General features: G+C 39.2%; 3 protein-coding genes, 2 long non-coding RNA genes and 1 other non-coding gene across 10 annotated transcripts; all 6 read left to right on the top strand.

The window, feature by feature from the left end:
• The first annotated feature begins 22,494 nt into the window (after window positions 1–22,494).
• LOC125469852 (peptidyl-prolyl cis-trans isomerase FKBP17-1, chloroplastic) lies at window positions 22,495–24,393 on the top strand. The gene is made up of 4 exons (XM_048567865.1): window positions 22,495–22,862; window positions 23,189–23,311; window positions 23,668–23,784; window positions 24,107–24,393. The coding sequence occupies exons 1-4, from the start codon at window positions 22,581–22,583 to the stop codon at window positions 24,227–24,229; spliced, it is 645 nt and encodes a 214-aa protein (XP_048423822.1). The 5' UTR covers window positions 22,495–22,580; the 3' UTR covers window positions 24,230–24,393.
• An 8,340-nt stretch (window positions 24,394–32,733) lies between these two features.
• On the top strand, window positions 32,734–32,828 carry LOC125469865. Its single transcript, XR_007252169.1, has one exon. It is a non-coding gene; the product is annotated as a small nucleolar RNA R24 (small nucleolar RNA).
• A 15,297-nt stretch (window positions 32,829–48,125) lies between these two features.
• LOC103941414 lies at window positions 48,126–49,682 on the top strand. The gene is made up of 3 exons (XR_007252141.1): window positions 48,126–48,150; window positions 48,335–48,406; window positions 49,516–49,682. It is a non-coding gene; the product is annotated as an uncharacterized LOC103941414 (long non-coding RNA).
• A 62-nt stretch (window positions 49,683–49,744) lies between these two features.
• On the top strand, window positions 49,745–50,538 carry LOC125469855. The gene is made up of 2 exons (XR_007252140.1): window positions 49,745–49,817; window positions 49,937–50,538. It is a non-coding gene; the product is annotated as an uncharacterized LOC125469855 (long non-coding RNA).
• A 2,411-nt stretch (window positions 50,539–52,949) lies between these two features.
• LOC108866787 lies at window positions 52,950–55,451 on the top strand. Of its 5 annotated transcripts, none has more exons than XR_007252091.1 (5): window positions 52,950–53,614; window positions 53,842–53,939; window positions 54,234–54,488; window positions 54,647–54,712; window positions 55,216–55,451. XR_007252091.1 is itself a non-coding variant. In XM_048567760.1 (5 exons), the coding sequence occupies exons 1-5, from the start codon at window positions 53,588–53,590 to the stop codon at window positions 54,661–54,663; spliced, it is 312 nt and encodes a 103-aa protein (XP_048423717.1). In that variant the 5' UTR covers window positions 52,950–53,587; the 3' UTR covers window positions 54,664–55,181. The 5 variants fall into 5 exon arrangements, 1 of the variants encoding a protein (XP_048423717.1); XR_007252093.1 differs by having other exon boundaries at window positions 53,832–53,939; XR_007252092.1 differs by having other exon boundaries at window positions 52,950–53,657.
• Window positions 55,452–57,658: 2,207 nt separating this feature from the next.
• On the top strand, window positions 57,659–58,915 carry LOC103941415 (hydroxyproline O-galactosyltransferase GALT3). The gene has a single exon (XM_009351607.3). It carries the CDS (start codon window positions 57,763–57,765, stop codon window positions 58,717–58,719), a length of 957 nt encoding a protein of 318 aa, XP_009349882.2. The 5' UTR covers window positions 57,659–57,762; the 3' UTR covers window positions 58,720–58,915.
• The last annotated feature ends 5,181 nt before the right edge of the window (window positions 58,916–64,096 follow it).

Raw genomic sequence — 64,096 nt, 5'->3', positions numbered from 1 at the left:
AACTCACTTGTGAGTATCCAATCATAAAATCACTCGACGTTCAATGTGCCGAATGTAGTAAGTTGTAACACCTTACTTCGCCGGGAAGGCTAATAAGATGACCTTTGCCAATAAGGATTCGGAAACCCTTCTCTACCGAGACTTAGATAGGTAACCAGTTGGCCTCGACGCAGTGCTGTTTATCCAAACCGAAGGTTCTCCTCGGTCGGCTGATTCTACGATAACAATGTTGTTTATCCAAACTGAAGACGTTCGCCCGTTGCCTTCACAGTGCTATTTATCCAAACTAAAGATGTCTTGGCGGAAAAAGAAAATAAAAAATCTGACGATGTTTAAGAGGTTTGCGCAGGGCCATTGTGTGTTAAATTGGAGGTGGCCTTCTCAGCGTTCAAAGCCTTGTATTTATAGAATTCGTAGTGCTCCGTTGCTGAAATAGATTTTCCCAGTTCCACTCTAACTCTTCTACATCCGGATATTGTGATAAAAACCCTTTGATAATATCACTTCGCCTTAGTCAAAGTGTCAATGCTGTGCTCCAATTTGTATTATTAGCTTAACATATTAATTGGAAAGACAGTTTACTTCCCAAAACAATCACCTTACATTTTGTAAGAATCCGTATCCCCCACATGTTGCAAATGCCTATCCAATTTGCAATTCCAATTCATCCCATCTGCAAGTTACCCATGCATACATGAAGACCACGTATCCCAATTCTGATCAAATTGTATTGCCACCTTATCACCACCACGTGTAAAATCTTTTCCCATTGTTCCACGTGGCTTTGTACGCAAGCCCATTCAACCATAGACCCCATGCAACATACTAGATACCAAGCTCACATCCATCACCTAACCTTATTAGGTTGCCTATTCGCCATTATCTTCGGCTTGCAGATCCATGTTAGGCCACATGGTGTTCAAGAATCTGTATAATTTATTTTGTATAAGAAAATTAAGATAATTTATTAAAATATAATTATTATGATTAAGAACCATGCTTACTCAACGGCCTCGATCGCTTGAGCCGATGGTGTAAAATCAGGTTCAAACACATACACAAAGTGTTGAAATTGTTTTTGTATTTTTTTTTTTTCCTTTAACTAGTTTTCTAATTTTTTTTTAGTTATATTTTCCTTGAAATCAATTCTTCATTTTTCATGGGGGAAGCGACTTTGAGCCATCAAACAACCTCAAGTCAAGAAGAACAGGAGTAGACATTGTACACAACTCGATTTGGAGCTCCTACTCTGGCTAGTCCTATTTACCTCACTTCGGAGGGAGAGCACTTATTCGACGTAGACTAATAAGCCTCACTTTTTGATTTCATAAACAATTACGAAGATTTGAAATAACTTCATCCAACTTGTCGTCAAGTGACGTCATGAGAATGGCAAGTAACTCAATTTTTAGGAAAACTTTTCTTTCTAACTAAAAGGAGCATTGAGATCATATTGCATCTCTTTGGGACTATTGTGAAGAGCTAAAGAAATAAAAGCTAGGGATAATAGTTTTGGTGAAGTGTTCATGCCCTAAAAATGAGTCAAATGCGTGGCTAATTAATGACGCCAAAGTTCGAATCCTCGCTCCAATAGGATTTTAATCGAGAGCCCCACTCTCAGAGAAAGTGTCGGCAGGACAGAATCCATGAGGGATAGAACTTTAGTTGGAAGAGTCAAGATCTCTGTCCGATAAGCTTGTGTTTAGTTAGGCAAACTTACGTCTTTACCAATATTATCTCTAACGCCAAACCCAAAAACCAAGATCGAGAGCTTCACAGTAATTTGGACAGCCTTGTCTTCAGGCCATAGAACTCAAGGGTGAGAGGTTCCTTACTCGGCTGCAGTCGTTTGTTTTGAAGTTTACTGCAACGCAAACCTACATCACACTATACGATATGCATGCACTTCAAATGCGAAGTGCCAAACATAAATGGTTTGTTCTTCTTAGATTTGGTAGTCCGTGTAAAATGGAAATGACAACTTAAAAAGACAAAATATATTACCTAATTTAGTCAACTAATACAATGTATTAGCTACGGATTCAATTTCTTTCTCTACAAAAAAATCTCCAACCAAGGTAAAGAAAGCCAAGGAAATGGCCCAGTTACTTGCATGTAGCTTTCGTTTTGCTCTTCCTCGACTTTTGTCCATCAGTTGAAAACCTTGGGAGACTATGGAAGCCAAGAAGACCAGAGGCAGGCAAAAGACTGAGATAAAGGGGATAGAAAAGGAAGATGATTGTCTAGTTGTCTTTTCAAAACGCCGATCAGGAATATACAAGAAAGGCTACTGAGTTAGGGAAGTTATGCGGTGCACAAGTAGCAATTCTAGTGTTTTCGCCAACGGGAAAACCTCATTCCTTCGGTAATCCCTCTATTGATTATGTATTGAACCGGTTTTTACATAACCAGCAGGAACCTATTCTGGAGGCTTACCGGCGGGAAAAAATCCTCCAGGCCATCGAGAACTATAATGAGTTGGTGGTGTTGAGAGTTGTCCCACATCGGTGAGGGACAAGGTTTGCTATGTACTTATATGGTCTTGGGCTGCTCCCCATATTGCCAATTGGTTTTATGGTAGAACCTCAATTTCATCATGGTATCAGAGTGGGTTGTCCTCGTGTGAAGCCAAACGGCCACACGCGCTCCACGTCACCCAGTTGTTGTCCACGTGTAGGCTTGAAAATCCGCCACACGTGCGGGAGCGTGTTGAGAGTTGTCCCACATCGGTGAGGGACAAAGTTTGCTATGTGCTTATATGGTCTTGGGCTACTCCCCATATTGCCAATTGGTTTTATGGTAGAACCTCAATTTCATCAGGTGGAGCACCTTGAGGTAGTGAAAGAGTGCTGCAAGGCACTCCGACAATCGGAAGGACAAAGGGGAAGGGGCGAACAGAAAGTCTGGTGGAAAGCTCCTATAAAGGATCTTGACTTGCAAGGACCCAAGCAAAAGCATGATTCTTTTAAGCGTGTCGCGGATCACGTGTGCAGTAATCTCAGGTTCACACAGGGGCACGGTAGTCGCTTTGACAGCGGCACTGCCACCACTTCTGCAGCAGCCGTATTCACTCCCAATCCCAATCAATCCCATTAAGCGCGATTTAAGACTTGGTGCAACACAGTGTTTGTAGTGATAGCAGCCAATATTAATAAGGGAGCTTTCATGAAAAGGGTTTGAGTCAACAAATATTAAATCAAAAACCATCGTAAAATGTTATTTAGCCAAAAGGGCTCAAAGTTTAATAAAAAATCATCCAAAATTATTGTCTACCTTTTTCGTGGCCTTATCCTCATCTTCCTCATAATTGTCCTCATCCTCATCCTCTCTTATCTGCACCACGAACAATTTATAATGTAAGTATCTTATTCCAATCAGATCCAATAAGGACCTATGGTCCCGGTGATGTACATACATATTAGACGTCTGTAAATAGGAAAAAAAAAAAAAAAGAACCAAAACATAAAACTGTTTCTAGAGAACCCAAAACATAACACTGTTTCTGGAAAAAAAAATCAGATACAGTGTTTGTTTTTTCTATGCACAAACAAACACTGTATCTGGAATCTAAGTCACTGTTATGTTTTAACCTTCGATTGTTTCTTTTCTTTCCCACATCAGTTGATTATATTTAAGAAACAGGATGCTTATTTTGCTTTGAATCCAAATACAATGAATTTCACTATTTCTTTTGTAGCTTATATTTAAGAAACAGTGTGTCTATTTCATTTGAATCCAGAAACAGTGACTTAGATTCCAGAAATAGTTTATTTTTATAGTCCAGAAACAGTGACCCGTCATTATTATTGAATAACATGCATATCTCAAATTTATTTTCTGGAGAAACAAACGATGAACTCCACTAACGAAGAAAAATTGAAAAATAGTACCTTGAATATTTTATGAATAATAACGACGATCACATTTCAACGAAATAATACAAAATATAAATTAAATAGCATGAGGATCTATTTTTATTTTTTTTCAAAGAATTCCCCCAATTGTACTGTGTACTTAATTGATCTTTTCTAGTGGGGCTTATGTTTAGCAAAGAGTCCGTGGTTTTTTCAGTTTCTTGGATGTTGAATTTTTCAGTTAAATTAGTATCGACCTGTCCAGTAATGGTTTCAGATTAATTAATCAAAACACTTTCTGCAAGATAAATTCATCTGAGCTCCAATTTGTGAAAATAATTAAGGTTGTAATTACATTGATAATCTACCTTATATCCAAATTTACAAATTTCTCCAAAACATGAACAAAAACTATAATGACAAAGTATATATATAGCTAAAAGATAAAGACAATTTACAAAACAATCCCGAATGTCATCCCCTAAACAATGCCTTCGAAAATTTCTCCTACTTTCAAAGAATAAATATTACAAAGAATCAAAATATAGTAACATAAGTTTACATAATTAAAAGTATAAAAAAATAAAATAAAAATAAAAAATTAAAAAAAAATTCACTGCCTAGCTTCACCATCAACACCAATCAAAGTGATCAAGGAGACTTCAATTGTATTGTATTTTTTTCTTTTTTTTTTTCTTTTTTTTTTTTTTTTACATTCATGCTCCTACAATAATTATTATTAATTTTACACTCAAATAAAAAAAATACTATTCATGAAATTTGGAGGGTTTTCAAAATCTAAATGACCATCTAACCACAGTCTAAGCGTAAAGGATGCATTCACGAGCATTTATATATGATTTCATGACACACCCTGACCTAAATCGAGGCATGTTGGCCGTCATGTGATGGTGACGTAGCCATGTGCGCAGTGCGGAAGTGACAGTGATATGAAGATGTGATAAATCAAAAACCAATTAACTAATGCACACAAGACAAGTAATAAGTGTGGGAAGAAATGTTAGAGTGTAGATACACATAGTCAGAGCGTAGGTATCAAGGTGCAGTCCAGCAAGCTAAATACTAATTATACAGGGTATGAAAGAAAACCCTACATTGATGAATGTCTGTTAGAACCGTCATAGAGTCCTCTTGAGCCACTAACACGCACTTCTATCTAGAACCTGGAGGGGTGGAAAACAAAAAACGTGAGTGGGCAAAAACAAAGCTTTTCAAAACCATTTCTCTTTCCAAAAGTAATAACCCATCACTGTAAAACCCATATAGCTTCCCAGAAAATAAAAATACATATGTATATAAAAATCATGCTCGAAAGTAGTGACAATCAAATATATGCCATATCAAGTATCCCAGTATGGAAATAAGTAGCCAGGTGAAATAAATCAATGTAAAATGATATGTCAGTCGGAGTCACCTAATGTGACCTGTATAGCTGAACCTATAGTTCATCAGATATGCCTGCACACGAGTCGGAACCACCTATTGTAGTCTGTACGACAGGGCTAGATGCAAATAAGTACGCTCAAGTGATACAATCACGTGACGGCTGTGTAAATAATCGTAGGTCACCTACGAGTCGGAACCACCTAATGTGGTGTGTAAGACAGGGTTGTGCACCAAACTTAGATCCAAAGTAAGCATGCGGTGCGGGAGGTGAACATCACGTGAAGGACTGTGCCCTGACCACATGCAGGAGCACTAGGACTGAGGTGCAGGATAATGAGCTCTAAATGCATCTACGTATAACCACAAACAATGCATCCACTATCATCAATATATACTCACCTAAAACTTACCTTGGTGTTCGCAGCATCAAGCAACAATATGCATATCTATACTAATGCATACTCTAAAGCATAATGGAATTGACATGACATTTAAAACGTAATTTCATTTAAAACAAATTTCTGGGAAAACGCAAAGCATATATATGTATATATAGAAAACCAAAAGCCCACTCACTGGTATGTAGCTGGATCGTAACCCCTGATGCGAGATTTTACTTGACACTCAAATTAAACCCTCGTTTGACAATTGTAGTAGAATGGATAAGTGAGGGATCGTTCTAGACCGGGGATTAGGAGGGCTTGCTACAACCTTCTAAATTGACTTAAAAACATAAAAACTAAATTAAAATACTCTTAACAAGACTACTATGACTCAGAAAGGCTTTGAAAAACTCAAATTGTCTAAAACAATCAAATTGACTCAAATAGAAGCTAGAACTTGATTTAGACGAATTTGCAATTGTTTATGACTCCAAAAGCTTAAAGATACAAAAATAAAACAAATACGAATGATTAAGACTTAACAAAATAGGGGGGGAAATGTGGTTGGACGATATTAAATTAAAAAGACAGAATATAATTAAAGGCAAAATGTAAATATGAATGCGATAAAAATATGGATGATGGAATAGCCAAGGGGTTCTTCTCCACACATGTTACACTTGCAAAACAAAATTGATTCTCAGTTGGTCTTTCGATAAGTTGTGAAACTCAATGCTCCAAGTTAATTAGATCCGCTTAGATTAACTTTCAGATTTCCCTAAATTCGTTGGATTGAATGGAATACGCATTACAACCAAATTATTCTTAATCAAAGTCCCTAACTATGGAATACGCATGATAGAGACATTCAACAAAGATCATTAAGTTCAACGGAAATCATAAACATTGACGAGGCATTCGTTACTATGGAATACGCATGAAACTTATGCCAAGAATTCGTTTAACGCGATTGTTTATAAGCAACCTCCACTACTTGTGAATATAAGTTCATAGCGATTAGGTGAAATTCACTTATATTCTAGCGTCATATTTATGCATGAAAATTAAGCTTGCAATCTCAATGAACATACATAAATAAGTTATCAATCAAACAGTTAAACGAATTGAATCCACAACTTATGAAATTCCAACCAAACGTAATCAATTCAAATTGCAAATATAAACATAGTTTCGAATCACCCCCTAGCTAAAGGGGGTTTAGTTCCTCATAACTTTGAAATCAAAGAAACACCTAAACATTCCAACAACTCAAACGTGAATTGTATGAACGTTTAGGCACTCTTCTCTTCCCTTCTCATACGTACAAAACAAAGAGAATTAAATTTAAACTTTGAAATCAAAGAAACACCTAAACATTCCAACAACTCAAACTTGAATTGTATGAACGTTTAAGCACTCTTTTCTTCCTCGTTGTTGTAGCACAAGGTCTAAGGTGAGCTTAAGGGCTTTAGGTGTATGTGGAATGGAGTAGGGAGTGGTTGGAGATGGAAGAATGAAGAGAAAATATGCAGAGAATGAAGTGGGACTCACGGCAATGGAATGGGTTTGTTGCTTGGTGTTTGTAACTGAAAATGTGTATGGAAGAGTAAGTGAATTTTGAGGAGTGTTGGATGCTTATTTATAGGTGAAATGGGGGAACAAAAGAGGGAATATTGCAGCTAGGAGGGGATGAATGATTATGGGTGCATGTGTTTGGAATAATGAAGGGGGAATGTATGTAATAAAACAACTAGGAAAAGTTATGAAAAGCTGGAAATGGGAGTGGGAACTCACGGCAAAGTGTTTTGGGGATGGTTCTTTGTGGTTGTGATGCATGTGATTGCATGTGTTGATTGCTAAGGTGTGTGATGATGAGTGTAAGTGGAATAAAGAATGAATGAAGGCATGTGAATTAGGTGGGAAAGAGGTGGAAATGGAATGTTATGCAATGATAATGTCTTGTAAAGATACTAATAAATAATGCATGTAGGGTTAGGAAATAAAATCATAACTTAAAGGGGGATGATTAAAGGGTGTTGAAAGGTTTTGCATGGCTTTGAAGTGATTGTGGATTGGGCTAGAGTTTAAGTACATGAAATGGACCAAAATTGCTCCCCCTTGCATGGCAAGGAATGGTGTTTGTGTTAAGCCCAAGGCAAGGTGAATGTAATTGGGTTAGGGCCATTGTTTTGTGTCTTCAAGTGCATACAAGGCCTTCAAATTCGTCCATCCTCTTGGCTCCATGGATAAGCTATCCAATCCATGCCCAAAAATGCTCCAAATGGCCTCAAAATGCACTTTCTTGCTCCCTAGGCCCTTAGAACCTAAAAACACACAAAAGAAGCATAAAGGACTAAAATAACGAGAGAAACATAACATAAATGCACGAGAACAAGCCATTTAAGTCGCATGAATATGCTCCTATCAAATACCCCCACACTTAGCTTTTGCTAGTCCTCGAGCAAAACAGAATAAAAACAAATAAACAAAACAACACTAAACACGTAAAACACAACCTAAACCTTCCAACAACCGTCTTAGGGATTTCCAATGCACATGACAAGTTAAAAATCATCATTCTCACAGATTTTAGTCATCTTCACACTTAAGTACATTCTTAATCATAGTCACCATATACTAGTTCACAATTAAGCATTTAAAACCATGTTTTGAATGTAGTAACATGCCTTAGAGAATTTGCTCAATTCCTTACAAGATATGAACTCGATTCTCACTCAGATTTTCTGACTACACACCCTAAACTAGTTATATGTGAGAAGATTGATGTAAACATAAAAACGAACACTCACATATATGTATTTCAAAGGAAGCAATTTCTGGAGTTAATAAGCATGTTTAGATATGATCTCATGAATGGAATGCTACTACTTAGATGCGAGAACCAGTGACACCATAAGCTCATACCAAGTTCAAACTCCACAAATTGAAATACACAACACTCAAGATAGAAGTCAAGGGTTGTAACGGGGCTTGGGGTATGTGGATAACAAAGAAGGGATATGGAAAACAAAGGTTCTTAAAGAAATAGTGAGCAAAGCATTTGAATCAACTTAGAATTCACTTTTGAATGAAAACTCAACTTTTGAACAAAAAGGGAGAATTTAGACAATTTACGCCCAGAATTGGTGTTTTGGAACCTTTCTTCAATCACATTTTTTTTTTTTTTTTTTTTTTTTTTTTTTTTTTTTTGAATCTCAAAACATAAACACTTAAACATTCTCTCCCCCACACTTATTTTCTTTCATAATGTAACTCAAAAGGAATTCAATTAAGTCATGCTCACTATCTTTTAAGAACAAGGGTGGGGATTGTCCTAAACTAGGCTAGGTGAGGAAAAAGTGGGTTAACAAAGAACATGGGCTAACACGGCTCAACGGGGGTACAACTTACAACATATACGAAATATGGGAAGTGAGGCTATTTGGCTATGGTGGCAACTACACAACTTCATCTTGAATATGTGTTATGCAAATCAATAACATGTTTTGAATGAAATGGGCATGAGTTCTAGCATTTGGAACTATATGATGAAACGCCTTCTAAGTAGTAACCAAGCAAAGAATAATGAGATCATGCAACGACTTTAGAAAATAAGAAATCACAGATTATACTCTCCAAAGAACGTTATAGGCTCAAGTCTCTCAGGGTTGTAGCATTTGTTTGAGTTCTTTCCTTCAGGCATGTTACAAAAACTAAATTTTCTTTTATGATTGCATGTGAAGTCATACATTATAACCATAACCAAGCATATACCAAGAGTAAATCAAACTTTTCTCTATGTTAATAACTCTTTTTAACAGTCATGCAATTACAAACCAAATCCTTATTATTGTGTTGGAAGGTATCCTAAGACACAAACACACACACAAAAACAACTTTAAAACAACTCTTTTTGGGTTTTTCAAAACAATTTTTCAAATTTTTATGGGATTTTCGAATTTTTAAGATAAAACACACTAAAACAGTTTTAAAACAGTGAGAAACAACATGTGAAGTGAAAGGTGAATAAATCCCACGAATTTGCATCAAATATACTTAGTTACCCCCCCACACTTAAATCAAACATTGTCTTCAATGTTTTAAGCATAGATTCACACAAAGCATAAGTAAATACACAAAAAGCACTTAAACATACTAAACATGGCATAATGTAATTAACAAAGAGAAGAGTTTAGAGACGCAAATCTGGTTATAGAGTGTAAATTCCATCTTCTCCTTGGTAATTGCATTGAGGCTTTTGATCTTTGTGATTCCACAGGCTTACTCTTGAACTGGTTTCTGCCCATCGTTGATTTTCCTTTGTGCTACTTCTTGAACTGGGCAGCAGGATGGTTCTTTTGGTCTCCCCCGAAGGTCTGAGCTTATCCCTTTTATCTGTTTCTTTGTTCAATCTTTCCAATTCGTATTGAAAAGGGTTGGAGGATAACTCAGCCTATGTTTGTCTCCACATGCTTCAATGTATCATTTGCACTTGCCTTACTCGCTCCCCTTTGCAGAAGTGGTCCCTTCTCCGGAAGTGTATCAACCGTTGAAGATGACTACTCGAGAGCAACGCTAGGTAAGGAATCGGGAATAGATTCCAGGCAGTTGGCTCCAGAACGGAAGACTGACTCCAAGTGTCGGCTGATTGCTTGTTTTACTTTGCCATGCGAGTAAGAACAAGGACAAAGAAAAAGACAGGGAAAGAGCATGATATGAGATACTTTTGCTTTTGACCTTGATGATATGAGATACCTTTGCTTTTGAAGAAGCGGTGAATGAATCAGCACATGTATTTGTTGTGCTTTTTCCTCCTGGGTCATATGTACTCCAGGCATCTGGTATCATCTTTGGGGAAGAAGAAAGAATTGAGTCTTTCGAAAGGCTTTGCTGGGAGTACGCCCTCAGAGGTGAGGGAGAGTTGGGCATTTTTCTTCAGGTTTGCCCTGCCATAAAAGACGAAGGTCGACATATATAGAGATAATATCAAGTGGTGGTACTTTTTACCTTTGTCGACAAACGTTTTGATCCCGCAAATCTGGCTTTTTGAAATAGTGGCGCCTCTTCGATCTCTGAACACGCCTCTTCGATTTCTGAGCACGCCTCTTCGATTTCTGAGCAGGCGCCCCTTCGATTTCTGAACGACACCCCTTCGATTTCTGAACGACACCCCTTCGCTTTCTGAACGACACGTGGTAGTGCAGATGCGGCTCCTTTTGACAAAGCTGCACGCGTCTTCTGAAAAGCAGAGAAAGCGTCGCCGAACTTTGCGCTTGTCGGCTAAAGATGTGTAGTTGTGATGATGGCCTCCACGTGTTGTCTGAAAAGAAGAAAGCTTTTGACAAAGTTGAACGCGCCTTCTGAAAAGCCGAGAAAGCGTCGCCTAAATTACGCAGGAGATTCCGGCTTTTTTTTTTTTTTTTTTTTAATTGGTGGACGCGTCGCCTTGGCTTTTTTATTGAGCTATCGATCACCACAACAAACACACTCTGCAGATTTCCCATTCTTGAAAATCGACTCCGGCCCTTTGAAATTTAACTCCATCCCTTCTCTTTGAACACTTTTAAAAAAAATGGCAAACTCATCGAACCTTAGCTTGGAATTGAGCCTTAGCAGTGATACGGGCGCGCCGCGTCAAGGTAACGTATGGCGCCCTTCTTTCTTTTCTTCTAACGGTCCTCTCACAGGTGAAGACTCCGTGATGCAGGATGCCACAACAGCTACAATAGTAGCTAGGAACCTCCTCACTCCAAAAGATAGTAGGCTGCTGTCAGGACGGTCCGATGAGTTGGCCGTTCAAGAGTCCCTCGCACTTAGTGTTCAGTGTGCGAGTTCTGTGTCCAACATGGGCCAACGCTTGCTTGCCCGCTCCCGTCAGGTGGAATCATTGATGGCAGAGGTGGAAAGTCTCAAGCAGGAGATCCAGCAGCTGAAGTATGAGAATAGAAGTTTGCACGTGCTTGCAAACAACTATTCGACGGGCATGAAGAGGAAGCTTGATGAGCTGCAAGAGTCTGAAGGTCGGATTCACAGTGACCGTCAAAGGTTCTCGTCTTTCCTCCAGAGGCACCTTTTTCCTGGCTCATCCAGCGCTTGGCCAAGTATTGAGGCCTGGAATGCTCTATCTTCGATGCCTTCTGCTCCTATGCCTTCCGCTCCGATGCCTTCTGTTCCTACGCCTTCCGCTCCTACGCCTTCTGTTCCTACGTCTTCCGCTTCAAGAGTAAAGCCACGTAGTGGGGCCTCAAGCAAACACCCTTTGTGAAGCACCATCTTTCTTTGTTTAGCAGTGCCTATCAATAAATCAAACATTTTCTCAATGTTACAATCATAGACTCACACAATTAATAAACAAACAAACAATAACAACTAAACAACCTAACAAGGCAGAAACGAAATAGCAACAAAGAAAAGAAATTTTTTTTTTTTTTTTTTTTTTTTTTAATCAAATTTTCGGAGTTTTATACCAAGACACTATAAAACACACTAAAACACTCTAAAAACGCTTAAAACAGCAAGAAACAACATTCTAAGTGAAAGGTGAATAAATCCCACGAAATTCATGCAAATACAAATTGTTTACCCCCCCACACTTAAATCAAACTTTGTCCTCAATGTTTTAAGCAGAAAGTCACAACAGAGCAAGCAAATAAACAAATTCGAGAAAGAAAGCAAAGTAAAGGCAGTAAAGAAAAAGAAAGGAATAAAAATAAGTCTCTTAAAGGGGTTTCCAAGTTCTTCTCTATTCGGATGCATGGGTTGCCTCCCACGAAGCGCTTTCTTTTACGTCTTGCAGCCGGACGGTACCTCCGTTTAAGCTTGACTAGGTTCCACGGCATGGAGGGGTACCTCCTCCACGACATGCTCCTCAAACATCTCGTAATAGGGCTTCAATCGATGCCCATTCACTTTGAATTCTTGCTGCGTCCTTGAACTTTTGATTTGCACTGCACCATGAGGGAAAACATTAGTAACAACAAACGGGCCAATCCATTTAGAACGCAACTTACCAGGAAACAAACGTAGGCGAGAGTTAAAAAGTAACACTTTCTGCCCAACTGTGAAGGTCTTGGTTCGAATCATTTTATCATGGAATGCTTTGGTCTTGGCTTTGTACATCCGGGCATTCTCATAGGCTTCATTCCGAATCTCCTCAAGTTCATTCAATTGGAGCTTCCTATGAACTCCCGCTGCATCTATGTCCATGTTGAAAATCTTCACGGCCCAATGTGCCTTGTGCTCTAACTCTACGGGCAAATGACATGGCTTACCATAGACGAGCCGAAAAGGTGACATCCCAATGGGTGTTTTGTACGCCGTACGATATGCCCACAGTGCATCATCTAAACGTAAGCTCCAATCCCTCCTTGTTGGTCCAACGGTCTTCTCCAAAATTTGTTTTATTTCTCGGTTAGACACCTCGGCTTGGCCATTTGTTTGAGGATGGTAAGGTGTGGAGACCTTATGGTTGACATGGTACTTTCTTAGCAACGCCTCAATGGTCCGATTGCAAAAGTGAGACCCTCCATCACTTATGATTACTCTCGGCATTCCAAACCTAGCAAAAATGTTAGTTTTCACGAAATCTGCAACCACCTTAGAATCGTTAGTACGGGTGGCTTTTGCTTCCACCCATTTAGAAACATAATCAACGGCTAGCAAGATATAAGTGAAACCATAAGATGGAGGGAAAGGGCCCATGAAATCAATGCCCCAAACATCAAAAATTTCAACATTAAAGACAGGGGTTTGCGGCATTTGGTCCTTGGTACCTATGTTACCCATTCGTTGGCAACGATCACAAGACATACAAAAGGTTCTAGCATCCCTAAATATAGTCGGCCAATAAAAACCACACTCTAGAACCTTGAGGGCAGTGCGTTGTGTGCCAAAATGACCACCACATGCATATGTGTGACAAAAGCTTAGAATTGAGTGAAATTCAGAATCATGCACACATCTACGTACAATTTGATCTGAGCAATACTTCCACAAATAAGGGTCATCCCAAACATAGAAACGTGCATCATTTTTAAGCTTATCACGTTGGTGCTTGTTTAGTTCATTTGGAATTTGTTTAGTTACCAAGTAATTCACTAAATCTGCATACCATGGTTCACTTACCTCAATGGATAGCAGCTGCTCATCGGGAAAAGTTTCAGGGATAGGCACGGCATGTTCATGCTCCTCGTGGATCATTCGGCTTAAATGGTCAGCCACTACATTCTCGCTTCCTTTCTTATCCCGGATTTCAATATCAAATTCTTGAAGAAGAAGAATCCAACGGATAAGCCTCGGCTTTGCTTCCTTTTTCGTGAGCAAGTACCTCAAAGCTGCATGATCAGAATAAACGATTACTTTAGTACCAATTAAATATGAACGGAATTTATCTAAAGCAAAAACCACAGCTAGAAGTTCTTTTTCCGTCGTGGAGTAGTTCAATTGGGCATCATTGAGAGTCCGAGAGGCATAGTATATGACATGCGGCCGCTTGTCTCTTCTTTGTCCTAGAACAGCTCCTAATGCATAGTCGGATGCATCGCACATGAGCTCGAACGGAAGGCTCCAATCTGGAGGTACAATAATGGGGGCCGAGACTAGCTTCTCCTTGAGTTGGTTAAATGCCGAATTACACTCTTCATCAAACTTGAATGGCACATCTTTTTGAAGCAATCGGCAAAGAGGGTTGGACATCTTGGAGAAGTCCTTGATAAAACGCCTATAGAACCCTGCATGGCCAAGAAACGAACGTACCTCTCTAACCGAAGTAGGAGAGGGTAAGTGACGTACAAGGTCTATTTTCGATTTATCTACTGCAATTCCTTTTTCTGAAACAATATGTCCTAAAACTATACCTTGTTTCACCATAAAGTGACATTTCTCCCAATTCAAGACAAGGTTAGTTTCAACACATCGTTTCAAAATTAAGGTCAGATTATCCAAGCAATTATCAAATGAACTCCCAAATACACTGAAATCATCCATGAAAACCTCAATGATCTTTTCAACAAAATCGGAAAATATACTTACCATACACCTTTGGAAAGTGGCCGGTGCGTTGCATAAGCCAAATGGCATGCGACGATAAGCAAATGTTCCAAAGGGACATGTGAATGTGGTATTCTCTTGATCATCCGGGGCTATCACAATTTGGTTATATCCAGAGTATCCATCAAGAAAACAGTAAAAAGCATGACCGGCTAACCTTTCGAGCATCTGGTCGATGAATGGCAAAGGAAAGTGATCTTTCCTAGTCATGGCATTTAGCTTCCGGTAATCGATACATACCCGCCATCCAGTCTGAATGCGTGTAGGCACGAGCTCATTCTCATCATTCTTGATAACAGTTACTCCGGACTTCTTGGGAACGACTTGAACTGGAGAGACCCAACGGCTATCGGAGATAGGGTAGATCACTCCACAATCCAAAAGCTTGATTATTTCCTTCTTTACCACTTCCATCATCGGAGGGTTGAGACGGCGTTGAGCCTCTCGAGTTGGTTTAGCCCCCTCCTCAAAAAGTATACGATGCATGCATGTGGTAGGGCTTATTCCTTTAATGTCGGCCAAAGTCCACCCTATGGCCGTTTTGTGCTCTCGCAGCACCCTCACAAGCTTCTCCTCCTCCATTGCCGTGAGACTTGATGAAATGATGACGGGCAATGTTTCGCCTTTTCCCAAAAACACATACTTCAAATGGTCCGGCAACGGCTTAAGTTCAAGCGATGGTGCCTGAACAACAGAAGGTAGCATCTTAGTGGAAACTGAATTTGAAAGTGAGAGTGGAACCTTACCATATTGTTGTGGCAATGACTCAAGGTCTGCCACAACCTCAATTATTTCTTCACTAGAACCCATTGCAAAGAATTCCTCCTCCTTGCCGTGGCCTTGCATTGGCCCAAATCCTTCATTTTTGCGCTCTATGGCCTTAGTGATGGTTGTTTCTAGGGCGTCCTCGTTCAATTCTTCAAGGTATACCTGCGCCAAAGAATCGATAACATCAATGGAAAAACAAGAATGGTCATCAACGGGATATCTCATAGTTTCAGAAATATTAAAATCAATCACTTCCCCATCGAATTCCATTGTCAAGGTGCCTTTGTATACATCAATCTTCGTTCGGGCCGTCTTCATGAATGGCCTACCAAGGAGAATCGGCAAAGATGTAGAATGGGCTGAATCCTCCATGTCTAGGACGTAGAAATCAGCCGGAAAAATTAAATGGTTCACCTGCACAAGCACATCCTCCAAAACTCCTTTTGGATACGCGTTAGAACGATCAGCCAATTGTATAATTACACCATCTTGTTTTAATTCACCCAAATTCATAGATGCATAAATAGAATAAGGCATGACATTTATGGATGCACCTAAATCAAGCATGGCATGTTCAAAACGATTATGTCCAATTACACAAGGAATCGTGAAACTACCGGGGTCTTTGCACTTGGTAGGCAGTTTACGTTGCAAAACAGCGGACACATTCTCGCTTACCTTCACTACCTCTTTGTTTGCCCTTCTTCTCTTTGTATTGCATAGGTCCTTGAGGAATTTAGCATACTTTGGAACCTGTTTGATTGCATCAAGAAGCGGTATGTTCACTTGCACTTTCCGGAACGTTTCAAGAATGTCCTTCTCGCTTTCTTCCTTTTTTTCTTGCATGAACCTGCGAGGAAAAGGTACATTGGGCAGATTAGGACGTGAAGTACATGAATTTGAACTTAAATTACCTGATTTGGCCGAGTTAGGGTGATCTGCCTCAGGTTGTGTCGTCTCTTCATCTACTTTCTGGGCAGATTTGGGATTGTTTGGCTCGGTCCCAACTTCTTTTCCACCCCTTGGTGGATTCGAATCCTCCCTTTGGATTGACTGTGGTTGAGCTAGGAAGCTTTCCTTGCTCTCTAATCTGTCCAAGGAACTCAGAAATCTGCCCTATTTGTTTCTTCATATCCGTCATCTCCTTCTCGTTATTTGCTATCCGGTTGTTTTGATTTTGCAACCCCTGCGAAATAGAGGTTAGTAATTGCATAGCTTGATCACTTTCCAAGGACGTACCTGAATGAGATGATGTCGAAGGTTGTTGGGGTGCATACGGCTTGGAATAAAAACCAGGGGGGTTTGGCCTAAATCCTCCTTGTTGGGCAGCTTGTTGTGGCTCCCTCCATTTGAAGTTTGGATGGTCCCTCCATCCGGCATTGTAAGTGTTCGAGTATGGGTTGTTTTGATTTTGTCCTTGGAAACCAATTGCATTGGCAGATTCCCACCCACCATTCTCGATTAGTTGAGGGCACTTGTCGGATGGATGCCCTTGAATTGAGCACACGCCACAAACTTGGTGTTCTTGTGCTTTTGGACCAATCACAACCTGAGAAACAAGAGAAGTAAGATTAGCAAGTTGTGATTGAATTTCAGAAATAGCACTCACCTCATTTACACTTTGTTGCCGTGGGGCTTCCCTTTGGCCCACTCCTTCATATTGTTGAGCGTTAAGCGCTCGGTTGGCTATGAGAATCTTGGCATCCCTTGGTGTTTTGTCCACCAATGCTCCTCCCGCTGATGCATCAACCATTTGACGTTCGATAGGAAGGAGGCCCTCATAGAAATATTGAAGGAGAAGTTCCTCCTTCATTTGATGTTGAGGACATGAAGCTACAAGGCCCTTGAAGCGCTCATAATAAGCCGGGAATGTCTCACCATGATTCTGTTGAATACCACTAATTTTCTTCCGTAGGAGAATCACTCTCGAAGTAGGGAAAAATTTCTCCAAGAAAGCACGCTTCATACTCTCCCACGAAGTCACAGTTCCCGGGGCTAGTTCGTAGAGCCAATCTTTGGCCTTGTCCATAAGTGAAAATGGAAAGGCCTTCATCTTCAATATACTCCCATCCACATTGACGGGGGTCATGCTCGAACAAACCACCTCGAACTCCTTCAAGTGTTTGTTGGGGTCTTCCATAGACAAGCCATGGAACTTCGGAATATGGTGTAACAAACTGGATTTGAGTTCAAATTCCTCAGTCTTCCCCTCTGCAGCCGTGGGGTATTGGATACAAAGAGGCAATGCATTATCCAAACCCGAGGCCGAAAGCTCCTTGATGGTTCTATTATCTGCTGCCATGGCTTGTTCTTCTTCAAAAATCTGATCTGTGGGCTTTTCTTCTACACCTACTTCGTCTTCTTCAAGCCCAGGTTGTGGTGGCTCTTGTTGACTCCTCGTTCTCCTCAAAGTGCGTTCAAAATCACCGTCAAAGTCGGAGATGTTCTCTATAATAGGCCGAGAGCGACGAGTCATACACAGTACCTAAAAAACAAGGAAACAAACAAACTAAGAATTTGAAATAAGAATGCACGAAAAACAAAATATAAAAATAAAGACAAAGGATTAGCAAAGTTGCTAATCCCCGGCAACGGCGCCAAAATTTGATGCGAGATTTTACTTGACACTCAAATTAAACCCTCGTTTGACAATTGTAGTAGAATGGATAAGTGAGGGATCGTTCTAGACCGGGGATTAGGAGGGCTTGCTACAACCTTCTAAATTGACTTAAAAACATAAAAACTAAATTAAAATACTCTTAACAAGACTACTATGACTCAGAAAGGCTTTGAAAAACTCAAATTGTCTAAAACAATCAAATTGACTCAAATAGAAGCTAGAACTTGATTTAGACGAATTTGCAATTGTTTATGACTCCAAAAGCTTAAAGATACAAAAATAAAACAAATACGAATGATTAAGACTTAACAAAATAGGGGGGGGGGAAATGTGGTTGGACGATATTAAATTAAAAAGACAGAATATAATTAAAGGCAAAATGTAAATATGAATGCGATAAAAATATGGATGATGGAATAGCCAAGGGGTTCTTCTCCACACATGTTACACTTGCAAAACAAAATTGATTCTCAGTTGGTCTTTCGATAAGTTGTGAAACTCAATGCTCCAAGTTAATTAGATCCGCTTAGATTAACTTTCAGATTTCCCTAAATTCGTTGGATTGAATGGAATACGCATTACAACCAAATTATTCTTAATCAAAGTCCCTAACTATGGAATACGCATGATAGAGACATTCAACAAAGATCATTAAGTTCAACGGAAATCATAAACATTGACGAGGCATTCGTTACTATGGAATACGCATGAAACTTATGCCAAGAATTCGTTTAACGCGATTGTTTATAAGCAACCTCCACTACTTGTGAATATAAGTTCATAGCGATTAGGTGAAATTCACTTATATTCTAGCGTCATATTTATGCATGAAAATTAAGCTTGCAATCTCAATGAACATACATAAATAAGTTATCAATCAAACAGTTAAACGAATTGAATCCACAACTTATGAAATTCCAACCAAACGTAATCAATTCAAATTGCAAATATAAACATAGTTTCGAATCACCCCCTAGCTAAAGGGGGTTTAGTTCCTCATAACTTTGAAATCAAAGAAACACCTAAACATTCCAACAACTCAAACGTGAATTGTATGAACGTTTAGGCACTCTTCTCTTCCCTTCTCATACGTACAAAACAAAGAGAATTAAATTTAAACTTTGAAATCAAAGAAACACCTAAACATTCCAACAACTCAAACTTGAATTGTATGAACGTTTAAGCACTCTTTTCTTCCTCGTTGTTGTAGCACAAGGTCTAAGGTGAGCTTAAGGGCTTTAGGTGTATGTGGAATGGAGTAGGGAGTGGTTGGAGATGGAAGAATGAAGAGAAAATATGCAGAGAATGAAGTGGGACTCACGGCAATGGAATGGGTTTGTTGCTTGGTGTTTGTAACTGAAAATGTGTATGGAAGAGTAAGTGAATTTTGAGGAGTGTTGGATGCTTATTTATAGGTGAAATGGGGGAACAAAAGAGGGAATATTGCAGCTAGGAGGGGATGAATGATTATGGGTGCATGTGTTTGGAATAATGAAGGGGGAATGTATGTAATAAAACAACTAGGAAAAGTTATGAAAAGCTGGAAATGGGAGTGGGAACTCACGGCAAAGTGTTTTGGGGATGGTTCTTTGTGGTTGTGATGCATGTGATTGCATGTGTTGATTGCTAAGGTGTGTGATGATGAGTGTAAGTGGAATAAAGAATGAATGAAGGCATGTGAATTAGGTGGGAAAGAGGTGGAAATGGAATGTTATGCAATGATAATGTCTTGTAAAGATACTAATAAATAATGCATGTAGGGTTAGGAAATAAAATCATAACTTAAAGGGGGATGATTAAAGGGTGTTGAAAGGTTTTGCATGGCTTTGAAGTGATTGTGGATTGGGCTAGAGTTTAAGTACATGAAATGGACCAAAATTGCTCCCCCTTGCATGGCAAGGAATGGTGTTTGTGTTAAGCCCAAGGCAAGGTGAATGTAATTGGGTTAGGGCCATTGTTTTGTGTCTTCAAGTGCATACAAGGCCTTCAAATTCGTCCATCCTCTTGGCTCCATGGATAAGCTATCCAATCCATGCCCAAAAATGCTCCAAATGGCCTCAAAATGCACTTTCTTGCTCCCTAGGCCCTTAGAACCTAAAAACACACAAAAGAAGCATAAAGGACTAAAATAACGAGAGAAACATAACGTAAATGCACGAGAACAAGCCATTTAAGTCGCATGAATATGCTCCTATCAACCCCCGAGTCTTGCCTAACAGCGCTTGTCCTCCGAAAACATCTCACCTATATGTGAAATCACTATTTTAACATTAATTTTAAGTACATAACCAAAATCATGTAATAACTTCTCATATGTTACTCAATTGGGGTGTTTGAATATACCATCGTGGCCTACTCAACACCACGAGCATCCCCATATTTTTAGAATAATTTTCCGATGTCCCACGCACCCTCACCCGCCGGCCAAGCACGTGCCTGGGACACGGACGGAATTTAAAACGCCGTTAGGGAATATTCCGCTAAATAATAGAATATTCCGTTAACTTTACCTGACGCCGTTAGTATATTCCGTCAAAGTTGACGAAATCCCCTTCCTTTTCCGGTGGTTCGCCAGATTCCGGCGCTGATCGTCGTTGCGTCGTCGAAAACCGGATAAATTTCAAATTTAAATATCTCACTCAAATCTCAACCAAACTTCACAAACTTTACATGGATTTGAAGCCCTGAACAAGTATAACATTTCTTACTACTTTAAAGTCCTAAAACCGACAGGAAATAGTCAGAAAATCCTTCGATATTCACGGTCAAAACTGCAACTCGAGGAACTGACCTATCCCGACGTCCAAAACCTTCCAAAACTTCTCTATGATCTATGTGAAGTTGTTTTAAAACTCCCTTGAGTCCTGAAACTCCGTGAACGTCCACGATCACAATGGAGTAGCAGAGCACCTTGCCGGAGCTCGCGAGTTCCCGGATTTCCGAGGTTCTTTCACAAAACTAAGGGTATGATTAGGTTCCTAACCTTGCAAGGAACTCGAAAGTAACCTCAACTAGTTTGATCTGTGCAAGATGAAGATGGTTGGGTGTGTGTGTATGGACTGTACGGACGAAGGAAAGATCAAGAGAAAGGATGAGGGTATGTACGTGTGTGTGAGTGTGTGTGTGTGGTCCGAATTGGGCATAGATAAAAGGGATCTTAAGCCCTTATTGGGCTGCATGTTTAGGGCTAACAATTGACCCCAAAACAAACATAAAATTCTAATTGGACCCAAGAAAGTAGGAGGTGTGGTGATTGGTCCATTTCCTTAGCCCAATTACACAATCGTTTATTCGTAACATTTTTGTTACGAACCCAACTCGGCCCTAAATCACGTCTACACTCTCGTGACATTGAGTATGATTTAATTATGTCAACGGGAAAATAATTTAAAACCATATACGTACATTCACGTCACTACGACTCAAGGGTATAATCGTCATTTTCACACATTCGAGGATAAAATATTTAATTCGGGATGGGTCGTCACATTTCACATTTTTCAAACTTGTTAATGATTATGAATTTTATTTATTTTGAACTTCCTTCAAAATACTATTCATGACAGCATGTATGTTTTTATTTCTAATGTACTTTATAATTTTTTAATCTCCCTCTTTGTCTATAGTATACTTATAAAAATAAATAAATAAAAATTAAATTTTTTAATTTGTATAGGATAATAATACAATAATATATATTAAATATACAATATATACATATACACTATAGCTATTGTATTTTATAGTAAGTTTTTTTAGTAGTTTGAAAAATTAAAATCATCAAAATAACTTTTTTCTTAATGCATCAAAACGGGTTATCCGCGTGTCACGTTCGTGTAAACCTGTTTAGCTCTTGTCATTAATGGGTTCTTATCGAGTGACCCGATAACAACCCATTTAGTTATCGTATTGACTCAAAATCCATTATTTTCGTATCGTGTAAACGGATCGTGTAAAAAATTGTCAGGTCTAATAATATGAAGGATGGATGATTTTCTTAATATATTATGTTTCCTCTGATTAATTTAGCAATTCAATTTGAACTCTCAACTTCCTAGTTGATTTGTTCCTAGTCTGACCAGGAATTTGGTTGACGAAACTTTAAAACGGGCCGGCCTAGTCCCTTTAAATTTGAATCCGACTCGGCCGTGCCCCGTAGTTACCATTAAAGTTGGTTATAAATAAATCGCTATATTGAAAGAAAAGTTATATATAAATTGTCACTTAGTAATACGGTTTAGTGGTATTCCTCTTCATTTATAAGAGATCTTAAGTTCGAGTCGCACCAAAGGTAAATTTGAATCATATTATTACTAATCTATTTTGAGATTAAGCTCACTCTAATACCCTTGGTGTAGATAATACCATTTATTAAAAATAAAAAAATGGCTGAGGGCATAAATGTATTTGTATCATTCACAAAAACACCAACACTTGGCAAACAAAACCATAAAATAAAGACGATCCCCATACCATACATCTGAAATCTGAACAAGAAATATGATTCTCAAGTGCTTCGCGCCACTACAATGCTTCCATGTTCCCCACCATCCAACCGTTCGTTTAGTTCATCCCAACGTCACCTCTCCAACCCCATCCTCGTTAATCACAACTAGAAGGGGAGCATTATCCACTATTTTAATCTCCACCACATTATTCACGCTGACACCTCCTTCAAAGTCCGCCACCAGAACCGAATTCTCAGAGCTTCCAAACTCCGGCGGGGTCAAGGCTCTGGACCTTCGCCTTGGTGATGGTCAAGTACCCGCCGATGGCGACCAGGTTATTTTTCTCTCCCTTATCCATAATATGTGTATGTGTGAATATGTGTGTATATTATACTTATAAGGTTATAACACTGAGATAAGGGGATGTTGCGTATGTGGCTGTATGGCAATGACAACCTGCACATTTTGTCTTTAAATATTTCTTATTTGGGCTATAATCGTAGCAATATTTCCCTATACCACAAATTTAGCTTTAGTCAATGTAGTCTAATAATAGTTGCTCTTGTCCTCGAATTATGTTCTGTACTGCACTTGTGGTCCTTTTCACCAGTTTTGGATTGGATACTAGGATATCTAAATGTTTACAATTTGATTGTGAAGGTTTCTGTTCATTACTATGGAAGATTGGCAGCAAAACAAGGATGGCGATTTGATTCGACATATGATCATAAAGATGAAAATGGTGAACCGATTCCTTTTGTGTTCGTGATTGGGTCCGGCAAAGTAAGTCCTCGTCATGTCAATATGATATCCTTGTGTTAGTATTACTACCACCTTTGGATTATATTTATCTGTAAGATTAATCTCACTGTGATCTTGACAATTAATAGAGTTATTTCAGTGCTGCAGCTTCTTATATTCATTCATGTAATTTGATATTTCATATAAGATTAAAATAAGTAGGTCTCTTGAATTTGGGAAATCCTGTAAATCAGGAAGCCCGAAGGGAAGTTTCGTTGACATATTCTATTTTGTTAGTAGTTGTTATCGGTCTACATCTATTGGATATTGTACTGTGCTTCAGTTTCTACTATAGACTTGTGCAGATAAATGTGTTGATCTTTGAAAAGCATGTTCAGGTCATTTCGGGGATTGAAACAGCAGTTAAATCTATGAAAGTGGGTGGTGTTCGTCGGGTTGTTATACCGCCATCCCAAGGGTATCTGAGCACGTCGCAAGAACCTATACCACCTAATGTAATTCCTCTGCATCTTCAAGATTATTTCCTTTAGTCTGTTCTCTTGGTAAATTTATTCTTAAACAGGTGTATACACATCTTAGTCAAACAAAATACAGACTACTTACTCAGAAGACCTTATGCTTGTTTGTTTTAATAGTCTGCTATCTCTGTGTGTGTGATATACTTGACGCATCATATATACGTGTTACTTTGAATGAGTAGATGGATAGATAAACAACGACTTGCAACTTTGTACTGCGATTAAAATCCAACGATTCCAACCTAATTCCGCCCTTGTTACTCAACTCTGAGGGTTTGTTTTTTGTGTCTTTCCTCAGTTTTTTGACAGACAGAGACTGTTTACTACCATTTTTAATCCAACTCGTCTTGCTAATGGAGAAGGATCAACATTGGGGACTCTCGTGTTCGATATTGAGTTAGTCAGCCTGAGGCATCAGTGAGATCACCTTTTATCCCGAGCAGTACTAACAGAATTTTACGGTTTAATTCTCATGTATTGCATAATTTGATATATAAGTACATATAGTCCTTGCTTCTCAAAGGAAACAAAAAAGGACACAAAGAAATATCCTTCCTAATAAAGGACTCTAATATTTATGCAATATTTACATTCCTATTTCCCTAAAGATTACTCACGACAATACTCCCTGTCAAGTTGGAGCATAGATGTCACACATGCCCAACTTGATAAGTGAGTTACCAAAAACCCTATTACACATGGCATGAATGAGAATATCTACAAGTTGTTCTTCCGAGTTCACAAACGGTAGTGACACAATCTTCTTCTCCAAAATTTCCTTAATGAAGTGTTGATCAACCTCCACATGCTTCGTTCTGTCATGCCGGATTCTCTGCGATCTCTCTTGTCGACCTATTGTCACATTACAGATTCGTTGCCTCTTTTGGTTTGAAACCAAGACCCCAAAGAAACTTATGCAACCAAAGGACTTCACACACTCCATGCGCCATGCCTCTAAACTCGGCCTCCGCAGAAGACCTAGACACCACCTTTTGTTTCTTTCTCCTCCAAGTAACTAAATTTCCTCCAATGAACGTAAAGTATCCAGATGTATAACGCTTATCAGTCACATCACCTGCCCAATCAATGATGCGAGAATTATACGCACACAAATTAAACCCTCTTTTTATCAATTGTAGTAAGTATGTAAGTAGGGATCGTTCTGGACAGGGGATTAGGAGGGATTGTTAATCACTTGGATTTGACTCAAAAACGTAAAAACACAATATAAAACACTATACTAGACTCAAAGAATGCAAAACTAAACTTTAAAACACTAAGACAAACCAAAGACTCAAAATGCTTTAAAAACACAAACTAAATTGATTTCTAACTAAATTGAACAATAAGGTAAAGGGGGATTGAGTTTTGGACGAAATTAAACTAAATGCACAGATTCTAATTAAAACAGATTGTAAAAACGAAATTGATGAAATAGAATGATGAGAGAGTTCCTTATCCACACATGAACATATGCATATAATTTGATTCCCAGTTATGACTTCAACAAACGATGAATGACAATGCTCCAAGTTAATTAGGTCCGCTTAAATTAACTCTCAGATTTCCCTAGATTCATTGGATTGAATGGAATACGCATTACAACCAAATTATTCCTAATCAAAGTCCCTAACTATGGAATACGCATGATAGAGACATTCAACAAAGATCATTAAGTTCAACGGAAATCATAAACATCGACTAGGCATTCATAACTATGGAATACGCATGTTAATCCAGCCTAGGGTTTACTAAACACAATCGTGACTAGCGATTTTTACTACTCATGAATATAAGTTCATAACGATTAGGTGAAATTCCCTTATATCCTAGCATCAAGTTTAGGCATGCAAATTAAGTGTCGACCCTCAACCCACATACATAAACAAGTTCTTAATCAAAACAGAAAAGTAAACCACATCTAAAGTTCATGAATTCATAACTGGAGTAAATCAAATCATAACCAACATATGTCCATGGCTTCAAATTCGCCTCTAACTAAAAAGAAATTAGTTCCACATGTTTAACATAATTGAACAACAAGTTAAATTAAACATGAAAACAGAAACAAGTTAATAAACTAGACAGAATGTAAATATGAATTTGTGATAGAATGAATGGAATGAAGGCTAGCTAAGGGGTTCATCTCCACACATGTTATACTTGCATAATAAAATTGATTTTCAGTTGGTCTTTCGATAAGTTATGAAACTCAACGCCCCGGGTCAATTAGGTCCGCTTAAATTAACCGTCAAGTTTTCCTTAAGTTAATGAATTGGATGGGTTTGCGCAACGCAATTCACAACATTCTCCAAAAGTCCTTTACGTGAAAAGCACAATAAAGATACAATCAAAGATCATTAAGCATTATGAAAACTATAAGTGTTGACGAGGCATTCGTTACTATGATGAGCATGAAACTCGTGCCAAGAATTCATTTAACGCGATTGTTTATAAGCAACCTCCACTACTTGTGAATATAAGTTCATAACGATTAGGTGAAACTCACTTATATTCTAGCGTCATATTCATGCATGAAAATTAAGCGCGCATTCTCAATAAACATACATAAATAAGTTATTGTTGACCCTAAAAATTACAAAACCTACGTGGCGCGCAGGCCGAGTAACTAATAAGCTAACTACGTCCTTCGGTTGAATGCGGGGCGTGCCAACTCGTCGGCCGAGCTCGGCCGAGGAGTAAAATTTGTTGATGTTGCGTTGAACGCGTTGCTGACTTCTTTATCTTGCGACTGCGGCCGAGGAAGGAACAAATCTCGGCCTTTGGATTCTCGAGCCTGAAGGCAAGGCTGCTAGTTCTACGAAGTTCAATATCAAATTCGGCTCTCAAGGTGCCGAATGTAGTAACCTGGTAACACCTCACTTCGCCGAGAAGGCTAATGAGATGACCTCTGCCAATAAGGATTTGAAAATCCTTCTCGACCGAGACTTGGATAGATAACCAGTCGGCCTCGACGCAGTGCTGTTTATCCAAACTGAAGGTGCTTCGGGAACGGCTGATTCTACGGCAACAGTGCTGTTTATCCAAACTGAAGATGTGTCGGCGGAAAAAATAAAATAAAAAATCTCAAGATGTTTGAGAGGTTTTGCGCAGGGCAGTTGTGTGTTGAATTGGAGATCCTTTGAATGGTGTTCGTAGCCTTGTATTTATAGAAGCAGATGTGTGGTGCGGCTTTACTAGTAGAATTTGATTTCAATTCAAATTTTTAGACATTTAAGTCACTTTTGGACTCCTTAATTATCTCCACATTTTTTAGAAATAATCTTCTTAATAATTCCCCAGATAACATTGTGATTATTAAAATCATAATATTATCTAGACAAATTATTAATCAATTATCTCAACCTTCTTCCAATCCAATGGCTTAGAATTTTACTCATTCTACGGTCTCGATTGCTCAGGCCGATAATGTAAAATCGGGTTCAAACATTGCCCCCCAATTTCCTTGAGCTTCGGCTCATAAGCCGAATGGTTAAGGAAATTAGCGCAGTCGAAGAACCCCTGTATCGTCGAAAATGAAGTGATTCGACGCAAACCAATAATCGTACGTTCCTCGACGGCTGAGTACCTCCGCGTGACAACCGCGTGACAACGAGAAATATATGATCAAGAAAAAAAATAACTAGCATCCACTGCCGAAGAAAAATAATACTCAAACGGCCCTGATCACTTGGCAAAAGTTGAACTGAATTTATTTCCTGTGGTATATCCACTTCATAGCCTGCTATGTCTTGAAAGAAGCCTCGACGAGTTGGCCGAGCTCGGCCTAACATAAATCCAGCCCGGATCAAGTAATGACACGGGTAAACAGAACACCTTTACAGATCCATTGTCATGAGCTGCAATAAGCATGTGCAAGTCAATTGCAAGAAATAAGACAGGCCATGATTCCAGATGTGTCTTCGCCTAGTACTATCAAAGGACCGAGGAAAACCAAATACGGTCGAGGGCAGAGAAAAACCAAATACGGTCGAGGGCCGAGAAAAACCAAACACGGTCGAGGGCCGAGAAAAACCAAATGGGGTCGATGGCCGAGAAAAATCAAAGAGGGTCGAAGGTCGAAAAAAACACACGGGACCGAAGGCTCGGGGACTCTCGCCCACCGCTTACTCCTTCAAAGAAAGATGTACCCGCATGCATGAATTGATCTGTAACCATTCATTCAACGAGGCATGTACGCTTTGTCGTCCCTGATTCTCAAGGCCACATCCCGTTTCGGTCTTGTTTGAAGCCTGCGGTTGTGCAGTCAACGGAACCATTAGGTTGCTCAAAATGGCAACGGGTACGTCTGCTATCGTCGAACTGGAAATGATCTGCATCTTCTCTACGAAGGCGACGCCGAGATCAGTCACAGATACTGAAGAGAAAAGTCTGAAGGGCGTGGGAACTTCTCGACAGAAGCCAGAAATAAATATATGCTGCAAATATTTTCCTTCTCGGCAAAAGAATAACATATGATGTTAAAAGCCCACAGATGGACTTATATCTAAACCTCCACCGAATAACTTTCCCACCGAATGAGAGGGTGTGCCCACATGGAAGCCTACAATTTAAAGTGAGTGGCTTTTCATTAAACTTTTGAACTTGCCGTTTGCTTTTGCATGCCATCTCTCCTTTGGCCTATTTTGATGTGACGTTACAGGCTATATATATATATATATATATATATGCTTATGTCGTTGCAGCATGGCCGACATATATACGCTAACATTGGGAAACACATTGCTGACAAACTTTACACTTAATGTGGCTCGGCCAATGTATTAAAGAACAACACTTTTTTTTTTTATCCAATGCCGAACCGATTATGTACAGTCGGGCCCACACATTGCCCCCCAGTTTCCTCGAGTTTCGGCCCATAAGCCGAATGGTTAAGGAAACTAAGCGTAACAGCACTTCATAATTCTACCAAATAGAATACTTAAAATGCCCCTACTTCTGCTGAACATTAAATGGCATATACATATACATATATATATATATATGCCTCATTGTATTCGGCCAAACTTTCTTTTATTCGGCCAAAGAATTGTATTCGGCCATATAGTTTTGTAAAGTGGGCCGAGGCCGAGGCCAAGAAGAATTGGGTGTAGAACCTATATATATATATATATATATATATATCCCATTGTATTCGGCCAAACTTTCTTTTATTCGGCCAAAGAATTGTATTCGGCCATATAGTTTTGTAAAGTGGGCCGAGGCCGAGGCCAAGAAGAATTGGGTGTAGAATGGGACATATGCCGAACCGATTATGTACAATCGGGCCCAAAATATATATTTTTAGCATACGGAAATAAAAGTGGTCGAACCATAAATAGGAGGAGGCCAACGATGTTTTATTCCAAGCCGAGATCGTTTAATATCAAAATTTTCAAATTGATTTCTCTCTAGGCCAAATAAAGAATTTTCTCCAAATATTTGTAACTTGGTGAAAATTTTTTCATTTTCGGCCGCCGAATGTGTTGAACAATTTTTATGCCCCACAAGCATAATTTCGGCTTTTAATTCAAACAACTTAGCCGAATGAGATTTCTCTATATCGGTGTTATCACCAATAATCATATTGATTGGCGTAGTTTCGGCATCTAAAACCATGTCTCCAATTACCATATCAATTGATGTGGTTTTATGGTCCGAAGTCGTGTATCGGTATTGTTCGTCTTTGGAACACTCTAAAGAATCATTTTCTGAGTCAATTTTTGGCTCAGAAACTTGAACACTTTCTTCTAGACCTACCACACTTTCAGTCTCGACCGAAAAAACAGGTGGCCTTTGTTCCTCGACCAAATTAACAATTTTCTTAGGCCGATGTCTGATTACGGCCGAAGCGGAAAATTGCCCCCCAGTCTTTTCAACCAACCATTCCTCAAATGGAATTGATTTGTAGTTGAAAACGTAAGGAAAATATTTTCCATCTAACCAGGCATTAAATCGAGCCCTGTCTTCATTTACCCATTGCTTTTGCAGGGCAACATGAGCTTTTATTCTCAACATGTAAGCGAATGACTTTTGCAACTCTTTATGGCCACGAAGAACTTTTTCCACTTCCAAAGATCTTTTTCGTTCTTCATTGTGTTTTTTCAATTCATCTAGGCGCTCGTACAATCGGCTACGTTGAGCCAGATTGGAATCTTGATATATCATATGAACTTCGTAGTTTTAGCACTGGGTCCCACCGGGCGTGCCAAAATGTTGATCCTAAAAATTACAAAGCCTACGTGGCGCGCAGGCCGAGTAACTAATAAGCTAACTACGTCCTTCGGTTGAATGCGGGGCGTGCCAACTCGTCGGCCGAGCTCGGCCGAGGAGTAAAATTTGTTGATGTTGCGTTGAACGCGTTGCTGACTTCTTTATCTTGCGACTGCGGCCGAGGAAGGAACAAATCTCGGCCTTTGGATTCTCGAGCCTGAAGGCAAGGCTGCTAGTTCTACGAAGTTCAATATCAAATTCGGCTCTCAAGGTGCCGAATGTAGTAACCTGGTAACACCTCACTTCGCCGAGAAGGCTAATGAGATGACCTCTGCCAATAAGGATTTGAAAATCCTTCTCGACCGAGACTTGGATAGATAACCAGTCGGCCTCGACGCAGTGCTGTTTATCCAAACTGAAGGTGCTTCGGGAACGGCTGATTCTATGGCAACAGTGCTGTTTATCCAAACTGAAGATGTTCGCCGGTTGCCTTCACAGTGCTGTTTATCCAAACTGAAGATGTGTCGGCGGAAAAAATAAGATAAAAAATCTCAAGATGTTTGAGAGGTTTTGCGCAGGGCAGTTGTGTGTTAAATTGGAGATCCTTTGAATGGTGTTCGTAGCCTTGTATTTATAGAAGCAGATGTGTGGTGCGGCTTTACTAGTAGAATTTGATTTCAATTCAAATTTTTAGACATTTAAGTCACTTTTGGACTCCTTAATTATCTCCACATTTTTTAGAAATAATCTTCTTAATAATTCCCCAGATAACATTGTGATTATTAAAATCATAATATTATCTAGACAAATTATTAATCAATTATCTCAACCTTCTTCCAATCCAATGGCTTAGAATTTTACTCATTCTACGGTCTCGATTGCTCAGGCCGATAATGTAAAATCGGGTTCAAACAGTTATCAATCAAACGGTTAAACAAATTGAATTCACAACTTATGAAATTCCAACCAAAGGTAATCAATTCATATTGCAAGCATAAACATAGTTTCGAATCACCCCCTAGCTAAAGGGGGTTTAGTTCCTCATACGTACAAAACAAAGAGAATCAAAGAAACACCTAAACATTCTAACAACTCAAACTTGAATTGTATGAACGTTTAGGCCCTCTTCTCTTCCATTCCTCATTCGTACAAAACAAAGAGAATTGAATTTAAACTTTGAAATCAAAGAAACACCTAAACATTCCAACAACTCAAACTTGAATTGTATGAACGTTTAGGCACTCTTCTCTTCCTCTTTGTTGTGGCACAAGGTCTAAGGTGAGTTTTGGGGAGGTGTGAAGTGTTTTGGAGGGAATGGTGAAGGAAGTGATGGTGTTTGGATTAGTAGGGAATGGTGCCTCAAGGCACGGCACCAAGGGATTGTTTTTGTGGTGAATTTCTGAATATGGAAGAATGAATGAATTGTGGCTGCAATGGATGCTTATTTATAGGTGAAGAAGAGGGAATATGACAGCTAGGAACTTGGTGGAAAGCTGCAATTGCAAAAGGGGAATGCATGTGGCTGCAATAGCATGTGGAATGGCTGGATTGAATGAGTAATGCACGGGTTGGCTTCATTTCTGGAATGTTGAATGTGCATGTGAATTAAAGCTAGGGTGATGATGATGAATGCATGTGCAATGACTGGAAATGAAGGGGTAATGCACGGCTTTGAAGTGATTGTGCTGAAAATGAATTAAAGGGTGCATGTGGGTTGGAAATGCATGTGGAATGGCTGAAATGCAAGGGGAATGTACGGCATGGTGCTAGAATGGATGTGTGGCTGCATGTGATGAAGTGGTGATGAATGTGAATGTGGTTGAATGATTAAGTGGCTGAATTAAAGAATGGGAGTGCATGTGGATGCAAAGGATTCAAGAATGGGAGTGCATGTGCAATTGCAAGGGGGAAAGCTGGAAATGGGATATGAAATGCACGGCAATGAGATGTTTGTGTTAGGTGATGGGTGCATGTGTTGAATTGGTGATCATTGTATGTGTTTAAATGGTTTAAAACAGGAAACAAAGCCCTTCCTTGCATGGCAAGGAAGGGAGACACAAGGAAACACACGGCATTGTCCTAAGGTTGCAAGGAATGTTGTTTTTGTGTTCTAAAATGCGTAGGAGTCTTCAATGATGCTCAAACATGAGGTCTTTTAGGATTTAACTTTCCTACTTCAAGTCTTCAATTTCGTCCATCCTCTTGGCTCCAAGCATATGATATCCATTCCAATCTCTAATTTGCTCCAAAAGGCTCCAAAAGGCATCCTTTTGCATACTTTGCCCTTAGAACCTGAAAACACACAAAAGAAGCATAAAGGACTAAAATGACGGAACCAATAAACAATTATGTAAAGGAAGAGAGGGTGTAAGAGACACTATTCCCACTCCAACAGTAGCAGCAGTAGTACCATTTCATGAACTGAAACAAAGTTCTATCATACGTCATATGAGTCATTGCATCGGAATCTAAAATCCGACCTGTATTCTCCATAACTCACGGGACAGTAATACACGACAATCACAACACCACACTAATTACAGAACCACACACTACAAGGAACACAAGCATCAGCAAAGTGTCACGCTGTTATTCAGGTTGTTGGATCGACACAAAAACAGTGGATTGTAGACTTTTTGCACGGACTGTAGCAATAAGTATACACGGCACAAACCAGCAGCAAAAAAAGACCTCACACAATAAACAGCAATCCAAGCAGTGATGAAAAACTAACACGTAAGAAAATATCCCAATTTGTTTGGGAATTCTCAAAACAATACAATTGTTTTGCTTAACATTTGAGCACTCAATTTTTGCCCAATAATATACAATGCACTAGGCAGCAACTGCAATTACCCAAAAAGAATCCATTGCACAACAGCAGCAACAGGGTACAGGCTGCACAACAACCATTACTCAACATATGACATAGATAAAATTCACCCACAGCAACACGGTATAGGCTTCACAGCAGCCACTACTCAATACATGGGCATAGAGAAAAATTCACCCACAGCTATAAGTTGATCGAACCATCTGATACCAAATAGAATTTAACGGCTTAATTCTCATGTATTGCATAATTTGATATATAAGTACATACAGTCCTTGTTCTCCAAGGGAACAAAAAAGGACAAAGAAATATCCTTCCTAATAAAGGACTATAATATTTACACTATATTTACATTCCTATTTCCCTAAAGATTACTCACGCCAATAGTATTGTGCCTCCCATGCCAAAATATAGTTGTAGAAGAGTTCTTATTCATCTCGAGGAACTATCACTTCAACGGTTTTATGCATCTCGCAAGAACTGCCGCTTCTACTGTTGATGTGAATGTGTCGTACAAATGTATACTTCATCTGTTATACAAAGAACAAATGATTGCTGACGTCAAAATTTGATACGTGAGAAAACTTTTGTTCTGATATTGTTGTTGTTAATTGTAAATGCGTACAATTCTCTTACTTCTGTATTCCTTCTCTGTTTATGGTCTTCTGACATGTTGGGTGATTGGAGTGCATGATATGAGATTAACCTAAAGGTTCATAAGTTCTGCAATTTATGCCCTTCCCAGTCCCGCAGCGGAGAAGAACATAAGTGAAGGCTTATGTGACGTGGCGGAGTTAGGATTTAACCTAACAAGGGTGTGTGATAAAAAAAAAAGTTCTCAATTTTGATTAATAGCTATCCGAATGATTGTTCATGTTTTTTACACTGGTCCATTCACCAAATTCTCATTTTACTTGCGGGTCTATCTTGGTCGTCGTGCACTGTTGGTGCAACCCTTAATTACTTGCAAGGAAAAAACCAATTGAACATTACTTTCTATTTCTCTAGATATCTTTTTGGATCAAGGGTGATAATAGTAAGTAAAATTATGAGATTATTGGGTTCAAATACAGACATTGCTCCCGCCTTGAGTCGGCTCCCAGTTTGCTGTCCCCTTCTGTGTGCCTCTTCTGTGTCTCCTTACTAATATTTTGACATATATCCTCTAACTTAACTTGTCTCTAACTCTGTTAAGTTTTTATTTAACATTTAAAAGTAAAAAATAATCCAAAATAATCTGACTATTGGGTTAACGAGGTATGGAAATCCAAAATAGAATTGTTACCGTGGCTGTTGGGTTACCAGCGTGAGCAAACTTCTTCCCAATTTTTCTCCATCATTGTACTGCTTCATCAATTCTTTCCAAGCAAGCTTTGGATGATCTTGGATTTTGTCCAGTTGAAACTTGAAAACAAGGTGCGGAAAACCCCAAATCAGGCCGTCGTTCGGTGACATGGCAGCCAATGGATAGGGTCGAATGCAGGAATTGAATGGAGTTTAATGAAGATGGAAATGATTCATAGTAGTGGGACTACTGGTTACTGGGTGAAGAGTTGAGTAAGCGAACGGAGGGCTTTATTAATTATCGATAGTATTTATGTTGTTGTTGTTATTGTCGTGCAAAAAATTTTAGTTTGAGGTGACTAATGTGGAGCCAAAAATAATCACAAGGCGACACGTGAATTTTTTGATTAAGAAGACAAAAATACCCTTGGGGTGTATCAAGATTCTTACGCGTGAGTAGCAAGCAATCATCCTCAACCAAATCAGAAATGCCCATGAAAGGTAACAATTAAAAAATTCATCTCATTAAATCCTTCTACAAGGCAATTCCTAAAATTTATTTCACCCCATATATATTTACCTAAATTCCCTTTTTTAGCTAAATCAAGCTAATTATTACATAACCTAATTATCTATTTACTCTAAATATTTTGTAACCACCAAAACATTCCCCTTAAGTTTAATTAGCCAATTAATAACTATTAAAATTGGCTAATTAAACCAAAAATTAAACCTAAAAATCCATCTAATGGCCGACCACTCTCTCCAAAGAAGATCAGCCTATCCCTATAAATAGGCTCCCATTTCCACCAAAAGATGATTCCAACACAATTATAAAAATCCCAAATACTCTCTAAACATTTTTTCTCTCCAAATTCTAAATTTGGCATCGGAGGTTCTTCGGACAAAGCCCCCCCCCCAATTCATCGTGGGCGCGTGAGGCTCTTGGCCTTGACCCTAAGGTGTTAATTGTTTTGTAGGTGCAATTTTGTCTAAGATCAAGGAGGAAGAAATTTGCATTCACAAATTGGTGCTTTCATTGAGAGCTTGAGATCCATACTTGTAGAAGACTCTCGCATAAAAAGGTTTTTCTCTATTTTCTAGTCCATTTGAATATTTTTCATACGTTCTTATTATTAGAATTTTTTATTTGCAAAGGTTCTTTGATAAAACGTATAAGAAAAATATAACGGCTAGAAATTTAGAAAATTCCACAAGAGAAAATTTCAATACTCAAGAAATGGGACCGCGGAGATCCACAAGGCAAAATTCGGTCGTAAGCGGAGTGGCACCATCACTACAAGGTTCCACCATGGCCTAAGTCGTGCCATCCAAGATTACACGAGCCCCAGCCCAAGCCTCGCATTCGCATGCATCACGCACTGAGCAGCCTACTCCCGTAGCCCAGCCTGCTCTCGTGATCCAGCCTGCTCCTTTAGCCCAGCTTACTCTCATGGCCCTCTAAGTATCCCAAGTCGGCCCAAGACTATCTCAACCATCAGGACCAATCATTGAGCCGGAGGTATTTTTACCACGTTTCTCCACGGATTTGACATTTTCCAACTCAAATCTCGTGCCCAGGGCCCACCATCTTTCCACTGCTCAAGGAGGCACATTCCATCCAAGCTTTTCCGATCTAAATGGCAAACAAAACTTGTCCCGACAAGTTTTAGAATTGACGAGCGCCCTTGCACAACAGACGGCCTTGGTAAATCAACTTTTGCAATGCACCGAGATCCAACGTGCCCTAGATGAGGTGTCTTGAAGTAGGACAAGGGCAGACAAGGAAACTCTCAAGCAACCACTCAACCAACCACAGGTCGAGCACTCGGGTAGTATACACTCCTAATTGGGCCCCCGAAACAGCATACACGCTCGTCTTAGTGGGTGGAGGAGCGCACGCTCTCGACTAGGCCCACAGACAAGTATACATTCACGATCCGATAATCAACATGAGCAACCTTCTAGGCAAAGCGTTCATTCGTGGTTAGGTCAGCGAGAAACATTATCCACATCATATCGAAGAATGCAGCATGACAACCGGAGAATAGCGGTCACTCAATCCGATTCAAGTACAACCAGCAGCTTGCGAAGAAACCCTTCGCCTGCTAGGAATCTATCTCATATACCGTAGCCGCAACATAGATAAGCCAAGCGTGTAAAAGGGCAGCTTGGACCAGCAGATCAAGACTTAGGGCAGATGAGAACTCTACTACCCCCAACAAAGGCAGATCCAATAAGAGGTAGAAAGACTTTTCAATGAACGGTTACGTGAATTTCGACGCAACGAAATGGCTGATGAAGCGCTAAGGCGAGATATGACCAACATAAGCAAGTCACCTTTCGTGGACGAGATTGAGCAGGCAGAGCCTTCACGTAAGTTTAGCATGCCGCACTTCACGTCTTTCAAAGGAGATGGAGATCCAGAAAGGCACTTGAAGCACTCGAAGCGCGATGGTCCTTTATCAGAACAATGATGCCCTTATGTGCAAAATATTCGCCACCACTCTACAAGGCGAGGCATAAGATTGGTTTCACACCTTGCCACCATGATCCATCTAGAATTTTGATGATCTTTCTTTAGTTTTCACCTAAAAGTACTCATCTTACAACTCGATCAAGAACAAGTCTGATCACTTGTTCAACATAAAGAAAAACCCAAAGAAGTCACTCCGCGACTACGTGAAGAGGTTCAAAGCGGAGAAGGCGAAGATCATCGGATATGATGACTCGATAGCAAATGCAGCTTCCAAAAAGGACTCCTAACAAACCACCCACTGTTCAGAGAAATGATCATGAAAGAAGACCTAACTTTAGTAGATTCCTTCGCCCTGGCTGAGAAACATGCACTTTAGGACAAGGCTCTGTAAGCAGAAAAGGCACCCGAGCAGCCTCAAAAAGAGTCGACAGCTGCTCAGAAGAAAGAAGACGGGAAGTCGCCTAGCAAGGGTAAACAGGAGGCCAAGCGCAAAGTCTAACCCACAATTAAAGAAGGCCCGATAACCAAAAACTATTCTAAGTTCTTAATCCTGATTCATCAAATCCTTCGTGATATTAAGAAAGAGCCGTCGTTCAAGCTACGAAAACAATTAAAAGGAGATACTTCCAAGTTGGACCATACCAAGTATTGTGCATTCCACCGAGGTCCCAATCACACAACCGATGACTGCTACACTTAGAAGAACTACCTAGAGAAGCTCATGAAAGAAGGCAAAGTCGATAGATACTTAAAAGAGGAATACAGACAAGGAAGAGGAGCCGACAACCAAGATAATTCGAATCAATGGCATTTTTGCCGAATCTGAACACTTGGGGGCCATCAATAACTCCAAAAAAAGGAAGCTGCAGCAGCCTTTACTAATCTCACAAGTCCAAGCAGTTAATACCCAACCTGGACATATTATTGGCTTCACTAAGCAGGATACAGAAGGCGTCGATTTCCTGCATGACGATACACTAGTAGTATCTATCCAACTAGCCCATGCTATAGTTGACAAGATGATGGTAGACAATGGAAATGCAGTCAACCTACTACAACTCTCAGTTATTCAAAAGATGGGCCTGGAAAGCACAATCATACGCCGGGCAGAGGTACTACTGGATTCAACAGACACACCTCAACTGCCATCGACCACAACACACTTGACATGAAAACACCACCGGTCGTCTCAAAACAAATGTTCACAATCGTAACCGACCCATCTCCATACAATGAGATTCTTGGGAGACCTTGGTTAATAAAGTTGGATGCCGTCACTTCCATCAAATATCAAAAAATCCAATTTCGCATCCCTGGATAAAGAGTCGGAGAGATCAAGTCTGACCAGGCCTCATCACGATGATGCACTGTGCAAATGTTGAAAGAAACAAAGAAAAATACCTTTACCCCCGTAGAGGCTACCGAAGTCCAAAAAGGCGAATAAGCTACCAAATAGCGATTACAACAGGTGGATCAAAAAGATGGCTCCCAAACAGACAAGATAGGATGAAAACCCGAGGAGGATGCCGAAGACATCATTCTTGATCCCCAGCAGCCAAAAAAGAATGCTAGAATTGGTTCACGTCTAAGCCCAGCTGAGAAAGAAGAACTCACGACTTTCCTTAGAGAAAACCGAGACATCTTAACATGGTCACCATCCGACATGTTCGGCATTGACCCTGAGGTGGGCTGCCACAAGCTGCACGTCGACTCCACTGTCAAACCGATGATCTAAAAGAGAAGACATTTTGCACCGGAGCGAGTAGTGATCATCGAGGCAGAAATTGACAAGCTACTGAAGGCCGGATTCATAGAAGAGGTAGCACACTCAGCATGGCTTGCCAATGTCGTACTAGTCATGAAGAAAGAAAAGGGCAAATAGAAGGTTTGCGTAGACTACACCGACCTCAACAAAGCATGCCCAAAAGACCCTTATCCTATCCTTAGGATCGATCTATTAGCAGATTCAACTTCTGGGAACCAGCTGTTCAGTTTTTTGGACGCATACACCGGTTACAACCAAATAGCCACGTACGAGCCCAACAAGGAGAAAACCACGTTCGTGATAGAGCGGGACACCTACTGCTACAAGGTCATGCCCTTTGGCCTCAAGAACGCGGGGGCCACTTACCAAATGCTAGTAAATATGATGTTCAAGAAGCAAATTGGGGTAACCATGGAGGTCTATGTCGATGATATCATGGTAAAAGGTAAGTAGCGGCTAGACCACATTTGTAATATGGCAGAAACTTTCAATATCCTTAGAAAGTACAAAATGAAGCTCAACCTTACCAAATGCACGTTCGGAGTATCTTCAGGCCGATTCTTAGGGTACTTAGTAACTTAACAAGGAATTGAAGCACATCCCAAGCAAATCTGAGCAATCTTAGAGATGAAGTCTCTAACTACCTTGAAGAAAATCCAAAGCTTGACCGGACAAGCAGCTGCCCTCAATCATTTTCTCTCACGATCCACGGATCAAGGCAAGCTTTTTCTCAAAGCTATCAAGAAGTCATAACGAGACAAATGGGATGAAGAGTGCGAAAAAGCTTTCCAAGACTTGAAGAAGTATCTCACGTCACCTCCCTTACTATCCAAACTGGAAGCAGCGAAGGATTTATACATTTATCTGGCAGTTTCCGAGGTAACAGTGAGCTCTGCCCTCATATGAGAAGAGTTGGGGGCCTAACTACCGGTATTCTACACTTCTAAAGCTCTTCTCGATGTGGAAACAAGATATCCGAAAATCAAAAAATTGATTTTGGCATTAGTTGATGCGGCTCGGAAGCTTAGACCATATTTTCAAGCTCATACAATCATTGTCATGACTCAGTATCCTCTACGATCAATCTTACATGGTCTAGATGCTTCCCAATGAGTGATGAAATGGGCATTGGAACTTGGCCAATATGGTTCAGTTTTCCGACCTCACACAGCAATAACAGCCCAAGTCTTAGTGGAATTCATAGCAGAATTTGCACCTAGCCTAGACGATGCAACAAATCAGCCTAACAATACTCCCGAAGCAGTCGAACACACCTTAGCCATGCTTGCACCTCCAAGCGAAGATTTTTGGCATTTGTATGTCAACGGCGTATCCAACTACAAAGGCTCGGGGGCAGGCGTAGTCCACTTACTCCAGACAGCTCAATACTTGAACAGGCGATCACTCTAGGCTTCAAAGCATCCAACAACGAAGCAGAATACGAGGCCCTACTAGGAGGCCTCCAATGGCGAAAGACTTGGCGGTGAAAAAGCTCGCAATTCATTCTGATTCCCAACTAATCACCAGCCAGGCTACAGGGGAATACATGGCAAAACATCCAAGGATGGCGCAATACCTAGAGAAAGTATGCCAGCAGCTTGAGGCATTTCAGATTTACATTCTCACCCAAGTTCCGCGGGCAGACAACACTCATGCAGATGCGCTAGCCGGTTTAGGCTCCGCTCTCGACCACCAATTTAAACGCTCCATTAGTGGAATATCTTGACAAGCCAAGCATAGAAATGGAGCCAACAGCCGAAGTGTTGTAGGTAAGTGTAACTCCCAATTGGCAAAGTTCTATCATAGACTACTTAGTCAACGGTACACTACCTCCCCAAGAGATTGGAGTCAAGGAAACTCCAAATCAAGGCAGCATGCTATTATATGTGGAATGACATTCTCGTCCGGAGATTCTATACCGGACCATATCTCCGTTGTCTAGCACCTCCCGATGACTTGAAGGTCCTAAGCTCAATCCACGAAAGCATTTATGGGAATCACTTTGAAGGCCAATCCTTAGCACAAAAGACTCTTAACGCAGGCTACTACTAGCCTACCATGCACCAAGATGCTAAAGAGTTAGTACAAAAGTACGACCGTTGCCAACGCTACAAACCGATACCAGCATTATCTGCCAACAAGTTACACCCACAAACGAGTCTTTGGCCATTCATGTAGTGGGCGATTGACCTGGTACGGCCTATGTTGCCTGCTACCGGGGGTAGATGTATGATGATCGTGGCAACCGACTACTTCACCAAATGGGTAGAAGCAAAGCCCATGACGACCACGACTCAAACAGACATAGAACGTTTCATATGGAGGAACATCATTTGCCGATTTGGCATCCCACAATCCATCGTCACCGACAACGGCCGCAATTTGTAGGAAATGATTTGGTGAAGTTCTTCCAAAAGTATGGCATCAAGCAACACATGTCCACGCCAAGGTATCTGTAAGGCAGTGGGCAGGCTGAAACATCCAACAAGACGATCCTCGACTGCCTCAAGAAATCCCTCACCGACAAAAAGGGAAAATGGCCAGATGAACTCCCTGGATGTTTATGGGCATATTGCACCACCAACAAACGAGCAACCGGTGAGACTCATTTCTCTTTGGCATTTGGTTTGGAAGCAATCATTCTTCCCAACATCATCGTGCCAAGCATCAACACTCTATTGCCAAGCATTGAGCAGAACAGCAAAGAAATGGCCACAAACTTGATTTGGCAAAAGAGAGGCGCAAGCAAACCATCACACGCATTGTAGCCTACCAGCAACAGCTCATTTCCAGCTATAATAAAAGGGCCAAGATCCAATAGCTCTAACCTAGAGATCTAGTCCTAAGAAAGGCCTTTATCACTGCCAGCATAAAAGGCTCGAAAAAAATGGATCCTATCTTAGAAGGTCCATACAAGACCAGCAGAGTAGGCGGCAAAGGTAACTACACCCTCGCCACTATGAATGACAAAGAGATCGAGAAGCAATGGAATGCCTACAATTTGAGGAAATATTATGTGTGATTTCCCACCATATCAAGGCCCGAAGACTCAAGCAGCTCAACGGGCACCTCATAAACCGAGGACTATCCAGTTGTCATGCAGTCTTTTACAACTAAGTTATTCGTCCACTTCATTCACTTTTCAATAAAGAATTCAGAAGTAATTTGCAACTTGGCTCGACTATATGTCTACAACAACTTATCTCTCTTGAATTTCAAAAGAAGATCACACCCCTTTTTGGGAATCACCGCAGGAATTGCATCTCCCGAATGACCAATCATGCTCTCCAAAGCGGGAGGATAAATTTAACACTTCGAATATCTAGAGCCTGGCTGCCCTAGTATAACTAGATGCACGATGGCTTGCGCCGGGATTCCTAGAAGTAGCCATAATGGTCTTTTTTAAGGCTTAGCTAACTGAAGGACTTTGGGTCTCTTGACCTAATCCACAAGGAACCGGGCCCTATAAACGGAGGGGGCACATTACGCAGTACACCCTACGGGCAACTGCCCTGCAAACCTAAAGCTACTACCGAGTGCACTAAGGTAGCCTACTGTTTTTTGGAAGATTGCCTAGGGCGTGCCCTTCAAGCAGTGAAGCCACGTTAGACTTGTACAAACTGCGCATCCTTGGGAAAGGTTAAACAAGCTAGCATGCATATATGAAGTTTTATCCACTACTGACATGCTATGTAGTCGATAAACTGCGCATCCTTGTGATACTTGTTACGCAACCTATGGAATTGAAGGAAGCCAAGGTTAACAGCTTAGTGGTTACGCGGACTTGTCTACTTCTATAAGTAAGACATCCGGCTGCCAACCCTATGGTTAACAACTTTACAAAAAGTTATATTTCAACACCTACGGCTGTGTAAGCTACGCGGACCTGTCTGCTTCTAAAAAAGTAGCACACCTGCCACTGGTCTATAAAGTCTAGAGGTTAGGGTGTGAACTAAAGAAGTGAAGATGGAGAAGAGCGAAGGAAACAAGTTTATTAAATCTTCTAGCAAAACTGATAAACAACTAGTAAAGACCAAAGGAGTTTAAGCAAAAGCAATAAGGGAAAACAAAGAAAATCCTAAATGCTACCTAGAAGACAACTCTTCAATAGCTTGGACATCTCAGGGCTACCCAGTCGTCACATCTTCAACAGCTTTCATGTTCTCAGTAGGAGCATTCTTCAATGCTTGACCTTCAACTATCCCAGCCTGGGCACCAACTTCTCCAACTACTTCACCAATAGAAGACTCAAAAGTAAAGGCGAGCAAATCTTCTAAAGAAATAGAGAAAGTCTTGAAGTCTTTACCAGAAAACTCAAAGTCAAACGGTTGCCCATAGAGATGATCTACATAACCCAACTTATAGAAGTCGGCTTGGCTCTGAGTAAGAGAAGCCTCGAACCCAGCCTTCTCACCCTTCAACTACTCATTTTCCTCAAGCAGGCAAGCACGAACCCACTGCAACTCTTCAACTTCCTTCTTCAGATTGTCGTTGATCTTCAAAGCATTTTGAAGCTCCAACACTTGAGGCTCAAACCTATCAACAACCTTTTTGAAGTGGATCACTTGATTGTAAGTAGCAATCAGTTCTTCATCCTTTGCGTAAGTAATAGAGCAGAATTCAGAGATGGAACGCTTAAGATCTTGAATCTGAGGTATGTAACACTTGATTTCCTTCTCTGCACTTTCATACTTTACTTGGATCACATCAAGCCTAGTCTTCAAATTTGTGATCTCTCGGCGAGCGATCTCACGCTACAGAGAAGTAGGGGTACAAATGTTAGATCCATTCAAAGCAGCAAGCTCATATTCCAATTTCTTGACTTTTTTGACCAAAGAGTAAGCTTTGGCAGCATAGTTCTTGCCATCTCTTTAGCAGCCTTGGTATCTTCTTGGTCAAGGAACATAGACTCGGCTGCCAGAATCGTTGTTTTCCGCATCATGGCTAGCAGAGCGGTCTTTCTATACTCAGATGTGTGCTTTGTGAAAAGACACTGACCAACAATCTCTTTGACGTCATCAACAAACTTGGCACATATATTCATGTCTTTAAGTAGATCTGGCTTCAAAAGCGTGTAAATCTCAACAACTTCCCCAGAAACAGTCTTGGTGGATTCTTCAAGCTTGCTTACCCGAGTAGTTTCTTTCGTCCCAGCAGACGAGTTGGTCGCAGTAGCGGAGGAAGCAAGTTTTGGTGCCACTTTAGCAGGTAGGGGCACCTTGTCACTATACATAGTAGCAAGCCTCTCCAAAGGTAAGCCAGACTTAGTTCCAGACAAAGATTTTGGCACAAACTTCGGCACCAGAGGCACGGAGAAACTTCTGCGTTGGGTAATCCTTTCAATAATCGAGCTAGTAGCCTTCGGAGTAATAGGAGTCACCAGCACAAATCTAGTAGTTCTTTCTTTCTCACCCTTAGAAGAAGTCAAGTTAATCACAACCTTAGGAGCAGTTAGTGAACCTGCACGAGCAATGGAAGAAATCTTTATTTTCTTCTCAGCAGGCATTTCTTGGGCAGGCGGGGAATGTCTCTTTTTTCCCACCTTCGTTTATAGCAAGCTTCACCACGTTGACAGGACGAGTCAACGCCTCAGCTCTCTATCTCCTCTTTCGGAGGCAACCCATCTTTTTCCCTTCGAAGAGGACTGAGCAACCAACACCATTCATGATACTCAGAAGGGATACCCAGAGCAACATGCACCTTTCTCATGTTTGGAGAAGCCTTAGAAGTGGAGCCGAATTCTGAATCTACAAAAATAATGGAAGACAATCAGAAAATTGAAGAGTAGTTTGGCACTAAAGTAAAACAGCCGAGAAGATTAAGCAGCCTGCTTACCAGATATGAAGACTGTTGGTACACCCAGCTCGGGGGAAAAATCAGACTCTCATTCTCCACTTACCTCCAAAGTTTCCTTAGCCCAGTCATGATCACCCTTGCTCGAGTTATCAAAAAGCCTATGGCAAGATCGTAGCTGCCCGACTCGATCAATGTGACCTATGTCAAAGAAGTACCAAAATTCGTTGATGGTAAGATCTAAGTCAAAGAATTGACTTAGATTATAGAATCCCACCATCACACGAACCGCATTCGGAGAACAATGGGTAAGGGCACATCTCATGGAGCAGAGCATTTCTTGGAAGAAACGCTGCATAGGAAAAGTAAACCCTAACACAAAATAGTAGGGGTGGAACTTGATGGCTCTCCGAGTCCCACTGCATGGTTCCCGGCTACTACCATCCCTAACTCGCCTCACACGCACCCCCGACGGAATGGCATGCCAGTATGCCTCAAGAAAGTCTCTAAACAAATCATCAGAGCTAATCTTGAAGTGAGTAGCTCTGAAGTAGCTAACCTTGCTCAAGGACCTGCCTTGAGGATACAATGGCGGTACACCATCATCATTCTTGTGGCTCAAGGAAGACATACTTGAAGAAATTCTACAAAAAGTGCAAGGAAGATTCATTGGAGGGTTTTTTTTTTTTTTTATTAAAATATATATATATATATATATATTGCCAAGAACTGCTGCTTCCCTTTTTTGTTTTGTTTTTTTTTTTTTTTTGGGGAACCAAGCCGTAGAAACCCAACAAAATTGCCAGGCTCCATGGCCTGGCTTATTGTTCCTCATGCCAACGCCCCAAAAAACATATGAGGATGCACACGGCATAACCTTGCCATGGCCTCCCAAACTGTTCTCTCGCAAATCCTCAACTTCCGTCAAGTCAAATTTCAAGCCCCAAGCTTCCAAAAATTTATGAAGACAAGGAAATTAAATTTTTCTTACCTAGAAATAACGAGAAGACGAAGCAAGCAACGAAAGACGATCCTTTGCATGGACATGATGTGGAAGATTGCTAGAGGAGGGGGAATAAATATCCTCTAAGCTCTTTCGCGCTTGTAGGGTGAAATAAGTTTCTCTCAAAAAGTTGATTTAATAATCCACTTAAGGTGGACTTAAATAAGCTTTGAGAGGAATTTGTTTCCTTTTCCTAGAAGGATCTAATTTCCTATTAAAAGAGAGAATCACTGTCAAAATAGGAAACAATTCAAAGTTTCCCAAGCCAAGAAAATCTCTACACCTATTGCCCTTCTCTGCGAGCAGCCCAACAGGTGTGGGGGCATTTGTGGAGCCAAAAATAATCACAAAGCGACACGTGGATTTTTCGATGAAGAAGACAAAAATACCCTTGGCGTGTATCAAGATTCCTACGCGCGAGTAGCAGACAATTATCCTCAACCAAGTCAGAAATGCCCATGAAAGGTAACAATTCAAAAATTCATCTCATCAAATCCTTCTACAAGGCAATTCCTAACATTTATTTCACCCCATATATCTTTTACCTAAATTCCCTTTTTTAGCTAAATTAGTTAGCTAATTATTACATAACCTAATTATCTATTTACTCTAAATATTTTGTAACCACCAAAACATTCCCCTTATGTTTAATTAGCCAATTAATACTTATTAAAATTGGCTAATTAAACCAAAAATTAAACCTAAAAATCCATCTAATGGCTAGCCACTCTTTCTCCAAAGAGGACCGGTCTATCCCTATAAATAGGCTCCCCTTTCCACCAAAGAGATGATTCCAACACACTTATAAAAATCCCAAATACTCTCTAAACATTTTTTCTCTCTAAATTCTAACTTTGGCATCGGAGGTTCTTCGGCCAAAGCCCCCCCCCCCAATTCATCATGAGCACATGAGGCTCTTGGCCGACCCTAAGGTATTAATTGTTTTGTAAGTGCAATTTTGTCCAAGATCAAGGAGGAAGAAATTTGCATCCACAACTGAGAGTATACACGCCAAAACTGTCGTGCTCTATATGCCCTTTTAAATGCAAAAAGTGATTTGTGACTAGAAGAAAGCTCTTGCAAAGGTTCATTTGAGTCATCCGCAACCTGGGCTGGTGCCTGTTACACAAGGTACTAGGGTGGCTTCTCTTTTGACATCATCTCCCCATTCGTGGAATATTGGGTTTCTTCAACCCTTTTTATCAGTGGATGAGATGAACGCGATTTTAGGGACACAGGTTGGGGATGCTAGGCAACCTGACCATCTTGTTTGACCATCCACTAAAAATGAGGTGTATGTGGTACGGTCAGGGTACCATTGGGCTCGATCTTCACGGCATTCCTCGGTGAATTGGTGAGCTTCCTCTTCTTCCACTATTTCTAAGCAGGTTTGGCAGACTGTTTGGAGGTTGAGAACTCTACCTAAAATTCGTCATTTTGTGTGGTGTATTGCTCATCGTGCGTTGGCTACGTTGGAGAATCTTTTTTGCTTTTTCACCTATTTGTCCGATATGTCATGATCATGCGGAATCTTTGGAACACCTTTCCTTTTTATGCCCTTGGGTGGAGCCTATTTGTTTTGGTGGCATTCTTAATTACAGAATTGATAGAAATGCAATTTCTTCCTAGTTAAATTGGTTTCTTTCCATTGCTTCTAGGAGGTTCGGGTCAAAGGAGGAGCGATGTTTGATTCTTTCTTACATCGCTTTTACTTGTTAGCATATTTGGAAGGCTCGATGAAGTTTTTTGTTCAATCAATCTCCTCTCAATCCTACTCAAGTTCTTCTGGCCATTCACACTGCAAGTGGAATGTTTTTTTAGGCCAATGGTGTTCATGCTCCTGCTGTCACAGTTTTCTCGCCACAGGTAGGTATAGAGGTTCGGTGGTCCCCTTCTCCATCCCCCTTTCTTAAAGTGAATGTTGATGCTAACTGGTCTCATTCTTCTTCGACTGGTTATGTTGGGGTGGTGATTAGGGAGGTGAGGAGTCAGTTTGTTGTTGCTATCAAGGATACTCTCAAGGATCCAAGTGTTGCCACTGTTGAAGCCTTAGCTATGGATCGGGGTTGTGATTTGGCAGCGGCTTTGGGACTTAGGTGCATTAATATGGAATCTGATTCTAAGGATACCATTTCATCTTTATCGTCTTCGCTGATTACTGGTAGATGGGAGGCCTTCCCTACCTTAACGGTTATTAAGTAGTTAGGGGAGTCATTTCAGGACTTTCGCTAGTCTTGGGTTCCAAGGTCAGCCAATATGGCGGCAGATAAGTTGGCGTCGCGTTACTGTACGAAGATGTGCCGTTTCATTTGGGTCAATTGACCCTTATCTTCGTTGGTTCATGTACTTGATAAAGATGGCTTGCCTTGTCCCCCTTGATTTTGTTGTCAGGTGTTGGGGTGACATTAGAACTGGGTTCTACTGTCCGTCTCCTCATCCCCTTCCCTACTTGGGTTTGTTATTTTGTTTCTTGTTGACCTCGTTGTAGGCTTTTCTCGTTCCTTTCTGGCATCTTTGCCCTAGTAATCTATTCCAGTTTTCAAAAAAAAAAAAAAAAAAAAAAAAAAAAAAAGAAAAAAGAAGCAGGGAGAGTGGCACTGTGCAAGTTTGAGTGAATTTCAGTTTATTTACAAAATTGCCACCGAACCGATTTTAGCCCAAAATTTGCTCTATTTACAAGATTGCCACTGGACTTAAAGAACAGTTTTTCAGTGTTTGGGCTGGATCTGGACCTTGAGTCGGGGAGAGAGAGGGAAGGTGGACAGAAGGGTTGGGTTGGAGGGAGAGGTTTGCCGGGATTTAGGGGAGAGGGGAGTGGGGAGAGGATTTTAGGCAGGGAGGTATGGGTTAGGGAGAAAGAGTAAGGGAGAAGTATGGGGTAGGCTGATTTGCAGGGATTTCCTTTCACCCCTTCACTCACCACGAACCCACCTTCTCTCTCTCTCTCTCTCTCTCCCCCTTCGAAACAATCAGTAAGTCTCTCTCTCTCTCTCTCTCTCAGTTCAATCAATTCAATTACACGATCTGTATACTTATAAATTCTGAGCTGATATACGTACTCTTAAATTCTTGATTTAATATCAAATTTGCTTTTGGAAAACGATTTCTTCTTTTGTTTGGCGATGAATTCTAATAAATTTTCTGTATTTTGGGTAGGTTTATAATCCCATTTAGCAGAGTCATGTCGCTTCCAAACGAAGAAATAAGTCCTCTTCTTCTGATGCTCAGGTATTTCCCCGTTTACATTCAAAGCAACACCCTTTCGTTTCTTTTTGCATTTGGGTTTTTGCGGTTTCTGTTTTTTTTTTTTTTTTTTTTTTTTTTCCTTTGTTTTGTATTTCTAATTTATCGTTTGCTGCTGGATAATGGTGATTGTATGTTTTAGTTTGGATGTTTTTCTGATTTTGGGTTGATCAGTTTTTTTGGGCTGCTTGAGAAAATGTGATCCCATGTTTTGATTGAGTGAAATAATTAAGAGATAAAAATGAATGGAGAATTAGTGTCAAGAGTAGTGATGGAAAAAATGAGGAAAAAAAGATAGATGTGGAAGAAGGGGGGGGGGGGGACTGGAAATCGAGGAAAGTGGAGAAAAAAAAATGGGGGTTAAGTGAGCAGCCAAAAGAGAAAAAATGAGGAAAAAAGGCTTAATGTGGGGAGTAGGCAAAAGAGAAAAGCAAGAGAAGGGAGACAGAACAGGAACAAGGTGTGGTTTTCTTGTTGGTTTTATCCAAATTTTTTATTTGGAATTTGATTTGTAGCTTATGTCTTATTACTTTAGTCTAATTTAGTGTTGGTTTTATCCAGGTTTGTAGCTAATTTAATGTTAATGGTGATCTAGGCGTTTTAATTTGTTGTGAACTTATATGGGTTTCGTTTTTTAATTGTTATTTTACAGTTGCTAGGGATGACTTTTGGCTTTTATATTGGTTTGGGTATTTTTTTTTTTTTTTATTTTGTTTGAAGATTTAGTGTCATTATACACCTTTGCACCACTGTTTGTTCTGTTTTTCTCGGTTTCTGTATATAGTTTTGGTAGCATTGGACTGTTCCTTTTAACTTAATTAAAGTGTTTGAGACTTAATTGAATGAAAGTTTAGTTTGGTTTGATCACGATGAGGTGTTTAATGTTGGGTGTATGATCCTTAGGTCCAATGGAAAACAATTCCCATCTTCCATTGATAAGCTTTTAGGATTTTACAAATTGTGATTCATAAAGATCATTCACTGTATAGAAGCATTATGATTTCTGGGGTTTGATATTTCATTTAGTTTTGTTATGTTTGGAATATAAGTTTTTCAAATGGTTTGGTTCTTCTTGGGCCGTGCTATGCAAGAAGGTTATTGAAAGAATTTTTACTAAGGGTTCATCGAAGAGCTCTGTGTGTTTACCGTAAGGTACAGTGTTCATCGATCTCAACTTTTAATTTGTTTCTCAATTTTTTATAGTTTTGGATTTGTAAAAACCCTTGATTGAATCGGATATTGGCATGGTCCCTTACAGGAGCACACAAACCAAGCAAGTAGTGACGGTCATAAGCCTCAAACATGGCAGATGCGTACTGGAGGTATAATGCCGGCTAGCAACCGCCGTTGTTGGCGTTGAATATAGCTGTCAGAAAGCATCCTCGCTTCGGTTACTGTATGTTCCTTGAATATCCCTTTTTTTTCCTCTTTCATTTTTGCTTTTGTTTGGGGTGGGACCTGGGTTTTCTCTGCATTGCTGAAATTTTGCAACTTTTTTTCTGGATTTCAATTAAGAAATGGATAGATTTGGGAGTTTCTGATGACTTTGATCCTCATCACCTGCCAATACCAGTGCCAGAGATGGATCTACGGCCACCACCGCCAACCTCACCGCTGGGAATATCTTAGATTGAACACTGGAACTTTGTATGAGGTTTCATGAATATAGGAAGTGTGCTTGCTCACTCTCTGTGTGTTTCGTCAAGGGGTGAACTGGGTATGCTTGATTATTTTTACTTTATTGTCTTATTGTAATTATTACTGAGATTTGTGGCTTTATCATTCTTACATTCATTGCTTTTTGTTGATGAATGTAATCTGATTTTGTAGGTCAAAGTTTTTCAATAAGAAAATTAAGCTGCTATGAATGAGTTTATCCAACTTTAATTATTTTGGTCTGCGTTTCCTTTGTTTTTTGAAATTAGATATTTTTGTAGATATTTTTCCTTAAAATTGACCAAACTACTTATACTTTTATGCATGCATCAGCTATGGCTCAATGGTTTAAAAATTAAAAAACCAGAAAGATGGTTATTCTAGCTTTCTAACCAGGTTTGTATCTATTTTTATTTTTATTTTTTGCAATGCTCCTCTGCACTACAAGGTCTCTCTCTCTCTCTCTCTCTCTCTCTCTCTCAAAAGATTCAATTTTTGTTTCTGGGTCTTTGTTTTCTCATTGTTTCACTGGTGAGTTTTTGTTTTTTGTTTTTTTTTTTTTTTTTGTTACATTGGTGGGTTTTTTGTTTTTTTTGTTTTGTTTTTTTTTTTTTTTTTTTATTAAATTGTTACATTGACCGGTTTTTGTTAATTTATGTGTCCATTTGCAAGAATGTGTAATTTTGTTAATGAGGTGGAGTTGCAATAAGAATTGCACTGCATTTGGTTGCAGGGTGTTTGTTTCCACCGCGTTATCAAAAGGCTTTATGATACAAGGTGGAGACATTTCGGCTGGAAATGGCAGTGGGGGAGAGTCAATTTACGGGTTGAAGTTTGAAGATGAAAACTTTGACATAAAGCGTGAGAGAAAAGGAATGTTGTCTATGGTTAATAAAGGCCCTGACACCAATGGCCCTTAGAAAGTATCGCAAGGCTTTGCAGTACGTGGATATATGCTGGGAGCTGGAAGAAATAGATGAAGGTAAACCAGTTGCTTTGCACTATAGAGTGTCCCTTGCTTTCTTTGATCAACTTATGACATTATCTTTGTGATTAAACAGAGCGGAGCTCCTCTTTGTGGAAGACAAAAGTCCAAGATATTTCCTAATAGCTCAGTAAGAATTTTCATTTATCAAATTTGAAAGCACTGGATGTTAAATGAATTCTCTAGGAAACCCTCTTAAAATGAAAACAAAATTACTGTCCGGATAAGTAAACCAATTTCAGTTAAGCAGTGTAAATGACAAGTTGTTGAACTATGGTTATTGCAGAAAGTGTACATTTATGGGTGGCAATGATTGACATCGAAATTGTATGATAGTTACTTAGTCATACTTAAATTAAGCCTGTTAGACAAAATGAAAATTAATGGTGGTTCTGAGTTGCTATGAAGAATCCTTGAAATGAGTGAAACCAAAAAGACAACTATGAATATAGTAATCAGGACTCGCGTTAATACTTCTCTGGAGGCTAACTTGATTATGTTCATGAGTATTCTGTATTCTTTTGTCGTACATTGATTTTAATGTCATCAACTAAAAAGAAATACATTTCCCTTTTTCCACTTGATTGATAGGTGAGTTTTCTGTTCAGGCTTGCAGGTTGAAATTAGGAGACCTAGAAGGAGCATTGTTGGACAGACTTTGCATTGCATGATTGGAAAGATAATGTGAAGGCTTTGTTTCACCAATGCCAGGTAATAATCTTTAATTGGCAAGAATTCATAAAGTCTTCTGGTTGCTGTTTAATACATTTTTTAATTAAAGTAGTTGTCTTTTTTTTTTTTTTTTTTTTGCACGGGATAGAAATGAACTCAAACGTGGGTAAGAACCGTGAATCTCTAATCCTCTTCCTCTGATATAAACAGGCATCCTGCATCTTTCTGCAGTTTTTCACCAAATAAACAGATTATAAGAAACTTTTTTTCCAATTTTTTCTTTCTTTTAATGATCATGAGGTTTGTAGATTGAAGGTATAAGAGTATTGCTCTTTTGTAACATATAAAATTACTAAGTCATGTTACATTTTCCCTTCCATTTTTTTTTTTTCATCAATTTGCTTCTGATTCATGTTTTAACACATGTGGAATAATTTCCAAATTAACGACTGGTTCTTGCAGCCGCGTGAAGAGACTGACTATTCAAGCTTTGCACGTTAATTCAAGGACCTTAGTCACTATATAAGGTTTCATTTCTAATGCTTATTACTTCCTCCTTTACCCTTATTAAGAAAATTTTACTAATTGCAATTGTTAAATGTTATTAAGGTGAGAAAGGGATCATCGATCTGAAATGAGCCTTTTATGTAAGCAATTTATCCACTCATACACCTCAAATTCTTTTTCTTCATAGATTGTTCTGGTAACTGCTCTCTCAATTTTTTATTTTTTTTTTCATAGGCACAACTCTTTAATTCTTCTGCTTCTTCATCATACTTTGAGCTTCATTCCGTTTTCAGCTTTGAATTCTGGATGACAAGCTCTACGCAAGAAGGTAAGCTATTTTAGTATTTTGTCCATATTTGGAATATCCCCACTTTTGGAATTTTAGGGATTTGATTCATTTTCGTGTTGCATGTTTAACGTTGGTCTGGGTGACAATCATTTGAGGATGTACGAACTTGAATGGTTGTCAGTATACTTGAATGTGGCTAAATTTGGGTAAGAACCGTGAAACTCAATCCTAATTTTGTCCTCTTTTGAATTTAAGAGCGAAAATTGGTGTATTTATACCCTTTTTGTTGTGAATCATGCAAATTAAGTGTCTTTAGAGGTATTATGGGTATTTTCTCAGAATTAGGGTTTAGGGTTGATGAATTTTGTGTTATGAAACTTGATTGTGCAGTCTTTTCAGTCCTTCTTGTAATTTTTTTTTTTTTTTTTTTTTCCATATTTCAAATAAAAATTGCATTTGCTTATTTTGTTTTTCAAGTTCAAATGAAAACATAAGTTTTGTCGGTGTTAGTTCAACTGGGTCGTTAATTGACACAGTGGCCTATTACAGAATGGCCACAAAGGTAATGATGTGACTCAATGACAAGCTATTAGTTGATAGGCCAATCTGGAAGTGTATTTGCTTAAAAGGATATTAATCATACACAGAAATATAGATTGTATGTTTTATACTGTATTGTATCCACATTACAGTATTATACACTGCAAGTCTATTTGTATAAAAGTCATTCAACTGGTGATTCAAGTAGTATATTGCTTATTTTATATTGTTTGTATATATGTTTGAACAGATATATCTTTAGTTTAGTATATATGTTTTCTCCAGCGAATTTTTTCATGATTCTGCATCTGTACAGAAAATAGTTGAGTCTTAGTTTGTCTGCTTCATGAGATCTTTCTACATGGTAATCTTTTGCACTCATTAATTTTTTATTTTTTATTTTTTTTTTGTTTGAGTTCATATGATGTGTTTTTAGGATCCTGAGGTTTTAAATAAAATAAAATATTTGACTTCAAGTTTTCTGTATGGATATGGTTTGATCTTCACAGCTGATGTCATGATCAGGCACACACAGAAGGAAGAGGTAGAAAAAAACTATTCAGATCTTTTCTTTACTGTTGAGTTAGGTTAGAGAACAGGCTTTTGTGGTTTTTAGAGTTGATTTTCTTTCTTTTATGCCAGACCGACTGACTTATTTGTGGTTTTTAGAGTTGATTTTCTTTCTTTTATGCCAGACCGACTGACTTATTTGCTCTCTCGCTCTCTCTCTCTCTCTCTCTCTCTCTCTCTCTCTCTCTCAGTTCAAACCAGCTGTCGCCTTTTCACGTTTTTCTCACCGATTGCTCAAGACTTTCAACTCTCAAACATCTCAGATCACACACATGGAATAATGATGGATTTTTTTTGAGGTGATTTCATTGTTTCCTCTTTTGAAATTTGTCTCTGTTAGATTATTGTTTTTCAATTTACATTTTACTCTTTTCCAACTTAGGGTGCTTCACTGAAGAAATGATAGAGATTTTTCTTGAAGTCATTTCGTTGTTTGTTTTCGTTTGGAGGATTGTTGTGATTCAGTTGGTACCATGTGTCAGTTGGCTGTTTTCTTTTTAGTGTTTTTCAATTTGTTCCTTTTATTCTGTCTGCACTTTTTTAATCTGTGGTTATGCATCAATTTCTCTGCTTCTTCTTTGTAAATCTTGCAGGTCAGGACGACACACCTATCGGGGCAATTTCGAGATGTTTAGGCTTGGGTGGAGACGTGGACTTATGGAAGAGGTGAAGTTGCTTAGCTCTCTGTCATTAGCTTTATCTGTTCAATGCATCTCTAAAATCTTACAATGCTCTTTTATTAAATTGCAATATGTTGGGACCGGTTACTGGAATACAAGATTTGGAACAAAGGTGGTTGACAATGCCAGAGTCGAAACCAAGTGTGAAATTCACATTGAAAATGACAGGTGAGAATGCTAATCATATTCTACAAAAAATGTTGGGTTTCCTGATGAGTTCTCTGGCCGAATTCAGGAGCCTAATTTAGTGATTTGGAGTTAATTTTGTGAATTTATTGAATGAAGTCATTTGTATTTAGCTTATCTTGCGTTTGGTTTGGTTTTAGGAGAGGGTGGCGCATGATCTGTAGGTTCAATCAACCTCGCTGTTTTCGTTAGAATCACTATTAAAGGTCAGTTTTTCTAACAATTTTTTTTATCTTTTTGCTTCATGTTGTGCATTTCGGTCTTTCCATTGCAACACTCTGCGTTTCCTACGTAATGAATTTTTTAATAAAGATGTAGTTAAAGCAATTACATGCTCTATGAAGTATGTTTTATATGTGGTTAAGGAAATGAAATATTTGTGCTGATAATTGGTAGTTTAAATATATAGAAATAGAGAATAATTATAAATGGAGCACCTAGGATATTTAACATTGTTTTCTTTTCCATGTAATTTTTCTCATGTTTAAATTCTGCTTTTGTTTATGCATTTGATTCAAAGTGCTATTTTTATTAGTGTTAATTTTGGGTTGCATATCCACAAACTAACCCGGTTAATTTTGCTTAGTGTTGATCTATAAGGAGAATTCTCATTGCATCAACTTGAATAAAGATTCTTCTACTTAGTTGCTTAGCTGCTGAAACAAGAACGTAACACTTTTTATGTATTTTTGTTTAACTGCTAAAACAGGTGGCTGGCTTGCAGGACATATTTTGCCATCTTAACTTCAAGGGCAATATTGATATGTGTAAAATGCATGTTGCTTATCTTTCTCAGGGAAACAGAGCATTTTTTGCAGCCACCTCTTTTGTAATTGGCTAGGTTGAATGTATATAAAAAGCCAAGCTGCTTATCTTACCAACATCGTTCACTCATCTATCCTTTTTGTTCGTTCATGATTATGTTGAATTTTTTTTCAGGTTAAATGTGTCTTATTCATTTAGTTAAGGCTGGTGCATTAAAGTCCCACATCAACGTCCGAACATATTACTAGTTTCACTCTAAAAACAGAGTAAAATTCATCCTTTTCAATCAAACTGTTTTATGTTATCAGAAAATCACAAGAATTGATAGCCACCACTGCTTTCCAAAGATCAAACCGAATGAAATTGATCTTTAATAAAAAGTATTAATTGAAACTTTAGTCTCAAAATAGAGTAAATTCCTTGAGCATTCTTCTATAGCATCTTGCACTTTCATATCATTATCATGAGTATTCGTGGTGCTTGTCATTTGAGAGCTCATCAAAGCCTAATCCTTCTTTGGTGCTTTTCATATGCTTTTGTTCCATTGGCTTCACGAGATTCAAAACAAAGTAAGAAAATTATAAATGATTCAAAAAATATACAGACAAATGTATGTATGTATGTATATATCCAATACCTGATTACCTGATTGGATGCTCAACTTCTCAAGGATAAACTATAGAGAAAAAGCAGTACAATGAGAAAACGGACTCCTATAAGAGCTTTCTTCTAGAAAAAGCAGTACAACGATGGAGAATTATATTTTGGATTTGCAGACCTCGTTAACCCAACAATCAGATTATTTTGGATTTCTTTTTTAATTTTAAATGTTAACTAAAAACTTAACAGAGTTAGAGACTAGATTAAGTTAGAGGACGTGTGTCAAAATATTAGCAAAGAGGCATAAAGGAGACACACAGAAGGGGACAGTAGACCTGGAGCCCCTTAACTCTCTGCTAGTACTTCTTGCTATATAGCAGGTTGAGCGACAAACACCGTCCATCAAAATGTGTCATGTTTTATAAGAGTTTAATTTGATTTATAATTAAAATTCTACAACACAAAACAATATTTGCTCTGGTCCATTGACCAAATGTGGATCTATGTTGGTCCTAGCACTGTTGATGCAACCCTTAATTACTTGCAAGAAAAAAACCAATTGAACATTACTTTCTATTTTTTTGAATATCTTTTGGGATCAAGAGTGATAATAGTAAGTAAAAAATTGCGATTGTTGGGTTCAAATGCAGACATTGCTCCCACCTTGATACTGCTAGTACTTATGTGCTAAGTGGCAGGTCAAGCGACTAACACTGTCTATCAAAACATGTCACGATTTATAAGATAAGTTGATTTATAATTAAACAACTTAATCTGTCACGTGGTAAAGAAGTCCCTACCAAAAAAAAAAAAAATCCACAAATGCGATGGCATAATATTAGTTAATAGTACCAATAATTAAAATTGCTTGATTTATACCAATATTGAATGCACTTGACACTCGTTTTTTCTTCAATTCTAGTACAATATAATACTCCATTTCGTTCTTGGATCACTACAAAGCACTTTTGAGGGTAAGCAAAATTGGAATCATAATTTTGGAGTTCCCTTGACATTTTTTGGGTTGCTTGAAATTCAAGCATATATGGCGAGAGCATTGAAGCCGATCGATACCGTGTACATGCAAGAATACCTAATTACGAAAAGTTGACCAAAATCACTTTTCCTCATGTGCAAGTGCAATTTCAACCTAAAGATTCATGGAAAGCGACTGATACTAATTTTAGGCTGAACTCCACCTCCTGCTCGGTGCCAAAAGACCATATTTATTACTAAATTTCCTTGATGCCAGCCTTATATTGGGGAACTACAAAGCCAACCAAGAAAGACCAAAGCACCATAAGTGGTGGGTTGCCTTGACAGGTATGATATTTTTCTTCAACTCATTGGTTTCGAGTTTAAATCCTTTCATTTTCATAGTATAGATAAATTTATTTATTTATTTTTCTTTTTTGAACAAACGATATTATCTATACTAAAGGAGAGGGGGATAGGTTAAAACTCACAATGGGTCAGTTCGTAATGTGGTTCAAATTTGCCTTTAGCGAGAATCAAACTAAGACTTCTCACTTACAAGTGAAGAGAAATAGACAAATTTAGTTTAGATTACTTTATCAATTTGTCATATAAGAAAAAAAACCGAAAAAACCCCTCCACTACCAAGATGAAACACACCATGTTGCTTCTATGTGAAGGACCAAACTCGTAAACTAGTTATTATAACGCTTTTGCCTTTTATCACGATTCACGTTCCTTGCAGCCAGTAAAGTCAAAGTTTTAGTCTCATTTGCACGAAAATGACAAGTCATGCGTTTCATCTAAGAAAACTTTGAATTTGTTAGTATAACTTTCCATTGAGAACCTCTCCATACATGCATTACAACCCTCCATCACAGGCGTCAACACCATCTCTCTGCCCTCCGCAAGGACAATGAAGACCTCAAGGCCAGACCGGCGTCGTTTCATCATTTATTCCTTCTTCTTCATTTGTTTCCTCTGTGCCCTAGCTTCCATCAACGAGGTTCGATTTGATAGTCTTTTGAAATTCGGTTGCAGTGCTCTTTCCAACATCAACGCTCCCAACAGTACTTCAACAGCAAATGTTCTGCTCGCCCAGAACTCGTCCTCGGACGATGAGATTCGTATACTTTTCGGCATTCTAACACTTCCTGACCAATACCACCGCCGCCACTTCCTGCGTATGATCTACGGCACGCAAACTCCGGTAGGGGCAACAGTGGACGTGAAATTTGTGTTCTGCAACCTCACGAAGGAAGACCAGAAAGTACTTGTGGCATTAGAAATATTGCGTTACGATGACATTATCATTCTCAATTGCAAAGAGAATATGAACAAGGGTAAGACTTACACCTATTTTTCGAGCTTGCCAGAGATGTTCAACGATACGAAGGGGCCAAATCGGCCTTACCATTATGTAATGAAAACAGACGATGATGCGTATTTTAGGCTGCAAAGCTTGGTGGACTCGTTGAAGCCATTACCAAGACAAGACTTGTACTATGGTTATGTTATTCCATGCCCAAGTATGGATCCATTTGTGCATTACATGTCTGGAATGGGGTATTTGATTTCTTGGGACATAGTGGAGTGGATTAGAGAGTCCGACATCCCCAAGAACCATTTGGAAGGGCCGGAGGATAAAATTTTCGGGGATTGGATTAGAGAAGGGCATCGCGCGAAAAACAGGTACAATGCTAAGTGGTCTATGTACAATTTTCCGGAGCCGCCCACAAGATGCACACATGAGCTTTGGCCAGACACGATCGCAGTTCATTTGTTGAAGAATCAAGAAAAATGGATTACGACGTTGAAGTATTTCAACGTCACTGATAATCTCAAGCCTTCGAAATTGTACCATATACCTTAACTAGGTAATATATATATACCTGAACAGTTTTCATTTTAATTATTTTCCAATTATTTGCTGAATTCAGATGATCCAATCTGATTTTGATCATTCATTCTTGCTGTAATCTTGTGTTTTTCTTATCCTGATGTGCTATGTACTACTTAATTGATTTGAAATTCAAATGGGTGATTGACCTCCTACGAAATTGAATGCATGCCAACTGCCTTCAAAATTATTCAGTTGATCAATCAATGTTGCTACATTTTCCCAGCTTCTCCTTTAGAGGAGTGATTGAAATGGGAAGCTATTGTAATTTTTTTAATTGCTAATAATTTAGTTACCTTAAAGGGTTTATATCACAAATGGTCCCTGAAATCGACCTCTATCATCAAGATAGTTCCTAAAATTGAAAATCGATCAATGTAATCCCTAAAAATAGGTGTCACAAATCAATGTAGTCCTTCTGTCACAATTCTGTCAAATTTTTGTTATGTGTTGATGTGGCACGTAAATAGAGCCCACAAGATGTAAGAGTTTTTATCATAAATGGTCCTTAAAATTAACCCACACGATCAAAATGGTTCCTAAGATTGAAAATCGATTAACGTAGTCCCTGAAAATAAGTATCACAAATTAATGTGCTCATTCTGTCATAAACTATCAAAAATTTTGTTTTGTTTTGATGTGGGCCTTAATTAATTAAAAAAGTTGTCAAAACAACTTTTTGCAAAGTGAGATTATTTTAAGGCAAAGCTTGCCATTCTTCACGTCACCAAGATCACCAGGGGAGCGCCCAACAAGCTCTCCAAGATTAAGGTTGTGAGGCTGTTGATTGCCCAAATGTTGACGGTGGAGTTACAAAAGTCGTCACCAAAGGTGGTCTCGATCCTGGTCCAATTCGATGAAGTGTCGAAGTGTGTAAAGATGGGTTGGGATTAGAGGTAATTGCATGACCAAGTTTCTGGGTTGACAATTTTTTAATTAATTATTAAATTATTAGACCTATTGCTAATTTATTTGTTATTTAGTTTGACTTGTGGGTCCATTTATGTGCACATCAGTAACAAATTTTTTATAGAATTACAACAGAAGGACCATATTGATTTGAGACATCTATTTTAGGACTACATTGATCGATTTTCAATTTCATGGACCATCGTGATGGTGTAAGTCAATTTCAGGGACCACCATTTCTATGCCACATCAACAGATAACATAAATTTTGATAGAATTGTAACAAAAGGACCACATTGGTTTGCGACACCTATTTTCAGGAACTACATTGATCGATTTTCAATTTTAAAGACCATCTTGATAGTATGAGTCAATTTTAAGGACCATTTGTTATATAAATCCTTACTTTAATTGTTAATAAGACAATGTTTAGTAGAGCACTAAATTAGGATCAAATAGTTGGAATCAGGTAGAATGAGAAGGCTTGGAATCAATCTAGATGTAATGTTCAATCAGAGAACTCACTTTGTAATTTGTTCTAGAATGTCATGAATCAGTTTAAGAATTGTGTTCTAGTTGAATACATCTTATCTGGTGCTCAAAGTTGTTCAAATCTATCCAGCAAGCAGCTAGTAGCTTAGTTGAATAAGAGGATTTACCTTTTTTATCATAGGACAAGTCTCAACAAGCCTTATCACGTGTGGCAACATTTTAACATGTACTACTGGCTCAAAAACCAGAGTCTGCTCTCCTAATAATAATTGTTAATGTGTACGAGGGAGATGCCGAATTTTGTTTGAACTTGCTTTTCCAATGTAACAACTCAATACATCCATCTAACTCGGTCTTGTCTGATAAAGTTGGCGGACTGTTTTTAAGGGGCCTCACGCGAACAATGTGTAATTTTGTTTATTAAACTAAACCGTTAGGTCGGTTTGTTTCGTTTCTTCCTATAACTCGTTTCGGTTGGCAGCCTTGTATTTTTCTGTTCAATAATATTTTGGTATATGTATTCAAATTATCCTTTCGCTTGGCAGTCTTGTATATTTCTGTTCAATACTTACATGTTGTGTGTGTGTTTCACACACACACACACACACACACACACACACACACAGATATATATATATATATATATATATATATATATTCAAATAATCCTTTCGGTTGGCAGTCTTGTATTTTTCTGTTCAATAATAACTAGGTATATATATTCAAATTATCCTTTCGCTTGGCAGTCTTGTATTTTTCTGTTCAATAACATCTTGGTGTGTGTGTATATATATGTGTGTGTATTCAAATTATCCTTTCGCTTGGCATTCTTGTATTTTTCTGTTCAATAATAACTTGGTGTGTGTATATATATGGGATAGGATCAAGGGACAAATATTTTTACACTTTTTTTTAAACCTTTAGATTACAAAACATCCAAGGGTTCATATTCATTCATTAAATGACATGGATGCTTAAGTGGATTTTAACTAATATTAAACATAAAAATAAAATTCAAAACGCATAAAATATGGAAGGTAATTAAAAACAAAATTAAAAAGGAAGAAACCCTAAGTTTAAGCATGCAAACAAGAAAGGAGGTAGAACTCCATTGATTTGAAGTATTGTAACCTACATCTCCCTCTTTGCCGATAAGGTCTGCAACCTTCATAGGATTGATATGAATTTGATGCCTTCTACAACGAATCAAGCTATTAGTCTCTTGAATCTTCATTACATAAGCAAAATGTACAAAATCCTAAACCGTATATTATTGTTCATATATGTAGGGTGATTGCAAAATCTTTATAGTTTTGTCGATTTAGGTCATTGATGATTTTTCTACTTTTTTTAGCTTTCCGAATCAAACAAACAACTTGATTTCATTCGTCTGCGCTTTTATTCTTTTTTTTTATATAGCAATTTCGTTTCCGCTGAGTATTAATCCAATCCCTGGTATCACCTTTTTCTTAATCATTCCTTTTTGTTATTTATTAGGGTTCATTTTTTATAAAATGAAAGAGGAGATTTCATCCAATCCAAGTCATTTAATGTTTAAAACTCTCCACATCACTCTAAATCTAGACCGTTAAATGTTATAAAATCTAAAGGCTACAAGGAAGTGTACAAATGTTTGTCAAAATATTAGTCCCTTGATCCTATCCCCAGATATATATATATATACACACACACTTATATGCCCACATGCAAATTGTGTGTGAAATTTTTTACTTTTTTGTTTTAAAATTGAAGAGAAAGAAAGAGTGTGAGAGAGGATTTTTTATTTTTTATTTTTTTTTATTTTTTATTTACTTTTAAATTAGTGGTGATTGTCACATCCCGGCCCGGGGCGGACCACTTCCCGGGCCCGACTCCACCACCGTAGCACGATATTGTCCGCTTTGGGCTTACCATTCCCTCACGGTTTTGTTTTTGGGAACTCACGAGCAACTTCCCAGTGGGTCACCCATCATGGGATTGCTCTAGCCCTCTTCTCACTTAACTTCGGAGTTCCTACGGAACCCGAAGCCAGTGAGCTCCCAAAAGGCCTCGTGCTAGGTAGGGATGGGAATATACATTTAAGGATCACCCCCCTGGGCAATGTGGGATGTCACAATCCATCCCCCTTAGGGGCCCGACGTTGTCATCGGCACATTTCCGACCAGGGATTGGCTCTGATACCAATTTTCACATTCCGGCCCGGAATTGTCACATCCCAGACTCCAACCTCTCGGATATTGTCCGCTTTGGCATTCTGGGCCTGGACTATGTCGCAGCCACCCAGCTACCGCACGGTTTTGTTCTTGTGGACCGTAGTCCACAAAAGGCCTCTCTGAAGTTAAAGCTCTGGGCATGGATATATAAGGCCCAAAGACCACGCCCTCACGGGCGATGTGGGATACTACAATCCACCCCCCTTAGGGAGCCCGACGTCCTCGTCGGCACACCACGACCGTGAGTCTGGCTCTGATACCAAATTGTCACATCCCAGACTCCAACCTCTCGGATATTGTCCGCTTTGGCATTCTGGGCCTGGACTATGTCGCAGCCACCCAGCTACCGCACGGTTTTGTTCTTGTGGACCGTAGTCCACAAAAGGCCTCTCTGAAGTTAAAGCTCTGGGCATGGATATATAAGGCCCAAAGACCACGCCCTCACGGGCGATGTGGGATACTACAGTGATTAAATCACCTGTAGGTAAGGCTTAAAAAAGACAAGCAAAATTTTGTTTTGTGAAATTATGTTACTTTCATTAACCTTTTTTATTGTGATAGAAGACAAAAATTAGGAGGAAGAATAATGTACTTTTCTTACAAAACAAAAGATGTATTCGATTTGGACACTTATTAACGTACTAAAATTTCAATTACACCAACCAGATTTTATTGTTCTCTCAATATTCTTGTAATGAATACCTTCAGCTCATTGATGAACCCTAAAATGTATATCAAAAAAGCATGAAAAAAAATAGAGAAAGAGCTCCAGAACTAGTCTATATACAGAAGGATTGACTAAGTACAGCAGTAACACGCAAAGTATACGACCACAGAACATCTCGCTAATTGCAAGATTTTGTTTTTTTTTTTATCAAATAGTGTCCAAATCTTCGCATGTATGATGCATCCAACAGCTACCATTACATCTTGGATTAACCAAAACATGGAATTATTTTATCTATCAAGCGCCGATTAACAGGTCATGAACCCATTAAATAACAGTTGGTTTTGAGTAGTAGCACTATTGAGGCTCAAAAATGTCATATGAAAGCCCAACCATGTCTCGAGGTTCAATTGTCATGCGAGCCTCAAGTCAAGCCCAAATACATGCAAAGTTGCAGGATCAAGAAAATAATATATTCACAACCATGACACACTACGATAATTGAGTCGGATATTTAATGAAGAGAGAGGCTTATTTTACCCCCATTGTAGTCCACATAGGCAAGCATTGAGAGTGAATAGACTTAGCTTACTCTCTTTCCTAGCAAACTAACCAATCCAATTAGAAAGGAACCAAATCATTGCTCTAAGGTCACGTGAAAGCCCAGCAAAACAAACATTTAATGAAGAGAGAGGCTGACCTTCCATTCCCAGCTCACGCAGAAGTCCAACGCGTGAAAGCCATGAGGCACACTACCAGAAATAGCACCTATGGAAAGCTGACCCAAGAAGGCAGCGCCTTAGGTAGAAGGCATGATGTAGGCTTCACAAGGTGGCAACAACTAGCCATCTTGCATCGAAATGGGGGTAGCAGAAGAACTAGGGAGAAGGGGGAAAATCAAGCCACAATTAGAGATTCCTTGAGAATGAATCATTCAACTACTAATAGGTCAAGAGCTTTAGGGGAGGGATCCATGATAACACATAGCGCCACAAAGCCTAGAAAGCATCATTCTGTAACCTTAGTATCTTTTCCATAACTCCCTTTGAGCATTCCAACCATCAGAAAA

This window comes from the organism of the source record quoted next, unplaced genomic scaffold, assembly GCF_019419815.1.
Source record: "Pyrus x bretschneideri cultivar Hongxiangsu unplaced genomic scaffold, Pyrus_bretschneideri_v1 Contig46, whole genome shotgun sequence".
Classification (NCBI taxonomy): domain Eukaryota; kingdom Viridiplantae; phylum Streptophyta; class Magnoliopsida; order Rosales; family Rosaceae; genus Pyrus; species Pyrus x bretschneideri.
The sequence above is the reverse complement of the archived record's forward strand: the minus strand, read 5'-3'. Positions and strand labels throughout refer to the sequence as shown.

What these genes read in the sequence shown, in the direction of transcription:
- LOC125469852 (XM_048567865.1), top strand. Translation starts at nt 22,581, where the DNA reads ATGATTCTCAAGTGCTTCGCGCCACTACAATGCTTCCATGTTCCCCAC. An exon ending in TACCCGCCGATGGCGACCAG is followed by an intron (nt 22,863 to 23,188) that starts GTTATTTTTCTC and finishes TTGATTGTGAAG; the next exon opens with GTTTCTGTTCATTACTATGG. An exon ending in AAGAACCTATACCACCTAAT is followed by an intron (nt 23,785 to 24,106) that starts GTAATTCCTCTG and finishes GTCTTTCCTCAG; the next exon opens with TTTTTTGACAGACAGAGACT.
- LOC108866787 (XM_048567760.1), top strand. Translation starts at nt 53,588, where the DNA reads ATGATCAGGCACACACAGAAGGAAGAG. An exon ending in AATGATGGATTTTTTTTGAG is followed by an intron (nt 53,940 to 54,233) that starts GTGATTTCATTG and finishes TAAATCTTGCAG; the next exon opens with GTCAGGACGACACACCTATC. An exon ending in GACGTGGACTTATGGAAGAG is followed by an intron (nt 54,307 to 54,391) that starts GTGAAGTTGCTT and finishes TTAAATTGCAAT; the next exon opens with ATGTTGGGACCGGTTACTGG.
- LOC103941415 (XM_009351607.3), top strand. Translation starts at nt 57,763, where the DNA reads ATGAAGACCTCAAGGCCAGACCGGCGTCGTTTCATCATTTATTCCTTC.